We start from the raw sequence: 72,089 nt of genomic DNA on the forward strand, positions 1-72,089 counted from the left end.
AGAATGGAGGGTCGAAAGTGGCTCTGTAATCGATTCCGCGACCAGCAAGGATTCTTTGGCTACAATCGCGCATGCTTCCATCATCTGAAGCACAACAGTGTCTTCACGATAATCAGTTTCCATCTCCGGGTTGCTAACAGGTACGGTTTCCATGCCTGGAGACACTGTTACATCCTCATTGCCTTGGATCTCCATCTCAGAGTTATTTTCGGAAGCAGTCTCTTCCTATAAATATCGCCAATTAATCATTTATTCGGTATAAATAAATGACCTAAAGAAAAGAGGGATGTGGAAAACTCACCGGCTCATTTGTTGAACCACTGGAAGAAGACTCGTTGTTGTATTCAGAAGTACTCCTCTCATCATCAGATCTTGATCTTTCCTATCCTTCAGATTCTTCTTCAAGAGATTCAGTCTTGTCGCTTCCTCCCTCAAGAGGCGCCGTCTTTTAGCCATGGGCAAGTCTAGCGAATATATTCGAGTTGCCGAGACCCTGAGTCAAAAAGAAGAGTCAGTAATGAAATGGAATATTTATGGAATTCAGCCAAGTCTGTGAAGAGAATCATACACACCTGATATTGAAAGAACTGAAGGTCACAAGAGCCGTCGAATATGATTGGAATCCTCCTACAGGATTCTCGACCTTCGCTTCTTCTTCTGGGGACTGTCTGCATCCAAGCTAGAGGATTTTCGTTTGCCCGAAGGAAGCTCTTTCAACAACTTATGCTTCGCTAGAACCGTAGAGGAAGGTTTACCACGCGGATTTGTCACAACATCCTGCACCAACTGATGAATGGCGAGGAACTCATCTTGCCAGAAGACATTATATTTGGGAGTCGTCACAGGTCTTCGTTCCGAGAGCAAGAAAGGAAGGCTTTTACCTGGCGCAAGTTCGGAGCAACGGCAAAAGTATTCGGCTGAACTATGGAGTCATGGGCCGGGGCCCAAGAATGAATGTTAACTGCATACAAGTTTTCAAGGAAATCAATGAGCTTTACGCCAGGTCTTGGGTGCCTATCCAACCAACGGATTATCCTGGAACCGCCATATGAATCAGGAAACAAGGTTCTCGGGTTAGGAGCGTAATTTTTGAAATGCTCCCACAACCACGCTTGAAGAAAAGCGACGTGAGCGTATGAGTCCACTTTCATATAACCATTTGAAACATACATGTTCGTGACCAGATCATCCAAATGAGTGTACAAAGAACCAAGAAACAAGCCACCAATGGGAAGAACGACGCCTTTCACCAATTTTATGGAAAATTTGATAAGCTCATGTCTTATCTCTTTCTTACCAGAGCCATCGTCAAAAATATATCTGGACATCCACAGAGCTAAAAATGCAGCGACATGGAGCGTATCATCTAGAACTAGATCCAACTCCGGCTCATCAGGTAACCACTCAGACACCCACCAGTTATAGAAGCACTTCTCCTCATAATTGTTTCGAACATATCCCGCTGCTTTTGTGACCAAAGTGGCATGTATTTTTTCTTGTTCCCCAGACAAGACAACATCAAAATTCCCAATTATTGGGAGACTCAACAGAACGGCTACGCTTTCCAAAGAAATAGTCATCTCACCCCATCCACATATAGTTGCGTGAGTTTCCGGGCACCACCTTGAGATTAAAGTAATCAAGACTGCAACATCTTTTCTAATTTGAAGTACCGCAGGCGCCATGACGGCATGCATGATTTGCGCCTCAATTAAGTTGGCCTTTACGTGATCGCGGCTCATCATGAACTTCATTCATCTATCATAAGAGCGCAATGGACTAAGGCAGATTTTGAAGTCTATGGGATAAGCCAGATATTCTTTCTTCTGAAGGCAAAACCTCATTATACGCCCTAGGAAGACGGATTGGACTTCTCCATCATTCTCTGAATCAGTCAGAAGAGTTTCCACGAATTTGGGATGGGTCCTTGTAATCGTATCAGACTGCGTAAAGAACTCATCATCTGTGTTCGGTTTGGATTTGTTGACAGTCCTCAACGCGGCGGCGGAACTACTTTCAGGTGACATCTTAACAAAATACCTTATGCTTTTGAAGTAACTACAACGAAGCAAAGGCAAAGAATTACTACTTTGAAGAAAAGCATACATGGAGATTTTATCAAAAATTGGTTACCACAATCAAGGATCAACAACACATTTGCTACAGAAATTTCTCTTTTGGCCACGTGTCATGGCATTCACGACTAAAGGAATGGGTACTGCTCAACGAGATGCACGTGACGTCGCGGGAAGTACGCTCTTGGTCGAAACTAGGAAATGCCGCAGGGAACATGCAAAGCCGTAGAAAGTATGACCTCGGACAAGTTACGTTTGGTCATGGGAAATATGCTTGCAGCCAAAAGGAGAATGTTTTCACCACGGGAACTGTGCACACGGCCACAAGAGGAAAAGGAAACCCTAAAGCTAGGTTTTCACGGGAGAAGAACTAACTGCAGCCACCCATTAGAAAGCGCCTATTTTGCATAATAATTGGCCTCCTTACTATTGTGACGGCTAATATTACTACGATACTGCTAGCAGAGAAGAATCATTCATACAAAAGTATTTCTACGGGTTCATGGAGAATATGTCTATGGCTAGGGTTTACACCAACAACAAAAAAGAAAAGAGAAGAGAAGAAACGTTGGAACACATACCTGGAGTGCGCTCGCCTACTTCTCTGCTTTGCTGCTAACGCGGAGAGGTGAAAACAAAGCCAGTATTATAAAAAATAAATAAATATGTGCGACCCCTTTTATACACATATTACTTTGGATTTAGGGTGGAAGAAGGTTTCCTTTTATAAGCACAATATTTTTGGAATTAGAATGGAGGAAGGTTTCTCTTTTAAGTTATGCACGAAAAAAGGCATCCGGGCCCGCAAACGCAACGCTCCATGGCGTCAACAGTCTGCGGCCAAGACAATGCCAAATACCGCTCCACGCCAACGCCAACGGTCCGCGTTCAAGCCCCAAGAATTCGCTTTTAGCCAGCGCCATCTCCACGTTGCAGACGAGCCCTAACCAGCGCCATCCTCTCCTTCCCAAGCCAGCGCTCCATTGGCCTTCCAAGCAAGCCAACGCTCCATTGGCCTTCCAAGCAAGCCAACGCTCCATTGGCCTTCCCAAGCAAGCCAACGCTCCATTGACCTTCCCAAGCCAAGGCGTCATCCGCCATGCAAGCTAGCCGCGTCCATCCGCCACTCCAAGCTAGCCGCGTCCATCCGCCTCTCCAAGCTAGCCGCGTCCATCCGCCATGCCAAGCTTGCTGCGCCATCCGCCATGCCAAGCTAGCTGCGCCATCCACCATGCCAAGCTAGCCGCGTCCATCCGCCACTCCAAGCTAGCTGCGCCATCCGCCATGCCAATCTAGCTGCGCCATCCACCATGCCAAGCTAGCCGCGTCCATCCGCCATGCCAAGCTAGTCGCGTCCATCCGCCATGCCAAGCTAGCCGCGTCCATCCGCCACTCCAAGCTAGCTGCGCCATCCGCCATGCCAAGCTAGTCGCGATATTCTCCATTCCGCAGCTTCATCTCCGCTCGGCCAAGATTGAAGCACCATCTTCGCCGTTCAAAGCAACGCAATCTCCACCGTTCAATGTCGCGCCGTCCGCCATTCCCAAGACGGAAGCGCCATCTTCACCACCCCATGGCCCAAATTGGCACCAATGTTCCGGGAAACAAAACTCTATGCCAACCCCCCCTGGTCAAGCCGGAAATGCGCCAAGTCGTCAATACAAGGATCAAGGATTCCTCATGCTTTCTGCTAAAGGTTAGTTGAATTTCCCTAGAAAACTCTTCACGTCTCGCCCTCTTCGATTTTTCTCTTGTCCGTCACCATCTTATGCTTATCCAGCAACAACGCCACTATTACGTGCTAAGCATGGGACTTAATGTTGATGGTGGTTTTTAGCTTAGGGTCAAAATCGTAAAACCTTGCATCTGATGTGACGTCACTCTGCAAAGAAACAGAGTCACGTGTACTAACCTCTCCAGTGGAAATTTTTTTGAGTCGCTCAATATACTTGCATGAAATTTATCCAGACTGGAGAACCCCAGATGTTCTGTAAATTTCGGCGCCTCGCGTATATTCACTTAATATAAGTTCCTCTGAGTGCCTTCTATGCTATGTTCCCCGGCTGAACTATTAATGTTGATATGGAATGAAGATTTGTATTCACTCGCAGCAGAGTAGCACGAATCTCTAAGTATCAAGAATAAGATCTTTGCATAAAGTATTCAATCATAAAAGCATGCTGCTCTCTGGCCACGAACTTAAAAGAATTATGTGTCGACACATAGAATTCAGTCAATCGTCCTGACTAACTTGCAGAAGTTAGGGTTTCCCGCCTCGCGCAATGCACCAGACCTTGCTTGTCAAAATTAATTAAATCCGCCGCAGCGCACTGGAAGAGCGGCCACGCCCTAGCTTGCCGACCCCACTTCCCATTAACCAATCAGGTCGCCCTAAAGGCGCCACACCCTCACCAGAAGTGTGGTCACGCCTTATGTTTGGCCGGCCCCCTTTTGTGGCCAATCAGGTTATTCTAAACTTGCCACCATACATTAAAGGCCAAACGCACCCTACCGCGGCAACTTCGCAGCATGCCAACTTCGTGGCAACCTGCCTTAAATAGCCACCACACGGCAATTTCTACTCCTGTGGTAGTTTCCACACTATGTCATTGCCATGGTTCCTTTGGCATAGCCATGGCGCCATTTGCACAAAAGTAGTGTCATGCCGCAGCCGCACGCCACATGCACTAATTAGGGTATTCGGCAAACCCTAATTTGAGTAAATTGCTACCAAAGCCAAATAACGTTCCCAGAGCAACGGGATTGGCATGGCAAAAAGGCCAACGTTTCTGCGCCACATGTGGGTCCAACTCCATGACGCCTTGGCCACGCCAAGCCCTAATTCTTCCACGGAGAATTCCTCCACGATGCCTTGGCCACGCCAAGCCCTAATTCTTCCACGGAGAATTCTTCCACGACGCCTTGGCCAATCCAAGCCCTAATTCTTTGGCAAGGCCCAAGTCCTTCCAATGGCGCGAAGACTTGGCCGCGCCAAAGTCCTTCCAACGGCACCAAGACTTGGCCACGCCAAGTCCTTCCAACGGCGCCAAGACTTGGCCACGCCCAAATCTTTCCACGGCGCCAAGACTTGGCCACGCCAAATCCTTCCAACGGCTCCAAGACTTGGCCACCCCAAATCCTTCCAACGGCACCAAGACTTGGCCACGCCCAAGTCCTTCTAATGGCGCCAAGACTTGGCCACGCCCAAATCCTTCCACGGCGCCAAGACTTGGCCACGCCAAACCCTAACTTTGGCTGCGGAGCCAATTTTTAGCTTTGTCCATGCCGCAACATCACTGGCATACCACTATGTCGCGGCTACTAGCATGCCGCGGTGCCGCCATTCCATAGCTACGCCACTGGCATGCCATTAGCATGTGGCTGACGCCACTTCTCTATACAATAAGATGTGGCCATAATCAATGGCCATCCTTCTTCATGATATGCAATCTCAGCCATCCAAGATCGCCACCGAACTGATGAGATCGCGACAAGTTTTAGGCGACTAGCCAAGATGAGCCTAGCATTACATGCTATTTACCTGCGGCAAGCCTCTCAATTTTAACTTGCCACACGTAGCAAAGTGCTAAATGTTTTCCATGAAAACACTCAAGACATCAAAATATGTCACAAACTGGGGGATGCTCATCAGGGTATTGGTCTGGCGGTTTACAGCGTGCAGCGTGCAATTCCCCTGTTACAAGAAAGTGTCATGAAGTAGGATAATTAGTGGTGGTGAAAAGTAACGGTGTAAACAATTCATTTCCTTCATCATGGAAGACTAATGACCGGAAGTTACACGAATTCACTTCCTTCATCATGGAAACATAACATCTGGCAGTTACATGTTACTTTTTTCTTCCACCATTCAATTATTTCCACTTCCTACGAGACAAGGGTATGTTTGACTATGACTTGTATAAATAGGTTCCATTTATTTCCACCAAACAACAAGTTTTTGGTCGGTAACACACAGTATCTAGAAATCACCTGGTAGATTTCCATCTGGCTCACCAGTTCTACTTTCTGATACAAGTCACAAAACACCCACACTTCCATAATCAACTATTTTGGTCTCAACACTTTCTTAGCTTCCCTCCCTAAGACCAACCCTTCTCATTCACTTTGTGACCGAAGCAAGCCTGGAACGACCATTTCTTGGTTTAGGCCAGGATTGCACAGATTGATCTCTCGAATCAAAATTACTCCCGTGCAGTACATTATTTAGGGTTTAGATTCGTTTCTCACCCACACACCCAAAATTACCAAAATCAGCAGAAACGGTTTTCACCCTCAAACAATTGGTCGTAGTAGAGCTTAGCAGGTCGTTTATAACAAAATTCAACCCAATGGGAAATACCTGGACAATGAAGACGAACCTCTTTGATGAGCTGAGATCTGCTCACCATGTTGAACGCATTATAAAAGTCAAGCAGTAGCATTGACGTCATGTCCGAGTGACCTTTCATCTCAAGTAGTCCATTTACAACATGTAAAATACTCTCACCCCCGACAGGTACACCAACTCCGAATTGGTAATCACCCAAATAAGAAGTCATATCCTTTCCGATAGAGAAAGCATCCACTTTAGAGACCAATCTACGCCAAACCGTGCCAACTGCAATGGGCCTAATGCCACCCCCAGGCTTGAGTAATGGTGTTAAGGGCGCACTAGCTATGAATTCGCCCAACTCAGCTGGGTATTTCCCAGCCAACCAAAGATTGACAACCCTTGTAATCAAAGCGAGTAAGTCATCTTCCACTGTAGCATCTTCCCCATTCATCGTATCAACTAAATGTTGCACCCGCAAGCCATCTCGACCGCAAGAAGTACCTTTAGCGAAGCTCTTAATAGCCCCCAAAACTGCCCGACACTCCACCACAACTGGATCAACTACGACATCATCACAATGAATAACATGAGGGGCCGCTGTTGGGTGTTTATCTTGCAATTCCGCATAGGTTTGGCCATTACAAGGTTCAAACCCATTGGAAGAAATCACACGGATAGCGGCAGCAAAATGACCACAGTTTATTTTCTTACGAAAAGCTGTCAAATTAGCTATATTATGCTTCTTCACATCTGTAGGCTTGGACAATGTACATATAGGAAGTTGTAGCATCTTGCTAATAAAAGTGAAACATTCATTGGCCTCCTTCCAAACCGATAGAGAATGGTTGATAGAAGCAACTTGTAGACGTTTACAATTACCAGATTTTTGCCTCAGTAGAATTTCTCGGTCTGTACAAAGCTAGAGTGCAGATAAGAAAGAGAATAATATGCAGCCATGCAGTCAGGTTTGAAGGGTTAAAGATCACCTTGTCGAGGCAGGTTTTCAGCAACCTTGAGAAGGGCAAACGACATTGATACGGAATTCTCGTCATTGTGGTGAACTGCCTATGAAGTACAGCGTTTAGCAAGTCTATAGATAGAAACGTCTCTGCAACAGTATCACAAACATCCCCCGTAACATCACATACTGCACCAACCTGACTGCGCTGTTGAATCAAAGTTCCCAAACACTCATCACCTACCTCATCAGGCTTAGCAACACCATGTATGAGAAACTTTGTGGTTGCGCCGTTGAATGGCCCTGCAACAACATCCCCGTGAAATGTTCTTTCCCGTCCCTTACAAGGCATTTTCCAGGCGCGGAGATGCATACAACGTTGACACAGCCACATCTGAAGACAACCAAGAACTCTCTCCCAAGCGTGGAAATCTACAGATTCTTGGCAATCAGTTCCCTGTAAATAGCCTTTTTATCTTCAAAGGAGAGGTGTCGATCTTGTAAATGCTTCAAAAATGATCCCTTGGCATAACCCTTACCACCAACGCCATCCGGACAAGCATCAAAGACTTTGAAGGGGCAATGGCAATAGCCATTGCCGACAACATCCACTGTAACGGGAGATGAAGAAGAAGAGTCCTCAAGCCCCTGGGAAGAGTGGGTTAACGACTGTAGCCTGGAAGAAAGCCCTAGTTGCTCTAGCCATGAAAGCTGAAAACCTAACACAAAAACGAAAAACTGAAACCCTAAAACGAAAAATAGCAAAACAGCGAGTCGAAAGAAGGGAAAAATAGAAAACCATGGAAGGGAAATAAACTGGAGAAAGCACAAGTTTACCTTTACCGGAGATGGGAAGCTCTTGTAATATGAGATATAAACTCTCATCTTGAGAGAGCGAGCTTGATTACAACCACTCGGGATAAACGCTAGGTGAATGCTAGTACAAAGTTCATTTTCCTCGTGGTTCGTTCTTTTGATGAGAAGTCGGGCAGAGTTAGTATGGAAGACCAAACCAAATAACAACAAGAAGACTTAGGAAGTTTGAATATGTTTGATCCACCATTAATAAACGACGATGGAGATGACAAGATGATCTTGACACATGTGGAATACTTGTGGTTTGAACGGGAAGGACTACTCAAGGAAGATTGCATTATGGAGCGAAGAGTAACTAAGACACGACAAGGAGAAAAGAAGGCTTTTTTAATTAGACATCAAGGTCAAGTTCCCATCAAGGCAAGATGGTTTAAGAAGAGAAAAGGAACCCTCGAGTTCCCTAACCTCCGGTTCTAACTTTCATGGGAGTTCAAGTTCTTAATGGGAGGGCCCATAATACAGTGTATCTTTCCTGTTTTGGGAACTTAGTAATCCTCAAGTTAGATTAATGGTAGCATTATATTTTAGGAAGGAATATTTCTTTTAAGAAGTATTCCTAGATATGGAAATAGATCTCTAGAAGGTTTGGAAAACCAAACCAAAATAAGGATATCTCTAAGTAAGGTAGTATCTCTTAGAAAAAGAAATAGATTCCTACGAGGTTTAGGAAGCCAGATCAAGGTTAGAAATAGAGATGTTTAGCTCATAACTAAACACACCTAGAGATGGAGGTCGTCTCACCACCTAAAGAAATTTTTTTGAGATAATTACTTGAGGTATTGTAAAACAAAACTTAGCAAAACAGTTTCAAGTAACGAGAGAATGTGAGCATAACAAAGAAAGAATTTTAATAGTTTTCATGTTCCTAATCTAAAAAAGATAGTTTTTTCAGATTGCGTTCTTGTATGTTTTGTTTCTATTTTTTGTCTGTTATTTTGAATTCCGCCTCTATAATAGTCACCAAGTTACATAGATCATACGTATCAAAAGGTGTGAGACAAGGGTGGGCAGTTATAGAAGGAGTTTATAACCTAATGGGAGTGTCCATAACTTTTTTGGAATAGATGTTGAAGGCTGGATCGAGTTAGGAAATAAACTGGCCAATATGCACAATTGTTGGCGGTTATGTAACTGCCATATTGGACAGATGGTTGTCCAATGCATGTACAAGTGATGTGCATGTTTTTTGCCATTGTAACCACTGCACAAATTATGTAAAGGCATTATAAAATCAGTAGGCTTGCAGAGTTGATTTAGAAACTCAAATTGTGAGAGTTTTGGTGAGTTAAAGGCCTGGTTCAATAGGAACAAGTCTGTGTAAGTCCCTAAGTGGGCAAATTTTGTTTATCTTTCCCTTTGATGTGATAAAATGGGTTAATTGTGTCATGTTTTATGTGTTTTTGGTTATATGATCGTTGTTGGTAATGTATGGAAAAACTTGAATACGTATGGGTAAGCATTTCAGAAGAAAAGAAAAAGAAAGGTTAAAGACTTTCGTTGCAGAACTCATATGAGTGTTGTTGTTTGTGTTGGTGCAAACTTGTAAGGCTGAAGTAAGTGTGGGTAAAGCTTGATTCATGAAACCACATTACTCCGGGTTACATTCGTTTCAGAAATTTAAAAGGTGCATTTGCGGGTGTGACACTAAGATGGGTGGATTAAAAGTCCTGTTCCTTTCGGATACCATAGAAATCGGATGCGGTTACCCAAATCGGTTATGGTTTCGAGTACAGTGTCAAAATTAAATGAACTAGAATTGAGACTTGTATAAAGACCAGTACTTGTCAGAGCCGGTGCTCGTTGCTTTTTCCGAAACATTTAAATTATTTTATATAAAGTAGATTTTTTTTTTTAGTTTTGGCTTAACTCTGATTTATCTTTGTAAGGATTCAGAATGTCTGAATTCCATATGAGTGTCGGTAAGAGTGTGTCTGAGTGAGAGTATTTTCTTTTCTGTTATTTTTCAACTGTCACTGTCATTAACAAATTGTACTGTTTGTTTTCTGTCAGTAGCCTTTATAACGCACTTTCTCTGTATCAGTTTCTTTATCAAAAACACAATAAAAGATTTTTATTTCTTAATAGTAAAATCTTTCAATCTGGATGTAAATCTTTTTGATCATCTTTATTAATATGATAAGTTCTTATTATTGTTTTACATGCTATTCACATAGCTCCTCTCTCCAATACACTCGACCCCTCGCAGTTTATACTCTCAATCAAAGTCCAACTGAAAATTGCTCATATCAAAAACAATTTAGAATGGGACTCCTTAACTAATGTGCACCTTGACATTTTAATTTGAACCGTTGATTTAATTTAGAGAGTCATCAACTAATTAATCAACCAATTAAAATAATATGTTAAATATGCACTATTTAGAAGAGTGAATAAATTTGGACCCGTTTGGAATCGGTTTTCGAGTATACTATTGGCAAGTCCCCTTACACGTATTGCCTGGTGTCATTATAGGGTGCTTCGCAAATAAAAAGTCGTTAAATTTCTTTTACACTTTTATGAAAATGTGATGTACAAAACAACTTTGTCTTTGATTAATTGTAAAATACCTCGTTTTCTTCGAGAGACAGGAAAAACCTGATCTAGGGTTTCATCTATTGAGTTCTGATCTAAATTGGATTTCATGCGAAATTTCTACTGGTGATCTTCATCGATGGATGAATCTTATGCCGGCTTACCTACTAGTCATCTGCTTGGTTCAGTTCCTGTAAGTAGTCCTAGTTGCTTATCAAATTTCCCTCGTTATCATTTCTTATGGGGTTTCCCTAAATCTACGTAGGGTTTATGTAAACTTTTCTGCAATCTTGCTTTGTATAAAATGTTTGATTTTATTCGGATGTACCCTAATCAGCCTAGTTGGTTAATAGGATAATTAGTGATTGGTAAAAAGAATGATGGCATTTTGATGTGATGATTTGCTTTCAATCTGCTTACTCAATAGTCTCATTCACTTAATCTACTTCCTTCGTTTGTTTATAATTTATTTGTTGAACCAAGTAAAAAAGAATAAAATGAATGCATGATTATGCAACATGGTGAGTTTCTTGATGCTAAAATGGCGAATGGTTTCCTTGCGTGATGCACTTTCTTTAAGATTTCTACTATTCAGAATTCAGAGAATATTCAAGACTGCCTGAATTGGGAAAATGGTCTAAAATTCTAAACACAATGTGTTTATTGGACGGTAATTTGATTACAGATATGATTGTGTCTATTTAAACGGGAAAAACCTTTGCGGGTATGTTTAAGTCTTTGGTTTGGGTTTTCGCTGATCCATTCCAATTTGTTACAGGCTGTGATCAGTAGTGCCCCGGAGAGAAAGCCCGAATATGCAAGTATGTGGGACTAACTCCCAGTTGTTCTATTTCTTCAATCGAGCACTGGTTTTCTCTTCTAATTTAAGTTCTTCTTTTGACTGCTTGCTTATTTCATTTGCTTCTGCAGATCCACAAGCAAATTTGCAGATATTTCCTCCTAATAATGGTGTAGATAAAGGGAAGAGTTCAAAGAGTTATGAAGGTCTAGGAAGTCCCAGTGGTACGTCACCAGTTAGATGTTATCGAGCAAATACTCTATTTTAGGATGTAACATACACAAATTGGGTTTTAAATTACTATCTGAAGCTGATGGCTTCCCTTGTACTTGTTTTTGTCTATGTTACTAACCATTACACCCATGGCTATTCGACAAGTGATGAGTTTATGGGATTGTCATTGAGGAACTTAAATCTCCCACCCTAGCAAATCACAGCTTACAAATTCCAACTTGTTGCACTTATGTTGGCAGTTATTTTCTATTTACTTCTTTTTCTAATCACAGACTCTCTACAATACAGGAGGAAACGAAGAACCACCCACAAATAGTTGGAAAGGATATTTTAACATCGCTTCATACACACAGTATTTCGATGTGGATACTGATGTTGTTCTTGACAGAATTAAGAGTTCACTCTATCCTCATCATGGAGATTTTTTCACAAAGATTGATGGTAACCCTGATTTGTGAGTTGAATATCTGTCACTTTTTTCTTTTCTTTTTTCTACTTGAGATGAACGAGTTAAGCTTCATTTGAAGTTCGCATTTATTAAATAACAGCAGTACTGCAAACATAGGGAGGGGTGTTTTGGGAGGCCATAGAGCGGGTATACAGTGTGAAACATAGAAGGTGCTTGCAGGGCAAATTTGTTTTTCAATGCGAATGAAATGTAGCTTCTGCGTGTTACAAACTTAGGATGAAGGATGGCCATGGCGTAGCTGCTAGGACTTGAGTCCACATTTTGATGGTTGCATGGAGATTTGTTGGATTTGAAGTGTACTCGATGGTTTTCTTTTTCTTTCCTCTCCGTGTCATCTAACCTTTCTTATGGACCTCTTAAGTATGTACCGCTCACTTATTTGAGCATATTGCCAGTTTCCAACCTTATGAACCTCTGCCAGTCTGCCTCTTGGAGTTTTATATGTTGAGTTTTTACTTTATTTACACAGTAAAACAATAAATATATGTTTTCCATTATCCATCCTGCATTTAAGTGACTTGGAGCTTGATTTTAACAACCCACTATAAGTTACCTCAGTATTCTCGGTTAAGAGTTTCTTGAACATATTTTTTTGGTCCATAAGAGTCGGGCTTATTGTGGCAATCTTGGCGATACTTCAGGTATGGGTTGATCTGGATCTCCACTACATTGGTCTTTGTGGTGGCTGCTTTTGGAAACTGCGCTACCTACCTGATGGACAAATCAAGCAATAGTAAAACAACATGGAACTTTGATGTTGGCTATCTTAGCATGGCGGCTTGTGCAATATATGGTTATACACTTGTGGTGCCCACAGCATTTTTCTTTTTGCTTCAGTATCTTGGATCAAGTCCCAGCCTTGTGCGCTTCTGGTGTATGTGGGGTTATTCTCTCTTCATCTTCATCTGTTGCTCTGTGAGTATCCATCTGTTTGTCTCGTACTATAGTTGGCTATCTAGACTTTTAATTGCTTTCCTGATTAAAGGGAATCCCATTACCCTTACTGCAGGGGAAGGACCAAAGTCTTATTCCTAATAGTATACTTGTTAAAGCACTGAATATAGTATGTTCCATTTGGTATTATATCACTCAAGAGAGTTTTTGAAGCTGTAATGCAGTACAGTGCAATATTTAATGAGAAATAAGGTGTGCATGATAAGAAATGAAAGTTGATTATTTGCTTCACATCGCGACAAACAACTGATAATTGTATCAGCGAATAGCACAAAATTAGTATGTGCATTAAGAGAGAACGATAAGTACTTCTCGCATGTAATTAAGGAGCACATTGGGTGTTATATTTCTGTTCATTGAAAATCATTTGTCTAAAACTCGAACCTGTAGGATTCTTTCAAGTCATAACCATCCAGTATATAACAATTGCATGCTTAACACATTCCTTCCAGGTTAATATCTTAGAAAGTTGATTATTTGCTTCACATCGCGACAAACAACTGATAATTGTATCAGCGAATAGCACAAAATTAGTATGTGCATTAAGAGAGAACGATAAGTACTTTTCACATGTAATTAAGGAGCACATTGGGTGTTATATTTCTGTTCATTGAAAATCATTTGTCTAAAACTCGAACCTGTAGGATTCTTCAAGTCATAACCATCCAGTATATAACAATTGCATGCTTAACACATTCCTTCCAGGTTAATATCTTAGAAAGAAGATTTAATTGGTTCAGCTGATATCTAAGTTACGCATTTATCGTTATCCTGCTTCAGTTTCCCAACAATCTAATGACAAATATAATATGTTATATGGTTTTCCTTCTGAGTGAGTGTTTTTTTTTTGTTGATTATGCAGGTCTAGGATTTCTTATATTTTTCTCGTTATGTTTTTGTTTTACATACCTCTAACTTCATATTGTTCATGTACCCTGTCAGTTCCTGATGATTCCTCCGCTTGAGTTTGTTCGATGGACCGTCATTCTCGTTGCAGGGGTGGTATCAGCTTTCTTTGTTGCTTTTAACATAAAGTCGTATATTGGGGGAAGTGATGTTAATCTTGTGGTGGTTGCCTCGTTCGTCCTTCAACTTGTTCTGGCTCTTTTTATCAAGATTTGGTTCTTCTCATAGATCAGACCCCGTCTCACGTAAATTTGTGTCTTTTTGTGTTCCTGTGTGACGCTGAGTGGACAAATATGTCTTTTTTTTAATACATTAACCCAGGCGTGGCGCTGGGCAAGCTGGGCAGTTGTTCGGGGGGCCAAAATGCAATACTTTGTTCTGGAAAGAGCTGATGTATATTTTATCACCCACATTGTAATCATCTTTTATCAGTGACTCATGCAACTTCTTTACCATAAAATGAAGGTATTCTTGTCCCTGAACAAACTGTCAGTAGAAAGTGCACTGTGAAATTGGATAGAAGGAACCCATTTCAACTGAGTTTTAGTCCCAGACTTGGTATCTTATTTTCCAGGTTAATTAAATTGTGATTTTGCTATCGCAATCTAGATTTTAGTTTTTGATTTTGATTTACATTTTTATGATTCTTTGTTTTGTTTTGTTTTTTTGGTGAACAAGAAAAAACAAGGTTTGACTCCCAAAAATTAGAACTTTGGTCCAATTTATTAACTAGGAGTTCTGAGTGGTGAGAAAACAACGAGCCTTTAACTTTCAGGGCATAAGATTGAGTCTCAAGAGCACTGAGATCCAAGTTCTTATCCAAAAAAATTCACTGTCATTTGCTGATTGGCAAGAAAATATGGCAAACAGTATGCAACGCACATCGAGAGTTTCTTTGCAAGGGAGCGTCTACAGCTGGGACAACAGAGCCTAGTCCAAAACTGGGACATGAGATGGCACAATCCTAATAGTTGAAAGGAGAATGATTCTAACATCGGGATTAATAGCGGGGTGAAGAAGGAAATGATTAAATGTCCAGATTTATTATCCCAGGACAGTGATAGTTGTCCCGGTTCTAGAGTTTTCGATTAAATATCCTAAGTTCCCTGTCCATGTCAGTCTTTTGGAAATTCTTTGAACATATTCAAGTCTCATTTTAATATCCAATTCTGGATGAAATTTATTGGTCTCATGGATTATCTACTTTGCTCCAACACCTACACATGATGCACATTGCTCCTTCATGTTAAAGCTATATTCATGTTCTTAGTTTCTTTTTCTTATCCCCGAAATTTGCTTCTTCATGTTAAAGCTATATTGCATGAAAGTATTATTGATATGTTGTTGTCTTACTACGTACAATTATCAAGTCCTTTCCAATCACTCAATACGGTATAAGTTTGTCATATGGCAATGTGAGGCGAGGAGTGTGGACATCTAGCTAGTATTGTCCTTTCCGTTCTACTTTCTTCTCCACATATCTGACGTTTCACTTCCAAGACCAATTATGAGGATTAGTCTCAGAGTTTTGGCAGATTCCACCTAACCACTACACCACCACCATAGTATAATAGACTACAAGAGTTGGCCCATGAGAATGAGATGCCATGGACTCGATCCAATCTAAAAGAAACAACACATCCACGATTCATATCTTGTTAGTTAGTCCATCCGAATACATTTTAAGACGGTAAAAATCCATCTAATGTGAGTGATACAATATGGCAAAAGTGCACAGAGAGAAGTGCTCGCGGACAGGAATGGAGCCAGCATATATATGGTGATGGGGCGATTTTCTTATTTTGTCTCGTCATGTCTGAGTCGTATTTTCCCGGTTACCGATAACCGGAGGCAACAACTGTGGAATACCGGATCAAACGGAAACAGAAATGTAAATAACAGTTGCACATGGACTTGATCCCCTTATATATTTTATTTTTTTCATGTGCGTGTGCTGATACCTGATTGGTAAGTCCCTCGACACCACACAATTATTCTGCAACCAACACTACTGTTTTTTTTTGTTAAATAGTGAATATGCGACGCCACCTGTTTGACAATGATTTGCACTTGAATAAAATCCAGAACACATTACCCAAAATATGCCTTAGTATATTATTGAACTAGCTAGTACTATCACTGTTATTATGCTGATTATAATAACGTGTTTTGAAGCTTAGGCTATAATTGTTTACATTTTTATGGCATCTCGAAGGTTGACTCCTACTGCCAGTATATTCGTCGCGACAAACTAAAAGCAAATGGATCCAAAATGAATATCACGAAAAACTAATCTCAGATTTGCAATTATTTGATCAGAGACTCGTACGAACATCTTTCAGTTGCATCATGATACAATCAAACAAGAAATGGTCGGAAAAACACGTTTGCATGTGGATGTGGTCGATAATCCCGTTTGTTCATTTCTAACTGCCATCACTAAAAACAGTTCAAATAATGTAACAACATCATAACTTATGGTGTTTCGAAATTGATTGATTAGCTAAACACAATTAAATATTCCAGGATATCAATGATTGAAATGATAAATCGTTTGAGTGGATCAATGAGCCATCCTAATTATTTTATTAAGCGAGGAAAATCAGGTTAGAGGGCAAATCAAATCGATGAGTCATCCTAATAACATGTAATTATCAAACTTGGTTTAAGCAATCTTGGAAGTACTAAGTACGTGACATCCGAATAATGGAGTAAGTTAGGTTTTGCCGCGTCTTTCAGTTAAGAATTAGGATATCCGAGATTGCGTTGTTGCTGATGGGCGTTGCGCGGTAACACGTAGCCGTTTCTCGAGGTCTGTCCGTCTTCCTTAAGGATCACTCTAAGACAGAATTCTGTTGTGTTCGTCTTGATGAGAAGCGTACTCCTCAGGAATACTGTAAAAAAAACGCGGGTTTTTATGAATCTGACTATGAACCTAGTAAAAGCAAAGCGTATTTATTGATCCAGCATTTCCAAGATTCGTTGAATAATTCCCAGATACGTCACTGTGTATAAGGTGTGCCTACCTAAGTGATAAGGGGTATCAAGAAGTTCCAACTCCATGTACTGTTTGAGCGCCACAGAGGCACAGTGGTAGTTAAATGTGCCATTCCCTCTCCCCCGTGGCAGCCATTCATCGACACTGCAATCTCATATTATTAGCAAACTTAAATTGTAAGCCTAAAATCATAAGTATAGAACTTGTTTGTTCCTGCAAGAGCAGTGCCACAATTTGTTGCAAAATTCCAAAATTTTAGAACCAAAAATTTGCAAATTTTCGCCAAATGTTTTTTGACTTACTTTTTTCGGAACGGTGAAGGTTATATTAAGAAAAAAAAAATCAATCTACCAAAGGTAGATGGAAACACAAGACCAAATGTCTTTATAGGACCTGACAAGCCAAAACAAGACCAAACAGGCCTGACGAACCAACACAAGCCATAAGAGACCATTACAAGTGCAGCGGAAACCATAAAAATATTTTGCATAATATTGGAGATTGACACGAGAATAGTTACACTATACTCTTTTTTGTCTCGTATATATAAGTTGAAATCGATGAAATTTCTTAGATTAAGATTTTTTTTTATTTCATAAACTTTCATTATTTTTCCGCATATCTAATGGGACAAGAAGAATCCAAAATTCCACCTTTATATGTGGGACGAAGGGAATAGTCAGAACAGCTTAAGTCCTGTTACGAAAAAAGAAAAAGAGAACCTAATGAACATATTTATGTCTTATCTCAAGCTTAGATAAGTTTATCAGGTTGTCTTAATAAAATCTCTTTGCAAAAATGGAGAAAGAAGAAGGGGACATCATGGAAGGAAAGGTTGTGGGACTTGATTCCATTCGTTATCTAATGGACAATTTGGTTAGAAAGAAGTAGAAAGTTTTTCCAGAAAATTTAGCGAATAAATTTACTTATTAATGATGTGATAGACACATTTTTGTGTCTTATATAATCTCAATTGTATATATTATTAGTGCTCGATTTTATATTTATTATGGCTTTTTATGTCCATGTAGGTATTTTTGGAGAAATAAGCTTTTGCGGCGAAATTGGCTAAAAAAGTGGTTTTTGTGCTCGTGGGAGAAAATACTATACGGACTCTCACTTTGGATAAGGGGCAACCTAATTACTAAGGGGTGACCCATTTCCAGGCATCTGCTAAAGGGAGACCGGGACTGGATAGGGGGCATCCTTCTTCACATTTCAAATTAACGTTTTGGCGGGAAAAGAAATGTTTCACGAACAGTTTTTAGGATTCGATTGTTGGACGATTTCTAAAGAGACTCAATCGCCAAACTCGACTGAGATGGACTCTAATAGACTAAACAGGCCTGTTACAAGTGATTTAACCCAACCAATTGGGCTGTATAAGTCGGAGGAAGCGATCAAAGTCCAAACAGGACACGTACTCTCTATTTAACTTTCAAAGCTATTTTTAAGAGATTCTGGGAGAGTTTTACGCTGAAGTAAACTATACTTGGTCCTGTTCAAGTCTTGATAAGAGTTTGGTGGCAATTTTATATCTAAAAAACGCGTACAGGGAGTGACAGGAGAGATTTTCTCAACTGCACGCAGAGAAGAAGAAAAAAAGAATAGTCGCCGATAGAAGAGATTTTCTCGGGATTTTTGGAGCTGATTGGGTATATAAAAAGGCTGGTGCGAAGTGAGAGAAAATTATCAAGAGTTTGGGGTCGAGAGAATCGGAGCAGAGGCTGGGAGAGACGAAGAACAGGAGCAGAAGAAAAGTTCTCTGCTGCTGCTCGAGGAGGAGGAAGAAGATGAAGAACAGACGCTTCTGAAGCGTCGTTCTTCAACAGTGCCAGCTACAGAAGATAAGTGTCGCTTCTTTGCTGCAGTTATGTTCTATCGTTTCTTTTTGGACGTTTTTTGTGAGTCTCATAACCACTATTTTATAACTTTTGACTCTTTTAATCACACTTTGAACTTTAAATTAATATTTTGAGTGTGTGATTGATATGAATAGCTAAACCCCAATACTGGGATGATGGAGGAAGCCATATTTTATACATATCAAAATTATATTTAATTCTTTTATGACTTCTCGCATTTTTATTAAATGTTTTATGATTTTTCTTAATTGATTGTCATTTCTTTTGATGGTTTATGCTTGGTCTTAGTACTTTTGATATGCCATGCTTTCGATTTACAGTTAATCTTCTAAAAATCTACCTTAGCAAGAATTAGAGTCCCTATTTTTATGTGAGCTATAATTGTTTTGGAAATAAATATATTAATTATATGAATGATTATGGTTGAATCCTGAGTCCTAGTGTCTCTTGATCCTGTGACAATTTTTGTACATATATTTTTAAATCTTTCAAGTCCGAGCATCGAACTCTTATTTACCGCAATCGAAATATTACAACAAAATGGCGCCGCTGCCGGGGAGTCGTGGCCCAAGTCGACTTCAACGGTTCATCCCCCGTCTGGTACGGGAGGTAAGTCCATCGAAACACTCGCGAATCTCCTGTAAGCGAGTTACTGTATTCCTTAAGGTGATTCATTGATTGAGGATGAATTTGGACTGTTTTTAAATTCCTAGTAAAGGGCAAGGCCTGGTCAATACAAGATAAGGGTTTGGATTTCATCACCGCTCCCTTCTTGTCCGCCTTAGGAAAACGAATGTCGAGCTGGTATGATAAGAAGCCAATACAATGATATATCGACCTGAATTTGATAGAAGCCAATACAATGATAGAAGCCAATACAATGATATATCGACCTGAATTCAATCATATATTTTTGTGATTGTGTAGAATTCCCTTGCAATTAAGAATGTCGAGCTGGTATGATAGAAGCCAATACAATGAATATCGACCTGAATTTGAATATGGACATCATCAGTTTTATTACCATGGTGGGAATAGTGGTTGGGAACACCAAACTTTTCAAGGTTATGGTTCATACCATGGTGAGCCCAATCACTATCCTCACAACCATCAGTCATACGAGAAAAATTCTGCTAATTCCTCTTTACTTGAGTCGACACGTAAGTTAGCTGAGACAGCACGTAAGTTCGCTGAAATGAATAACTTAGTTATGGACGAAAATAATGCAATGAGTGAACTTTCTTTACCTGATTTCCTAGATTACGTCAGGAATTCATGTGAGTCGGCACAAAATCTTTTGTTAGAGACCCAGAATAGAACTTCTCTAAAAGATCTAAATTTCCAAAATAGTGTTTCCAATTTTACCCTTGATGTAAATAGTGAATATTTGCCTAATCTAGAGGATGAGGTTAGAATAAAAGACACTACTTATTTAGATAAGGTTCAATCATGTTCGTACTATGATGATGAGGATAGCAGTAATGAAGAATCTGAAATATGTAGGCATAGTGATCATGAGTCTAGTAATCCAATTGACCTGTATAGTGATTATATTATTTCTAGTTCAAATCCAAATAATTTTTATGATTATTCACCTATTTAAAAGGACGAGGATTTGATTAGGGATACCACCGTTTTAGACGATGTAGTTTTTCCTTTTGATTACGAAGCTGATAGTGGTTTAGAGGAACGGGTTCATTTCGAAAATACTGTTTTAGAGTCTAGCGACTTAGAAACAATAGTCTTGGAAGAAGAATATAGACCCGTAGAGATGAGTAAAGATGCACTACCTGATAATAACTTAGAAGAATCTCTTGAATATTTTAAGGACTCTGAAGATACGGAAATTCAAGAAATAATTAGAGGTCTATCTAGAGACACTGAAAACTCTAAGTTTGGGGGTGATTATCACTTTCCTAGTGCCTTACCTTTAACTCTCAGAAAGTCCCCACACTTAGGACTTGATATCTTTGCCTCGACCATTTTGCAAGATTACCTTCATACTCGTTTTCCCGAACCTAATGATGTCCAGGAAGAAGTTCAGTCGTTAGAAACCCATCCTCTGGTTGATGTGGTTTTCCCAGGCTATGATACCCAGATTGACTTTGTTTTCCCACCAAATAGTTTTATTCCAAATGTGGGAACGTTTGTATTTCAAATGTGTCGAATATTAAGTTGTGAGACTAAACCTAAATGCGTTAGGAAATTAGAATCGACACATTTGCTTAAGAATGACCACTACTCTCATTTTGGTCAATATTGTAAGTCAAATCTTATTGACTTAGAGCATCCTCAGTTATTTAGGTTATTATTGTGCGCTTCTAAGATCATATCTGAGTTTTTCCAGACTCTAGGACCTAATGATTCGGATCCCACCTATGAATAAACGCAACCTATGAAAATATTTTATTTAGACCCTTTCTTAGAACCTGAACCTGAACCACAATTAGATATAAATATCTTAATCAGGAAACTAGATAAGGGCATGTATCCTTGTTCACTTTTTGGTTATTGTAGTTTCCTTTGGTCAGCTCTTTTTGGTTTTAAGACCCACAGTTATTTCGGCTACTGTTATACGGTTCGAGTGACTAACCTTCCGATGTCTGGCTGAAGACTTTAAACTTAGCACTTCTTGGGAGGTAACCCAATCTCATGCAACACGGTAATATCTTTCCTTATCTCTTTTGCTTCAAATGGTAACAGTTTCTCCTTGTTCATGCTTTTAATTTCATCTTTAGAACATTGAGGACAATGTTAGATTTAAGTTTGGGGGTATGGGAGAAACTTTTTAGTTGCAGTATGAATAAATAAACTCCAGAGCCTAGAAATTTATGCGTATTTAGGATGGCACTAACCAATCTAAGTGGATGGAAGCATTTTGGTTGTAGGAGTTGAGGAACCAATCTGAATAGATGGAAACATCTAAAGAGTCTATTCATAAAAGCACAGAGCTCAGGTGTTAGAAATAACATGATAGTTTCACCATATCTCGTTGAGTCCTTTTCACTTCTATTTTTATTTTATTTTGTTTTTAAACCATGTTTCTCTAAGTGATAGGTGGGGCCCACGATTCAAGTTGTTACCAATGCTAGGATGAATTAGAGTGATTGAGTTACAAAAAAAAAAAAAGTTGAAAAAAAAAGTTGAAAAAAAAAAGTTGAAAAAAAAAAGAAAAAAATTTGAGACCAGACCATTTGACCAAAAGGAATAAATTCAATAAAGTCGACCACTGGTACCCTTGTATATGCCAGTATGTTGATATTAGTCAGACTAGTATCTCAATCCATTAGGATAGGTTCATTTTGGCGGAGGCCTTCAGACAGATATGGGAAACGCCGTTCACTTAGTAAACATCAAAACCATCTATGTTTTTCTATATCCATCTCTTAATCTTTCCATGTGATTAGTTTGACTCCGAATATGATGTCCATAGTGCAAATATCTGAGTAGAGCTCTGTCACTTATATATGAATTTTAGTATGCTTGAGTGAAAACTCGTGTACATCAATTGGAATTTCGCATCAGGGTACTTCCTCTTGTAGTCAATAAGTATGTCAACCAAGGAGATTCTTTAGTGCCTTCCAAGGTTCGTTGTAGATAGCTAGGGTCTGGAGTATTAAGGTTTTGTGGGTATATCTCTTGTAAGCCCTCCCGAGACTATAACTCGGCCACTAGGGCCACCTAGGGGTTTAAAGGCTTGTTGCATACGCTAAATGCAATCGACGATGCCTGCGACAGTGAGTTAGGATTTTATTTTCTATCTGATTTGCTCGAGGACTAGAAAATAATGATGTAAAATATGTTGGTATATTGGTATTGGGAACTTGTGAGAATTTGTAAGTTTGATATTATGTTATATGTAAGTTGTTATCAGCATATAAATTATTATTTCAGAGTTCAGTCCAATTTTTGTATTTTTTGTCTCACAAAAGAACCATTTAATTTTTCTTACGTACGAGTTTTGCATTTAGTTGCGCGAAGAAAAAATAAACGAGAACTTAATGCAAATTCCAAATCGCTTCTATTGACATTTTGGATGTACATCTGGAAAAAAAATATTGCACAAACACGCAAAAAAACAACAACAATGATGTCTGCTTATGGGAACGTGAGATGTACACATGAAAAATTAAAGGAAAAAACGTATAGATATGTGGAAAAAAGATGAGTCAATTTCCAGACTGAAGTATCGATTATATGCATTTAAAAAACGAATTATCTTCCACACATCATACTTGTCTTCGAAAGGAGTGTTATTTTGTAGTGATACCGATATAAGTTTGAAATTGAGCCCACAAGTCAAGTCATTTTCGATTTATTCTGTTAGAAAGTCTCTTTGAGATTGATTTTTGTTAGAGGGAGAGAAAAACAAATTTAAGGATAGCAAAACTCACAGTTAACTCATGAACTATGATAAATTTATTTTTGCGAGTCAGACGAGGTAACCCTTGCTAGGAACCATAAACAAAACAAAACCTTCTTGTCACCAACATTATAATTTCTTTGGAATTTAACAAAGAAATGAATATGATCTAGGTGATTTAATGGATGCTTGATATAAAATGGAATTCTTGTACTTGTATGACATATAAATCATGAGATCTGGAAAAGAACTTTTTTGTCTTCCTCAAGCCTGTGCAGATACAGTCGTATACTCAAATGTAATAATTGATTGAAAAAAACATACAATCATAGTCAAATATATTTTTTTACATGGATCATGGCTTTTATTAATGGAAGAATATTTACTAAATTTAATTTTATCATTCATCAAATCTCTGATTGGTCGAATAATCTTCTTTAGATTTGGTTGTTCAACTCATATTTAGATTTGAATGTTTTGAACAAAGAAATGCAATATATATTGAGGAAGTAATTTTGTGATTACAATGGAAAGAATATAATTTAAAGATATTTGAAGTATAAGTTCTGGTAGTGGTAGAAAAGGTTATGGTCAGTACGATTTCCAAGAAGGTTAAGTTTTGTTTAGATGTTGAGGCGTGGGAAAAATATGTGTACGTGGTTAGTGACTCAACTACGATTTCTTCTCTTCTCGTATATTTTTTTGCTCTCCCTCTAACTAAATTATTGACATTGAGCTTTATACCATACTCAATACGAGAACCTATGGAACCACGAACTAAACTTTTAAACTTGAGAAATTTGAATTTATCTATCAGAACCATTATCAAATACCACGCATTAATTTAGCATTTTACATTTGTTAGCTTGTGAATACAAATTCTTAACATACCATCCCACTGTATTAAGTTCCTCAGAAACCCCCCTCTCACATTATATGTTATTCTTTCGTGCATCCCACCCAAATGGGATCCACAATTTCCTTCGGAAAGATTATTTATTTTTGTTTTTCTAGGACATAGAATTTTTACGGAGTACGAATAAACAGTCCAAATCTACACAAAAAATGGTTTAATCAAATGCCAAATTAAGAATTAGGTTAATTAGTTTGACATGGATGAAACTTTCAAAAAGTAAAAAAATCTCATTTTGTTGTTATTTACACCAAAATTCCTATTCAAATAGATAAAACATAGACATGCAGAGTGTCCAGGATTTACTAGTTTGATTATAAAATAAGAAGCGAAATCGTCCAAATCAAACATAAATATCAAGTTGCTAAGCATATGTAAAGCATCAGCTAGGCATTAGTTATGCATTCTTTATTATTTGGTTTTTATCAGGGCCAGCCTTAGGCCAAAGTGGATATAAAAAAAGTGCCTTATTGGATATGTTGTGTAGGGTTGTAACTCTGTATCATTGAGTTAATTCTAAGGAGAAAGGGTACCAAAGTCTGGTTACCAGTCCATGATATGAATTATATGGATGTAGAGAGTCGTTATTGGATTGTCATGGAACAGTTTCATCCATATGTGATGGGATTATGATACCCAGGGTTTGGTTGGGCGCGTCCCATGGCACCTAAAAAAATAGGTGGCAAAGGAATATATAAGTGTTTGTATCGTCTATAAAATAGACGGGAAGCCCGCTAATCAAGCCCGACACAGCCCGTTTGAAAAAGTTTCCAGAAGTTTCCCGAAGTCTTGTTGCCCAAGTTGCTTGCACATCAAGATTACATTAGAATAAGGGTTACATAAACTATATAAATACATGTATCCCAAACCCTAAGGGGATATGAAATTCTATATTAGCTAACCCAAAACTTGTATTATTATTATCAATAAAACAACTCCCTACATGATTCCTACGTGGATGTAGGAAAAACTTGTCGAACCACGTTAAATTCGTGTCTCTTTTATTTATGCTTGATTCGTATCTTAAACCCTAATTTCTCATTATCATTATCAATCAATCGTGCTTAGTACCTGAAAATATTTATGGGTACAAACAATAAGTGATGATTCGTTGTGTACAGTTACTCAAATATTTTTACACCCGTTGACTTTAGAAGTTGAAAGAACCCTGAAGTTAAGTGAGTCCATGCCGACCTTATGAAAAACTATTGATGTATGTCCACAACGGTGCCTCTATAAAACTCCATACTGCTAGATAACTACGGTGGCTAAGTGGGGACAATGTTCGCTGTAGTATACCGGATTGGGTCGCTACAAATAGTATTAGAAGAACAACATATATATAAGATAAAAACATATATAAATATTAGTATGAAAGAAGTTTCATAATTACCAGTTTTTAGTTAACTCTGTCTTATCGATAGAAAACAATTTACTTTTTTTTCTATATTTTATTTTTTTCACAGATAACAAAAAGAGAAATATAAAAAATTCTTATAGGTTATTTACATGTATCATATAGAATTTACCACACATAGGATCGGTAGAATACACTACCGTTACAATATAGTAACATAAATTATATTCTCTAAGTATATTTAATTAATATAGGGTGCTTAATGCTACCAGATAGTTTCTATGATATAATAATAAAGCAAAGATAATAAGAGAAGTAGTGGATTGTTCGATTAATAACTTTTCAAAATGAATACATAAAATGAAACAATAAGTGGTGTATATAGATTCTCATGCATGTTATATGGGGGTATAGCAAAGACACGCGCATTATCTTTTATCTATAACATAATCAAACACTTGTATCTATATAGCGAGTCAAACACACTAAGTGACACGTCATATAACTCCCCCTCGGATGACCACCGTCCTAAGGTGTTGTCTCGTTAAACCTTTACCGGTAAAATCTAATGGGACAAAACCCAATGATTTGTATTAGGATAATCCACGTCGTTGTTCGGACGATAATTTTCCTCCCCTAGCGGCGGGAATACTGTCACATAAAAATGACAATCTGAAAATTTTACCGTGAACACGTCCCATGTCAATGGTTCAAGATATCGAATTATATATATGACGAGTCAAAACCAACATATATCCCAAATTGACGTTGTGGGCTAAACATGATGTGTTGTGGTGGTGCAATAGGAACATAAACAACACAACCAAAAATACGCAAATAAGATATGTTTGGTGGACGACATAACACATGTCATAAAGGGGAACAATGATTATTTGCACAAGGTCGATAACGTACCAATGCAGTAGCGCGCAAAATGGCATGTCCTCAAGCAGAAATAGGGAGATGAGTTTTCATAAGCATAATTTGGGCAATGGGTTGCATGCATTTAATAAATGATTCTGCTAAACTATTATGCGTATGCACGTGAGGAAAAGGATGCTCAACCTCAATGCTTAGCGACATACAATATGCGTCAAATGCCTTTTAGAGAAAATTTCGTTGCACCATCAAGCGGGGTAGACTTTTATAGAATAATCAGGAAAACGAGCACGTAATTTAATAATTTGGGCAAGAAGCCGAGAAAAAACTAAATTTCGTGTTGAAAGTAAAAAAACATGTGACCATCTAGTAAAAGCATCGATTAGAACTATAAAGTATTAAAAAAAGGTTCGCTATAGGGATATATATGACCACATATATCACCTTGTATTCTTTGTAAGAAACCAAGTGATTCCGCAACCACTTTTGTCAAAGACGGTTTTGTAATCAGCTTCTCCAAAGAACATGCAATATAACCAAGTTCTTTGTTAAAAGAAGTTTCTGTAAAGGATGTCCGTGACAGTTATGAACAATTCTACTCACCATAGTAGAACCTGGGTGTCCAAGTCGATTGTGCCATAATACAAACGTATTTAAGTTATAAAACTTTCAAACTGTGACCGAATAAGACTCATCTTTTCGAATCTTTGTACGGTACAACCAAAAAGCGAGAGCCGGGAGCCTCTCAGAAACATGTCTTTCATTAGGCGATGTATATATACAAGTACTCCTTATTGTTCTCTTCACCCTTTTTAATATTGTACCCATAATTGCGTATATATTTGAAACTCAACAGTTTCCTGTGGGATCCGTAGGAATATAACGCATCGTTGGTAGTGAATATGGTACCACACGGTAATGATACACAAGCTTTACCAGCACCTTTTACAAGGTTAGCCGAACCATTGGTAGTAGTAATATTAGCCTTGTTTTTTGAAGGTGACAAGTTACTTAGTACTTGGAAATATTGAATTTGTCGTTCCATTATCAACAAGACAAAATTCACCACCATGATTGATTTTGGAGTCCATATCCTTTCATGTACATAAAGAAGGTATAAGATAGTTCATAAAATAATATTTAGCAAAACATGTATATTACACATATTCATACATACTACAAAATCGAGTAAGTAGTTGGAAACCTCTAACTTTTGAGATTCAGTGGGAATAGTGTGTTCCGCCAAATTCACCTCAATGTTTGCCTCCTTTTTCTTCTGGGATTTCATGTGAGGCTCATAGAGATTTGGATCAACACGACAAGCTTTATACCAACGGTTTCTGTAACAACAACGATATCAACCTTGGTCTTTTTTTTTGGGGAGGTGGGGGGTTCTCAGATTTCTTATGAGGATCAGAAGTCAATTCCTTCCCCTTTTATTGCTTCGCTTTCGTATGTTTGTTATACTGATGGTTGAGGGTATTTTTTATGCTTACGGCCCCCGTGTTTACGCTTGTTTCCGTGATAACTCTGTTTACCACGATCATATCCATGTCTGAATAAAATGCCTTATTCACTTATGGCACCGGAGCAGAACCACACGGACGAGACTCGTGATTTTTCACCAACCATTTGTATTTTGCTCATCCATGAGAAGATAGTATATAAAAACAAAAAACCGCGTAAAACGACCCGATATAACTGTTGAAGTACAATATGTGAAGAGTGAAAAGTACTCAACGTCTCCTCTAGCTTGGATTCTTCTGACAAAGGCTCATCGCACATCTCAAACTGAGCATCGATTTTGTACAACTCATAACTGTAAGCCGCCACGGATTTTAAAATCCTGATATATTAGATGAATCCATTGATTATGAATTTCGGGCAGGGTGAACACCTTAAAACTATCATATTTTATCCTAAGAGTATTCCATAATTTTTGATGGTCTCTACAGTTCATTAACTCATCTCTTAGGGTTACAGAGAGGTGTCGACGCAAGCAAGTTATAGCATTGGCGCGTTAGTGTGACGCACAACCTCCGCCATTGATCCTATGACCAAGATTTTCCGCTTCCAAATGCGATTCAACATCGAGCGCTCGTGAAAGTTTTTTTTTTACCAATAATTTCAAATGCTATAAAATCAAGACTAATTAAATTCAAAGATATTTCAAAAAAATGTAACAAAAATATCAAACATGTCATTTAAATGCTGCAACGGAGTTTCAAACGATTGAAACGCACAACCACTTTGTTTGCTTGATTTTACTCTATATACAACATATCCCCAAGCTATTCGTGCCGATAACATCTTATATGTTGGTTTCAGGTATCATATGGTATTTACTATGCACATGACTAATTGGTAGAATACACTACCGTCACAATATAGTAATTTAACTTATATTGTCTAAGTATATCTAATTAGTTTAGAGTGCTTAATATTACTAGGTAGTTTTCGTGATGTAATAGTAAAGCAAAGATGATAAGGAAGTAGTTGATTGTTTTATTACTATCGTTTCGAAAAGTATACGAAAGGTGAAACAATAAGTGGTATATATAGATTTTCATGCATGTTGTATGTGATTATAACAAAGACATGAGTCACCCACACTAACTGACACGTCATGTAACAAAAATAAAAACGACAATTTCATATTACAATTCAATTTCTCTTCTTATCAATAATCATAGAGTATCCAAACATGAGCATATCTTGAGAGTATCCTCATATCATCAAATATTGTAATAGATAATGCAAAAAAAAAAAAAATTATTGTACAACCCAGCGCAAGTGCAATTAGTATTAATTCGATAAAAGACTTAGGTTGTCTGAAATGGGTTACTATTAATCAGTCACTTACATGAGTGGTATTTTTAACTCACCTTATGTTTTACATGCTATGGCATAGAAATATCATGTTGCTAAAAACTATGTTACGCGACTTGTTATTAGGATTTTCGACGACTACGTATCTCCAACTATAATAAATCGTTGAATATGTATTCATGCATTTGCAATCGGCTACATAAGCAAATAAAAAACCAATATTTATGCAAAAATTACATGTAGTTGAAGATAACCAATATATAAAGAGATTATATAGACAACGAACTGTTTTATTTCAACTCATTGAGTCACATGTTTGGTAATTCATACCACATATTTTAGAGAACCATCAAGTGGTCCTGATGGTTCTCCTGCTCCCTCTCATAGGAGAAGTTGGATTTCGAATCCTGTAATTGTATAAAAGTACATAAATGAGATTTAAGAAGTATTTAGGACCACTATTCTATGCTATCAGAAAAAGATTTAGCTGACTATGAATTTCTCGAAACACATGGAAAACATACGGAAAAAAAACACATTTAATGTTAACTTTAAAACGGTGGGATGAACTCCAAGCTCCATGCATGCCACCCAAATAATAATATAGGTCCGCCATTTTCCGGGACTCGATATCCCCGTCTTCATCATATAAATAAGTACAAATTAAATAAAGAACGATTATTGACTGACCTCATTTTCTACTGTAAAAAGTTCCGAAAGTGGATCCAATGGCCGTTAGAGCATCTCCAACAGTGGGTGCTAAAAATCCTACGTGGAGTTTTTATTTATATCCTTATTTATGGGGTCATATGTATGTGGTAAAAATAGCAACGCTTTTCTCATGGACTATCTCCAACAATGGGGATTTTATTTTGAGGATTTGTTTTTCTAGATAATGATAAAATTGATTCCCTTTTTCCTATTGATTCAGTAAAATTATTTAAAAGTAAAATTTTTAAATATGGTTAAAAAGATGACGTGGAGCTCATTCCCAAGGTCTAAATAAGACTTTATCCAAGACCTTGATATTTATTTTGACACCCTTCCTACTTAATAAGACCCACTGTTAAATATGAATTTAATGTAAATGAGGGTCTAAATCCTATGTGTCATAAAAAAAAAAACTTTCACCCTTTATCGGAGATGCTCCTAGTAACTGTTCTAAGGGCAATTCCTATGCACATGCCAAAACATGAAATTTGGCATATATGCACCCACTATGGGTATGCCAATGTGCTGGTCCTGGAATATAGGCATATACGACAGAGTTTCCATCGAGCGATAGAGATTCCATCGCTCGTTGGTCAGTCGATCACCAGCGTTAATCAATCTGTCACTCGGTTCTATGATTATCGCTGATTAATTCATCATCCGACAGCTGCAGTTTTTCACGATTATAATCAATGAAAATATTATGATAATTCATCATCCAACGCTCGAACCCGAGTTCAATTCACAATTTAAGAAAATATTTTTGTAATTCGATGTTGGGTTTCAATTGCAAGGGATATAGATTTGAGATATTATGTTGAAATGTAAAACTAGCTTTTAATTAAAAGGTAGTTTTTATTAATTAAAATAAAAAGATTACATTTGAAATATTTAAACTAAATTATGCAAATAAACTATTGATTTCCTTGATCGTTTCCTTCACCGTTTCTTCCTTGACCAAAGACCCAATTACCCACATTTTCTGGATTAAGAGTATTGTTCAACATTTCAGTTATCGAGCCTTGTTCGGTTTGAGACTGACTTGGTGGTGGAGTCTCATCAGAATCAGCAAAACCTTGGAAATTAATAGGATGCAAGGGAACATGATACAAATCTTGAAATGCGTGTTCTTGATATGGTGGAGGAGTTTGCTGATATAACTGAAATACCGAAGAGCTTGAGGCGGGGGGGGGGGGGGGGGGGGGACGGGGGACGAAGGGGGGTTGAGGCAATTGGGATAAACAAATTAGATTGCCTAATAAATTCTAAGTTCACACCACCTCCCGGAGTCATTATATCCACGTTCTACTTGAGTATCTAACACTAGGTTTGGAGTAGAACTTTCTAGTACCTCCTGCATACGACGTCTCAATCTCCTTTCACTTCCACGACTTTGGTGACTTCCTTATGGACTCATTCCTCTACCACCTCTACCACTGGGACTCATTCCTCTACCACTGGGACTCATTCCCCCAACACTGGGACTCATTCCAGTACTACTACCTGAACCATCATAACCCTCAAATCCTTGACCCATGTCAAACATCATGCTGTCCCTCAGTTTTTGCAACTCCTCCAAGTGGAATCTCTGAAATCCCTGAAGTAGAGCTTCATAATTGTTACACCGAGTCTGAAACTCCACCGGTGTGGCATTGACCCCCCAGTATGGATAATTCCGATCACGTGTTTGTAGTCTTCCACCATCTTTCAAATATAACTTGAACTCCTTGAGTCCGGTTGTTTCCGGGTTGAATATAATATATATGTCGCCAATGATATCTTCTAACTCTCTCTTGAACAACTGGGGGAAGTAACTCATAAATCGTATTTAACTCAGTTCATTCACCTCTTAGATTTACCGAATTAACTCGCTCCTCATGGTCAGATAGGTGATTAGAGAAGATACCTTTACCGGCTACTTGTCTAACATTATTAAACTCATAATTTCTATCCACAACAAAACTTATTCCACTGACTGGGGCATTAGTACATCCTTTGGCTTTTCTGTTTCATTTTTTTTTCTCTCCATTTTTGTTTAAGAAGTGATTGTGTTTGAGAAGGGAAAAGAAGAGTTGAGAAGGAATCGTGAAGAGAGGAATGGTGTTGGTGCGATATTTATAGGCATTAGAATATAAACCGCTGGCGATATTGATTATAACGCCAACGACCTAATTAACATCGAGCGATATTAACTATATCGCTGGCGATAAAGTCTTTATGGCTGGCGTTATAGTTAATATCGCTCGTTAGAAACTCTAGCGCTAATTGGTTTTCCCATAGTGGCGCAATTGATTTGCCATTCCACCTGGTATGCCAAACACCATTTTTTTGGCATGTACATAGGAATAGGCCTAACATTGTCAATAATAAACAGCGACGGAGCCAAACAAAATTTTGAGAGGGGTCATAGGAAAATCCCTATCAAAACTTTAAGTATTTGATCCCCTTAACAAACAAAAATGTTCATAATTCCATCAAATTTGCCCCCATTGTAGAATAAAATATCTTAAAATCCACCTGATTTTGCACTGAAGATGCGAAACAAGTGGACGCTAGAGATCCCATTTGTCTCTATGTGCCTCCCTTAATAAAGGTGGTCCCCATCTCTCTCACAGTCGGGATTTATTCTCTGGACCATTGGCGGTCAACCTACCGTTTCTAAATAAAATTTCATGTGAAGAGCTACGTGTGGCATAACATATTTTCGGATGTGATTGGATCCGAAGCAGGCAAGCAGATTACATGACTAGAAACATGATATTGCCTTCATAATGTATTCCTATCAAACAGTACAAAGCCCCTTATAAATTGAGTAAACAGCATACATAAGAACCTCGTAAAGTTTGTCGTCGTAGCCCGGGGAGACAGTGAAAGGTAAAACCGTCCTTGGTTAACGAGGAGAGAGAGACTGAAGAGAGTGATGACCCGCCAATTTTCGAAAAAGCCGGGGTTTTAAACCCCTAAATAAACGGATCAGAGAGACTCTAGGGTTTCGAGCCAGATATTTTTTGTCATTATCGTGTATCTCATTAGTCCTAAACTTTTCTGCATCCCGTGACACTTATACCAAAAAAAATAAAATCTGTTTTCCTTTTTAGCTGCAGAAAAATAAAAGTTGTTTTTATAGAGTAGGGGGAGGAAGAGTGACTGTGAGTCAGTGTGTCGTGGTGCGTATATAAAGAGGTGTTCAACACCATCTGTAACAGAACACAACCAAAAATCACTTTGAACTCTCTCTCTCTAGAAAATCTAATCTGAGAGTGAGTTTTGAGTTCGTTCGAGTTTCCTCATATCTGAACTTAAATCCATTGCTTGTTGAGTTGTGTGAGCAATGGAAGCCATGGATCCTACTCGTGTTTTTGTTAAGGATGTTAAACGTGTTGTCGTCAAGGTACATATAACTCTTCCTCTTCCTATTTGGACAATGGTGATTTAAGTCCTTCTGGTATTTGATTGAAGAGAAGATGATTTTTTTCTATCTCTGTTTTTGAGTTTTAATGGTTAAGTCTTATTTCCATTACCGATTTCGTATTTTAATCCTCCTCATATTTTCAAATCGTGATTCTCCTGATTTTTTTCTTATTTCCTAATTTTATTTTTTGTTGTTGAAAGGGGTTTATTGAAGGTTTTAGATATAGTATAATCGTTTTATAGAGTTGTCATGGATTTGATTCTGATCCTGTTAACTCATGATTTCCGATGATGATTTTGGTGATTTTGATTATATCAAGGTCGGGACTGCTGTTGTTTCCCGTGATGATGGAAGATTGGCACTGGGTAGACTCGGAGCACTCTGTGAGCAGGTACATGCATTTAGTATTAACAATTCTGGATTTCTGATTTTTATCCTTGTTGTTTCAATTTGAGTTTTTTTTTTAGGGTTAACAATGTTGTTTTATGGACATGCAGATCAAAGAAATGAACACTCGTGGATTTGAGGTCATTTTGGTGACTTCAGGTGCTGTTTGTGTTGGCCGTCAAAGACTCAGATACAGGAAATTGGTTAATAGCAGGTCTGTGTTCTTTTTCATTCATGTGTTTGTGTCCTTATGTGCAGATGTTGTTAGTATGGTTTCTGAATGAGTCTAATGGTTCATTGTGTTTTGCAGCTTTGCTGATCTTCAAAAACCACAAGATGAATTAGATGGAAAGGCTTGTGCAGCTGTTGGACAAACTGGGCTCAGTGCTCTATACGATGCTTTATTTAGTCAGGTGTATTATCATCTCAACTTTGAGTCAATAACAAACTATCTAGTTTTCGATATGTTTTGTTTTATATCTTGTCAAATTTTAATGGTAAGTTCCATGATATGCAGCTGGATGTGACTTCTTCTCAGCTACTTGTAACCGACAATGATTTTAGGGATCCAGATTTCAGATTGCAGCTTAGTGAAACAGTAAATTCACTGTTAGATTTGAAGGTCATTCCAATTTTTAATGAAAATGATGCCATAAGCACACGGAAAGCTCCATATGAGGTATCTTGATTGTGTACATTACCATCTCTTCTACTTTCAACTGCTTGTGGTTGATGTTTATTTTTAGCTTAGATACATTTTTATGATTTTTATTCATTTCTTAATCGCTTTTGGAGTTTTCACTTACATAGATGCAAGATACACACTCATCTAGTCTATAGATCATTTCATTTTAGATACGCGGGTGAGTCCTGTACAAGCCGCCACACTTGACTGAGCAAGGCTGGGCTAGTCTTCTACTTATGTTTCATTATAAGTTTTAGAATTGTGGACATCATCAATTTTTATTTTCTAAAAATTCTCATAATATATATTGGAAAAGAGGGAATAAAATTCATATAGAATGACAGATTTTGGAAATTGGAAGCTGCGGTTGTTAACTAACTCACATTCAGATACATGGATAATATTTCAACTCCCATTTCCCCCAAATTTTATATACTAATAGCATTATATTTCTGGGAAATAGTTAGTATTGGCTTTCTGTCTGTTGTTACTTTTGAACTCTTTCATCTCATCAGTTATTTATCTGCAGATATCTGATTCCAATCCCTATTTGCAGGATTCTTCTGGCATATTTTGGGACAATGACAGTTTAGCAGCTCTGCTGGCTATGGAGCTGAAGGTTGACCTACTTATTTTGTTGAGTGATGTAGATGGCCTATACAGTGGCCCTCCTAATGAGCCGAACTCAAAGTTAATTCATACATATGTTAAAGAAAAACATCAAACAGAGATTACATTTGGCGACAAGTCCAGGGTTGGAAGAGGGGGTATGACTGCAAAGGTTAAAGCTGCTGTCTATTCAGCTTATGCAGGTGTCCCTGTTGTTATTACAAGGTATCCTATTGCAATCCTGTTTTTCGCTTGGGTTTCATAGGTGCTCCAACTGATTAATAATCCCAAGTTCTTCTTTTTTGGAGCTCCCATTTTACTTGATTGAACCCTAATTTCCTTTATGCTGTAGTGGCTATGCTACTGATAACATCTTAAGAGTACTTCAAGGTGAACGAATTGGTACCCTCTTTCATCAAGATGCACATTTGTGGATTCCAGTTCACGATGTTGGTGCCCGCGAAATGGCTGTTGCAGCAAGAGATTGCTCCAGACGACTTCAGGTATACAGAGTTCAACGCATCAAGACTTTGATAACTTGATATGCTTATTTTCTTATTACCCTAGTTACTACAGTTGTCCAAGGGTAAATGATTGAAATGTTCTGTATTACAGAGTCTCTCTTCACAAGATAGAAAGAAAATTTTGCTGGACATAGCTGATGCTCTGGAAGCAAATGAGAGCTTGATAAGAGCTGAGAATGAAGCTGATGTTGCTGATGCACAACAAGCTGGTTATGACAAGTCACTGATATCTCGGTTGTCTATGAAGGCTGGGAAGGCAAGTTATTCCTGAATTGATAGCAATTTATTTTATTCTCTTTTAAGTTTGCTTCATTATCATATAACCTTTACATGTTGAATTTTACGTCAACGTCTGGTCCTTGTTGAGTCCGTGTCTTACTTGATAGCAATGTTCCTTTTGGTCCACTAACGTGCTGTATTGCAAATTGTGTTGATTTTACTCCACAGGTTTCTAGCCTGGCGAAGTCCATCCGTGTACTTGCAAGCATGGAAGAACCAATTGGTCAAGTTTTGAAAAAAACAGAGGTAAGAGGCCAATGATTCTATATCCTAGTGTGTAGTGGATTTTATGTAGAAAACTATATGAAGTCGGTCATGGTTCACTGAGTTTCTGAAAATTACTTTGGATCCAGCTTGCTGATGGGCTTATTTTAGAGAAGACATCATCCCCCTTGGGTGTTCTCCTTATTGTTTTTGAGTCTCGGCCTGATGCATTGGTTCAGGTGAAGTGCAACATATCCAGTTTAGTTTAATACAAGTCTCGTTTTATACGTCATCTCCTCTATTTTATTGACGGTCAGTATTTTAATCGACTCCACAGATTGCATCATTAGCAGTTCGTAGTGGGAACGGGCTCCTTCTGAAAGGAGGAAAAGAAGCAAAGCGATCCAATGCTATTTTGCACAAGGTTTAGTTCTTCTTTTTGGGATTGGTTGATGCACTGATATGGATTGTAGCACCATATGTTTTTCTTGTTATTAGTTTCTCATATGATCATTGCTCCCTCTTAGGTTATTACTGGAGCCATCCCAGATACTGTTGGTTCCAAGCTTATTGGACTTGTTACATCAAGGGAGGAGATTCCAGATCTCCTTCAGGTGGGTACAGATAAAATTAATAAATCATGCACTTATGTGATTCCTAGCGTTTATGAAAATAGTGTGTTTGTCTTTTCTCCAGTTGGATGATGTGATAGATCTTGTTATTCCAAGGGGTAGTAACAAGCTTGTTTCTCAAATAAAGGAGGCAACGAAAATACCTGTTCTTGGTCATTCCGGTATGTATAAATTGGGGTTTGTTGACATGCTTCTGTGCATAAATTTTAAATAGTTGTCCATGAGTTTCTAAGGTTTTAATTTGTCCTGCGCAGATGGAATATGCCATGTTTACGTTGACAAGTCAGCTGACTTAGAAATGGCAAAACAAATTGTTTTGGATGCGAAGACAGACTATCCAGCAGCTTGCAATGCTATGGTAGTTTTTGAATGCATGTTTAATACTTTCTTTGCTTTTAAAGATTTCGAAATTAACAAAAGAACAGAAAATTTACTTTTGGGTTGTTCCCCTTGATGTTCTCAGGAGACACTTCTTGTACATAAAGATTTATTGAACACTGACGGCCTTACTGAGCTTGTTGTAGAGCTTCAAAATGAAGGTATCTATTTATTTATTTATTTCCCTTAACTTGTTTGTAAACATCACAAGCAACTATGGGTGTGGTCCAATCTAACACTATAACCCTTGCAGGTGTTACTTTGTATGGTGGACCAAGAATAAGTTCCTTGCTAAACATTAAAGAGACAGAATCGTTTCATCATGAGTACAACTCAATGGCTTGCACAGTTGAGATCGTGGATGATGTGTATGAAGCTATTGACCATATACACCAGCATGGAAGGCATGTTTAACATCTTTAACATATGTCTATTGAAATGGAATAGGTAGAAGTTGATAAACTCATTCATCTTCTTTCTTTACAGTGGTCATACTGACTGCATCGTGGCAGAAGACCGTGATGTTGCAGATGTCTTCCTGCAGATGGTCGATAGGTAAGGCTTTTGACCTATAGACTATCTGATAAATGGATTCGATTCATTGATGAGGAAACCCTAACTATATTTACTGGTTTCCTTGCAGTGCCGCTGTACTTCACAATGCAAGCACAAGATTCTGTGATGGTGCTCGTTTTGGACTTGGAGCAGAGGTATGACGATGAGCGTCAGTTAAGGTTCAATTTTTATTTTCTATGAAGATTATTGATTACTGTAAGGTGTTTGGATAGGTTGGAATAAGCACAAGCAGGATTCATGCGCGAGGCCCTGTTGGTGTTCAAGGACTTCTAACTACAAGATGGTATGCTGATGAAAATTTTGAATTGTCATACTTCGCAAAACATTTTCCTAATTTGTTGATCTCGTCATATATGTGTATATCTTATCATCATTTGTTTCCTTTTCTCTTCCCTTGTTCGAAATGCAGGATTCTTAGAGGCACTGGACAAGTTGTAGATGGTGATAAAGGGGTCATTTACACCCATAAAAATCTTCCATTGAAGGCATAGAGTGTTTCTTGCGTGTGTGCGGGGTTTTACTTTAGTGAGTACACATCTATTCATCATATTATTATCTACATCTATTCATCTGTCTAGCTTTATTTTTTATTGCTTCCTGTCTTTGTATGGAGATGTAGTTTTATGAACTATTTGCTACAGATAAAAAGATAGAATGGGTAACACCTTCCCATGCTTTTTAAGACTTCATTTTTTATGTCCTCAGAAATGAGTACATGACAACGGCACTTAAGTTTCCACATGCAGAAACACTCTCAAAACAGTTCAGATGTTGTTCTTTGAGTACACTGTAACCTTCTATTACATGATTATAGCAGAATGCGATTTGTCCATTGGAGCATATTTGGTTTTCTCTACTTTTGTAATTTCTGCTGCAAGTCTACTGCATGTATGTGCTTACATTTTCTGGCCAGCAATAGTCTATTTTTTTCCAATAGCTCTGCAAAAGTTATTTGAAATCCAGGTTTTGAAGAACGGGATGAATAGAAAACATAACTGAAAGGTAGCTTATTCTATTACTGTTCATCAAAGGAGTACAATAATGCTTTTAGAACCATAGACTTTAGGAGCTGAAGGTAATCGGAATTTGGCATTGTTCGAAAGCCGCAACTGAAAAGACAGACAATTTATAACTGGACAAGTCTCTATGTGAATCCCTTTTTCTTTCGATGCCTCTTTATGTAAACCAGATCAAAGAAGGAATCTAGGTTCTCATCGCCAAAAATCTGTGATCATATTTCGCCATCCCACAGCTCCTGGAGGCTTTTATAAGGGATAAGTGATTCATGGATTGCGAAATCCCCTCTTAAGAGCCTTTGCTGCAACAACGACCAACACAATGTGTAACATTAGCTATGTATTTTTGGATTGAGTTTACGCTCAGAGTTCGTGGAAAGCTTCAGTCAGATAAGTACCTGATGGATTTGAGAGAATTTTGAGAAGAGATCAGAGGGGATGCACCAGTCAAATAAACTAAAATTCTCCTTAATCCTAGCCTCATTTGTACTCTTGGGAAGAACACTGTGGCCGCTCTGTATACCCCAACGTAGAGCTACTTGAGCAGGTGATTTGTTAAGCTTCTCAGCAATCTGAACCAATGTCGGATCCTTCAATATTTCACCTTTTATCCACGAACCCGGAGAACCCAATGGCGAATGGATCCTTCAATATTTCACCTTTTATCCACGAACCCGGAGAACCCAATGGCGAATAGGCCTTCATACACGCAAGAAGAAAGTGTAACTTGGCTTAGTAGAGTATGAAATTCTGATGAACCCACATTCTAGTACAGTGGAGATTCATACGCCATCTCAAATATGTGCAACGCCACAAAACTGGTGTATTAATTTTTTTTTCCACTATTATTTTAAACTGCTTTATGAACCGGAAACATTAGAAATTATAACTACATAATGGTAGAAGAGAGATAAATAACTAGTCAAATAAAACAACCAATAAGATGGTGGGAAATGTGCACTCCAGTTTTTAGAGGGTGCACAAATTTGCAGTTCCCATTGAGCCATGTTGATGAAACAAATTTGGGGTTTAGGCCAGACCTACTCAGGGGAGATATGGTATGGGGCAGGTCTGTCCAGGAGGAGGAGGTCCCATACCAATCTCGTATTAAAAAAAAAAATAGAATATGTAATTCTGAAGTAAAATCGGATTACCGGAAGATGGACGCCCGTGGATTTGCATAGATTGTGTAATGCAGGTTGCTGCCACACTGGATGACATTCAACCTGATTCACAGCGGGAGGAACCTTGGCGAAAGTAAGAAGGTCTTGTAGTTTCTTTGTTGAGAAATTGCTCACACCAATGGCACGTGCCTGACCTGACGCATACAACCCCTCCATTGCACTCCACGTATCTGGTAGAGTCAATGGAAGCATGTTCTCCGGCTCCCATCCACGAGCACCTGCCTTTGTTCTGAATGGCCAATGGATCTGTGTATATATGCATAGTTGAATATGGCAGTCTAGTTTACGCGAAGGGGAGAAGATAGAAGCTAACTTACGAGATAGAGATCAACATAGTCGAGCTGCAGGTCATTTAATGTTTTGCTTAGCGCCTTTGAGACATCTTCCGGTGCATGGTCACTACACCTGTACAGACACGGATCACAGAAAACGATTTCAACCATCTACCAATGCAAAATCTTGCCATGCTACGGTGTAGGCTGTTCTTTAGCATTGCCAGGTCATGAATTCAACCCAGAATAGTACCCCGATTTTAAGCAGCACAGATAATGACTTCAACCATAGGTAGTAGTCATAAACATACCATAGTTTGGATGTGATCCAAAGGTCATTACGCTTCACGACTCCATTAGTAATAAGTTCCTTCAAAGCAGCCCCAATCTGGAAGGCAAATCCTCTTTAACACACATAATCAAATATCCAAAAGGCACTACCGTCTGTAGTTAGCGTAATTTGTAGAGCACTCAAAAATCAACTAGAGCTATCCGACTTGGACCAGATGCTAAATGCAGGTGACAAATTACAAAATGCTGGTTTTGATCCAACCCATGTACATCTAGAATAAGTTGATTATTATGTTTGAAATAGACCTAAAAGATCTACAATAAGATGGATAAGGTGGGATTTGATGAAACTGACCTCTTTTTCGTTCTCATAAACGCGGGCACAATCAATATGCCTGTATCCAGCCTGTTGTAGAGAAAAGAGACATCCATATGTTAAAATGTTACATTCATTGAAGACAACCTCAATCAAAACCCTTTGGATATCAATCTCGCATTTGATGTGTACATTTGCAGCTATCCTAGGATGTGTGACGTTTCCTTCTAGATGATCAACACTACATGATAAAGATAATGATGGATTGGAATTAACAACCTTGACGGCATTAGTGACCGCTTGACCGACTTCACCAGGTGGAGCTTTCCATGTCCCAAGTCCAACTGATGGCAGTTTAGCTCCTGTATTTAGTTCGAAATACAAAGGTCCATGTTCACCAGCCATCTTACAGTATCTCGATCTTCCTCGTCGTCATTACAACACAAATAATTAACAACATTGCTTATGGAGATTTCAACAAATTAAATGAAATAGTTTCTATTCAAAACATGATAAGAAAGCTAGGTTTATTACATTCTAGTTATCCATTTCATGACCAACTTCAAATCTCTTGAACGAAAGAGAGTAGAAATCCTTGTACCTTTTGTTTGATGATATGATGCACAGCTGCTGAGAATAAGTTGAGAATTTTCGGGAGAGAAAGTAAGAAACTACTTCAATGCCACCCACGTTTTGGGCTCTGGAGAGTCAGGCAAATGACTTATTCATTCACTCAACCTAACTTTTTGCGTCTTGTCAAACTGTGCCAATAAATACACCTTGATTTTTTCGGTAAAAAAGAACATTAATTCTAATTTGTGTTGCAAGTGGATTATGGAGAAGAAGATAAAAAGTCAGGGAAGAAGAAGGTTTTTTATTGATATGACTAATCCCATTGTATGTCTATAATATCCTTTATATTAGACTGCACATCCGTGGGCTAAAGCCATACAACATTCCTCCTTATGCGATCCAATAAAACTCCATAGGCAGTATTTCACATACAATACTTCAGATGGAGGTCTTCAAATGTATTTCTCTCCTTGATGACTTCTATGTCTCAGATAATTGCTCCATTAAAACTTTAACAAGGAAAAACCTAATGGGACAAAACCTTGGTACAGCTCTTCACAAGTTGCCTCGTATTTTACATGTAGTTCATCACATGTAATACGACCTTCAAAGGTTGTCGAGTCTAAGTTAGTTGTCTCGTTAAAACTTCGTCAGGCTAACCCAGAGGGAAAAAATCTGAACTAAAGAAAAATAGTACAACACTAAGTAAACTTAGAACATAGTTGGATGCGTATACGTTGCCTCATTAAAACCTTGACAAGGAAAACCCAGTGGGATAAAACCTTGACGAAGGGACAAGAGTACAACGTGACAAATGCAAGTAAAGGTGATCTGTTGCAGATGATCACTTTGTTCCGTTGAAGTTGACTAGTTGCTTCACAACTCCTAAGACAGAAAATCCTTGTGGGAAAGACAATAGCCTTAGTTGGGAAATTACTTCCCGGTGTTTGTTGTTGTCTCATTAAAAACCTTGCCGAGCAACAAAACCCTGTGGGAAAAAGTAACCTCGGTGAAGGAAAAGAATTAAACACACCATTAGATGCTCCCCCTGATATCAGACAATTTTCATTAGTCTAATGCAGTCAAAAAAGTTTATCACACTTTACTTTGGTGACTTGAATGTTTATAAGACCATGTTGTTGATTCTGGAAGTTACGTTGCTTAATAGAATATCGCGTTTCATTTCTTCGATTCAGATATTTTCAGTAATATCAACGCGATCTTTATGTCTTCAACGTTCAACATACTTGATGTTTTTAGTGTTGTCTCGCTAAAAACCTTGTCGAGTAACAAAACCCTTTGGGAAAAACTATTCTCGATCGAAGGGAAAAAGAGTACAACACAGCTTCAATTTCGAAGTGAAATATGTCGACATCATATCCTTGGATCCTCCTCCTGATGTCGGCATCTCCCCCTGATTACTTTCAGAGTTATTCCAGACAGTTCCTTAGTCATGTATTTTTCGAAATTGAATATTGGTAATGACTTAGAAAATAATCTACCATATCTCCCTCTGATTACTTTCGTTGGAGATGAGATTATTGTTCCTTAATAATCAACAAACTTTTGGATTGCATTTTCATTAGCATTCCTTTTAATGTCTTTGTAGGGATAAAACAAATTTATGTCAATGGTTACTTTTAAGTATATGATCACGTTCATTATACCATTCCAATGACGTTGCGTTGGCGCTGAGCTATATCTAGCTAACAAGTTCATTGAGGATGTAACATTTGGTCGAGTACATTATGCTAAGTACAAAAATGCGTCTATTGTACTTAGATAAGGGCATTTCATCTCCCAACACATATTCATCATCTTCCTTTAGACGAAATGGTCACTTACTTACATTTTAACCTCGACTAATCATGAGAGTGCTATCAGGATGCATGTCTTTGTTAAATTTCCTGAGAACTTTAGACATATGAAAACTGGTGGAATAATATACCACAAGCTCAGTATTCGGTCGAGCTTTCCCCAGATTTTTCATTTCAAATTCGGATTTTAAATAGCTTTTAAGGTTTCTTATTACATCAAGAGTACACATCATGTCTGTACCATCAACATGAATAGCTACAATTCCAAATCAGGAACTTTCTTATGAATACGCAAGGAAAATAACTTACTTGTCTATCCTCTCCAAATCAAATTGCCACTTAGACGGGTATACCACATCCGCCTGATTGCTTGAATCTATAAGTGAGCGTTCTATCTAACTGTAAACGTACTTTGTGGTTTAGAGTCATTTGATTTGGGAAACAAAAGTCTATCAAGTACTTTTGTAAATATCTTCTATCTCTTGATTCTTTCAGAGATACATAATAACCACATACATATGTTGCATTTCAAGTCCTTTTGAAATTACCAAGCTAACTAAGTAACAGAACTCTATAACGTTCATTACAAGAGAATAATTCCAGGGTTTTGTGAGAAACCTCGCACCACAAGGCGAGTCTTTGTACTTTAAGACTACTTTCTTCTCATTATGCTTTGTGACAAATTAATTATGTATGTCCAATAGGCTTTACACTTGGTTGGTTAGCACTATCACACCAAATACCCGTATATTTGCCAAAGAACTAAGTTCTACCTGGATTGTGTAGGCTAAATATGCTATTTATTTGAAATTAATCAAAATAAAGCATGGTTCGATCTCATTGTGCTCTACTTCTAGAGCAACTATTTATGGATTATATCATCACTGTGCACGCATGATCCTTCCATTGACTCATGTCCATTCTCATAATCCGTACATGATTTCATTGTTCTCTAGAATCATTAAAACTTCGGAGTGTCCTCCATTATTGATTCATGGACATAGTCAGAGACAATCAAATGAGATGGTTTCATTAATGATAAAAATTAGGTTGTGCCTTAATCATCTACTTCCTTTCTAGGTGAGCATTGATCGAACCTGGTGGTCACTCCATCTTCCTTTATGGAGACACGACCTCAACTACACTTCCACCAAGTTTAGTTGCAACACCTTAGTCTGCGGTGTACCCCATACTGAGGATTTCTAACCTTGCAGGAATATTTGCAGCTGGTATGTGTGATCTTGTCACTTTAGCGACATCAGTGTACATTCTGAAAATTGATTATTTTTTGTCACTTCACATTTATATTTATGGAGTACAATAATCAATATGATACACAGTGGGAACGCACCACGACATTTCATGTCGTTCCCTTAGAAAATACTTTTTCTTATCTCCCCCTAACGACGGGAAGACTGTCTCATTAAAGTGATAACCTGCAAATTTACCGGTAAGAGATCTCCTTCCAAAGGTTTTAAAATGCGGATAATTGTTGGGAACTCATTTCCAACATAACTATTTAACAGTTTTGAAGACCCATCATAGTACGATGTAGAGTCGTAGTGGCACACATATAGTGCAACCAAAAATGTGCAAGAACACGAATGTCAGGCGTAAATCCAATTACCAACTGATACATATAAAAGGTTGACTAACATTAGGTTCCAAAACGAATTAAGTAAAGATGCATTCATATTGCATATTCCCCAAGCAATTAAAGTTAGGTTTGTACGCATAACCATGCCTTAAGAACCATCTGCAACCTTTGAAGATAGCCTTTGCGAGACCTGATGAGTGCCAAATATTGTATATATTTATCCCTTTTTGTTGGCATTTAACTCATCTTTTGTGCAGTAATTCTACATTTTATCCCATATTCTGTATTTTCATTGTTTTCAAGAAATAAATATTTTTATTAATTAATTTTGCATTTTTAGGTAATAAATAAAGTTCGGATGAGTCGCGGAGCGAAAAGAGCAGAAAAGTAGTGAAAAGCCGGGAGAAATTACGCAAGGAAACCGCGAAGAATGGTGCGCACAACCTCATTTTCTACACACAAAAGCGCCTCCGTTCTCAGCCATCAGATCAGTTCTCAGAAGCATCCGACGGTCGCTCCTTCATAGAGCATCAAAATCTGATGTCTCTGCCGAGCACCACAGCGCTGAAATTCCAAGCCTTCAGATTAGATGGTAGTTGAATCCAACGGTCGCTCCCTTGCTATGCATCAAAGTTTGATATCTCCGCCTAACACTACAACACCTAACTCCATCTGGCATCGTTGATTTCGTTGTATCAAAAAATCTGACGGTCGCTACAAGCTTCACTTCACATCACCGTCCGATCTACCTACCAGCTTCGCATCCAGTGATTCAGCGTCACAGAACATCAAGATTGGATGAAGCCGCCTCACACCCTAGCGACCGAACCCATCCACCTAACCAAACACCCTTCTCTCCCAAACCATCGAACCCTTTCTTCTCCACCACCCCCCTCTGCAGAACCATCACCCTGCAACTGCCGCACCACCATCATCACCACCAACTCCACTGCCACCACCACACCTCCACCATCATCACCCTATCACCCAACAACCAATACCATCTGTTCCCTAGCCCTCTAGTTCCCTATTTCCTCACTTTTTCACACTTCTCTGCCTGAAACCCTAGGCGTGAAAAATTGATGAATTAGGTAACCTAGAGAAGCAATTGATGCATGGAGGTGATACAGGAGAGTCAGAGAAAGGATGGGTCGACATCACAATGGAGAAATTGTGCCATAAAATTAGGTAATTTGAAAAACCTAATTCAACTGACTTTTGGGGAAGAACCCTAATTTTGTAATTTAGGGAAATTGTGTTTGTGAGCTATAAATAGACTGTGGGTATTGTGTTAAAAACCATGTTGGGATTAGCCCACATCCAGGACTTTCATGTCCTGTTAGTTTCATTTCAATTTCAATTCATGCACTGTTAATTGTCCTGTTAAATTTCAGTTTCAACTGTTAGTTGCATTTTCACCCTTAATTGCATTTGTTGTCATGTTAGTTTGCCATTGTTAAATGTTTGTTTGTGTGTGTTCATGTTAGACTCTCTTGTTACTGTTAAATGTGCTCTTGTTAATGCACTGTTAATGTTAATGTGTGATGCTCCTGTTGTTAGTTAGACTCATTGTTGTGTCACTGTGAATGCCATGTTTAGTATAATATTTGTCATGTTCTAAATCACCTTGCTAGGGACTTGATGAATCACTAATGTATTATTGTGTAGTACATTGACCACATTGCTCTAGAAAGCTAAACAAGTTTAGGAAAAACTTGAACTTAGCTCATCATCACCTCACTTTCACAATGTATGCCAAGTATGCTTTGTAGTTAGGTTCATGAGCTGCTGATAAGCTGCAACTCAAGCTGAATTCATAATCCCTTGACTAGTTGTGCTGTAGAAAGACAATTAGTGCTTTGGAAATAATACCATAGTTGTGTTTAACTTTCTATAGGAGAATACACAGTAAAAATTAGAGTGAATTCAACCCCTAGTTCCCATCCATAATCTACTTCATTCTCATCCACAATTCCATCTTCTACTGTTTAACTTTGCTTTCTTGTTTTCTTTCATTTGTTTTTCTTTCACCTGTTTGGTTTTACCTGCACTGCTGTATTACTACTTTCTTTACTACTTGCTTCCCCTGCTGCCACTTCTGCTGCACTTCTTCTGTTGCTGCTGCTGGTGCCTGCTGCTCTGCCAAGTTGCTGCTGCTGGTGCCTGCTGCACTGCTGCTGTAGCTGCTGTTGCTTGTTCTGCTGCAGTTGCTGTTGGCCTTGCTGTGCAGCTCTTGCTCCTGCTGCTGCCCTGCCACTTCTTCTCCTGCTGCCAAGCAAGGCCAAGCCAAAGACTGCTGCTTCAACTGAGTCCAAGGTCCTAAGCCCAATTCACAGTTGAACTGTTGAGCCCAAAGCTCAAATCAGTTCACTGAAACAAAGCCCAACTTTCAAAGCTCAAGCCCAGTTTCTAAAACCAAAAGCCCAGAGCACAAATTGGGCTCATCAGAAGACCATAACCAAAGCCCAATTACTGTGAAAGACCATTTCACTGTTAAGGTGAAATTGAGCCCAAAGCTCAATCAAAGGCCCAAAGCCCATTTGCACTACAAAGATAACTGAGCCCAAGCTCAGTTCATTTTATGTTTAACAAACCAACTAAGCCCAATCCATTCAAAGGGTATTCAAACCCAGTAGTACATTTAGCCCAACACTTCCAAAGGGCTTCTAAGCCCAAAGCAAATCTAGGAACCCAATTTAGCTAAAACACTTCCGAAACACACCCGATCTCTGTGGATCGACCCGTACTTGCACGAGCTACAACTGACGACCGTGCACTTGCGGTATTACTGTAGGCCCGTTTCTATCGCTTTAATTTTCACATCTTTTAGAGGCCTGCCAAGTTTTTGGCGCCGCTGCCGGGGATAATTTTTAGACCCTTTTCGGGGCCTACCAAGACCTTAGGGGTATAGGATACTATGCAATGGTCCTATTAAACATGCAAAAACCATCAAGTCCTTTTGATGTACACTCGCTATCATTTACTAGGGGTGGTGAGTCCTTACATGTAAAATATGTGCTAGTAGTTTTCCAAACGCAAATTTCTTGGGAACTATAATTAGTCCAAAATGTCAAAACATTCACCAGAGCCATAAGTCACTTTAATGGTCCGCATTCTGCATGAATATTTTTATGAATCTCACCTTGTTTTCTTTTAAATTTTACCATTTGCATCTTAGGATGGTCTCGATCCTGTTTTACTGAAGACTTTGTAAAAATGAGTGATATGCTTTCTTACCTAAAAGCATAATGGGAAGGAGGTTGTGGATCTAGTACTTTAGAAAACACTTATTGAGAGATATGTTGTCACTTCGCATTCTGTCAATCTTTTTCCCATTGTCTCGTCCACTCAAATACAGTGATGTACGTATGATTCCTTTCAAAATGAAACATCATGTCACAACCAAAGTGCCTTTATGGTTATATCAAAGCATGTATGAATCAATTCCCAACATTTAATCATCGGAGTCAATATAGATTTAATAATCCAAATACTATAGTGATTTACATTTCACTAGATTGACTCATTAGTTTCTCTAAGATATATTTCCTTCCAAATAGATTAGAGACTATAAAAGATGCAATCAATTACATTCTCATCATTGTGAGTTTCCATATGATATCCACTTGCATGAGTATCTTTGGAATTTAACAAGGTGATTAGCTCTCGGTACATATAGAGCTTTTGTGACTTTTAATCTTTGTTCCATCTTGGAAACAAAATTTGAGCATTGCTTCGCTCGATGATCCAATATCGTAGTCACATTACAAAGAATTAGTTCAAAAACTAGTGTATATTCCTTAAATTAATGGGAGAAAAACCACTATCAGTTAGACGTTGAATCTTGGGAGATTTAATAAGTGGTGTGGCCTTATTCATAACAAAAGTGAGATTTAACTCAAGTACTTTAGAGTGAATATATGTTACGTTTCAGAGGGGATGATATATTTTTCATCCAAATATATCTCAAGTGCATTAGAAAATTTATGTCTCTTGGAAATGATGTAATTTTAATTCCATAAGTGCAGACAACGAATAAAGTTCAACTGAATAAGATAGTCAATTGGCTAAGCATAGTTCTTCTTGCCAATAAATTTGATGTTTAAAGTATGACTTCCCTCTGGAAATCGGTTGTTACTATGGTACCCGCATTGCATTGCTTGTACCAATACCAATAGAAATATTCATTCCCAACTCTTTCCTTTTGGTGTGAGCTAGAATGACATCTTATCTTGATCCCATATTCGGTTGATACCCGTACTTTGGTGTTATTACTACCTGGGACAATAATGCATATTTCTCTCGTATATGTATATGTTTGTTTTCACATGTTTCACATGATAACCCTCATAACCTTGGGGTTTTTCATTTTTAATGTTGCTACGATTAGCTTAGTTTAAGAAATTTCTTTATCTCAACATGACAAAAGAATCTCACTTCGCATGTAAACCACTTACTTTAGGTTGAATATATTATTGAAGATAGTGAATCTCTTGTTGGCGTACTTCAAGATAGACTGGTTTGTTAGTACCATGAATGAAGTAGAAAAATGGGAAAAAAAATAATTTCCGACTCGTATCTCCCTTTGTAAGTGCTTCCACAAAAATTGGAATGGATGTGCTTAGAAACATAAGGTATATTTAGCTCCACGTTTTAGACGGTGCTTTGTCATTGGCAAAAGGTTTTATGAAGGAATATATTCATTTCTCACAAAGAAATAGTTTCCACATCAAAAAAACATAATAATGGTTCTCAAGTACTTTTGGATCCAAAATGTTATTTTTGAGTCAAGTTGGGACCAACCATAAAGTACCATAATAAAGGACATTAAAATAAATAATTCCATATAATCCCCAAACCAAATTTCTTTATGGTCAAAATGGAATTTTAGAGACCAAATTTCTTGATGGTTCTAAAGGTCAATCGGTTAAATCAGAAATCCATCCAATAATCATAATTCAGTAAACAGTCAAAGTTGATAGTCGATAACCAACCAATGGTAATAACCAGATTAATGATTGACAATACTTAGTAAATTGCCAACAATAACGTCATAACATTATAATAGACGTTACAAAAAAAAATGTGAAAAATGTGAAAAATAACTTGGAACATGGAATGGTGCATAAGTTACAATTTATTTATTGATTTAATACAAACAAAATGAATGAACAAATAATAAAAACAGACGTTATAATTAATTAAATTAAATAAATAATAAAAGCAGACGTACAACTAATTAAACAAATAATAAAAACAGACGTTGCAACTAATTAAACAAATAATAAAAGCAAATGTTGCAACTAATTAAACAAATAATAAAAGCAGACGTTACAACTAATTAAACAAATAGTTAAAACATAAGTTACAACTAATTAAAAACATTGCGACTAATTAAACAAATAATAAAAGCAGACGTTACAATTAATTAAACAAATAATTAAAACAAGCGTTACATTCACAGAGCACTTAAAAAAATATTAATTATTTTATTATTACTTTTCAAATCAATCAAGACAATCACACACATACAGTACAGACAATCATGATCAGAAACTTTTCAAAAATTAAAATAAATCAGTGGTTGAAAAAGGACATACAACTCTTTGACATAAATAATAAAAAAAATCATATAAAATAAAACATGTGAAGATCACCAAGCAAAAAAAATAAACAGAAAAACGACAGTCCAAAATTTTCTATTTGATGATGGCATATGAAAGCATTTAATAACATATGATGACATAACAATATATGAAAATATTAAATTTACACAACATCAGGCATATTAAAATCAAACTTTATCATATAGTGATCATTAAAATGATTTTAGTATGAATAAATAAAATGACATCAAACATGTATTACTCATATCTATATATACACAAACAGATTTAAACATGTTATACAGTTGATTAAACAACAAACAATATAATATTAAATTATAATAATCATAATAATCTCGAGAAACGAATAGGAACAAACAGATTGTGTACAACAAACAAATATATCACAACAAACATTAGAATAATATATATGGATAGATCATAAATTAGTAATGGAAGGATCATTAGCATATATATATATATATATATGTATATACAATATACGCAATCATAAATTAAAAAGTTCATTCAATCAATCAGAGTGATACAAATATACATGTGAAGAAATTTTTTTTTTTTTACATACATACAACATGAGAAAATGGAAGACAATATCACATGTTAAATGATAAGAAAATTGATAAAAATGTTTAGGTATACCTCAACGTATTGCTTGATTGAGAAAAAAAATCAGAAATACGGATCCAACTAAAAGTAGTGCTTCCTTCGGTGATTTGATAATAACCCAAAAAGAAGAAGAAAAAAAATTTAGTGGTTGAGCTCCTGCATGATAACGTGTTGCAGTGGATTATGGAGAAGAAGATAAAAAGACAGAGAGGGAGAAGGATTTCTTATTGATATGACTAATCCCATTACATATCTATAGTATCCTTTATATACAATAGGAATAGAACCCTCGCTATTATATTGGGATGCACATCCGTGGGCTAAAGCCCTACAACAATTTGGAAAAAAAAACGGAAATAGTTGGGGTTTAGGTGGTCTGGGCTTATCGAGGGGGTGGAGTATCAAAAAGAAGGAAAAAAAAAAGGAAATACCATATAGTCCTAGGAATAAGATATTAGAGAGAGTCTAGTCCAATTGACCTAGTCAATTGTCTGTTTGGTCCATTTTGGCAATACAAATTATAGTTTGGTCCTGAAAATTATAGTTTGGTCCTAGAGTTTTGTCCACCCACACGGAATATATTTTTTCTGTTACCAAACTACCCTGCACATGCAAAAATTATCTTTTGGTCCTAAATTTTATTGTTTGGTCCTTTTACCGACATATATAAACAAGAAACAGCAACAATAAATTTCAGGTTCAAGAAAATTTTCTCTCTCCTACTCCGATCTCGTTTTTTTTCTTTTGCTGCAGATTTTTTTTCTAGGGTTTCAAAATCTTCCTCGATTTCGTTTTTGATACCAAGATCGATCCGATTTACAGCAGATTGACTTGGTTATGAAGATTGATTTGATTACAGAGTGAATTTGATTACGGTGTTTTGATTTGGAGTGAATTTGATTCGAGATTTTGATTACAGAAGATTTGATTCGAGGATTTTTTGAAGTGAAGATTGATTTGGTTGGAGTTAATTTTTTGGAATTACAGATTCGTAGATCGGTGTTTTTTTGGAGTTTGATTTTGAATTCTTCTTCTTGCTGGTGAGTTTTCATGCTAATCCTTTTCTTGAATTATACGTCATCTAAGTTTTTCTTTTATTAGAATGAATGAATTCGTTTTGTTAAGGCTTCATTTGTTAGAATGAACTCTTTATTTTGTTAAGGAAGAAGCTATTAATAGCGTTACGGCTTCATTCCAAGAATGAACTATTGTTTTACCATCAAATAAGTACTGTTGGTGCTTTGTTTTTTTATCTTTTTTAGGATGTTAACGAAATGAAGTCATTCTGTTAAGGCTTCATTTCTTGGAATGAACTCTTTATTTTGTTTAAGGAAGAATCTATTAGTGTTGTTCTGTTAAGAATATTTATTCTGTTAAGGCTTCATTTCTTGGAATGAACTCTTTATTTTGTTTAAGGAAGAATCTATTAGTGTTGTTCTGTTAAGAATCTTTATTTTGTTAAGGCTTCATTTCGAGAATGAACTCTTCTTTTGTCATGGAAGAAGTACTGTTGGTGCTTTTGTTTATCTGTTAGGATGTTAACGAATGAAGTCATTCTATTAAGGCTTCATTCCGAGAATGAACTTTTCTTTTTTGTCATGGAAGAAGTATTGTTGCTGCTCTGTTTATCTGTTAGGATGTTAATGAATGAGATCATTATGTTTAAGGCTTCATTCGTGGAATGAACTCTTTATTTTGTTAGAATGTTATTGAATGAAGCTATTTTGTTTCAGCTTCATTCCAATAATGAACTATTTTGTGTGTGTGTTCATTTTTCAGGTTCAGTATGGCCCTATCCAGTTGTTATGTTGTTGTGTACTACAAAGGGGATGGTATTCCGTTGAAAGTTTCTTTAGATACTATGATTCGTGACTTTAAAATATCTGTTTGTGATTATTGGAGAAACTTGACTCCTCGGAGCATAAGATTTATTAGTCGTTGTGATAAAGCTCTCATTAATTGTGATTATTCTCTTCAAGGTCTAATTGTTGTTACTTGTTCAAGGGAATTGTCAAGTTTTGATCTGTTTGTTGAGGAGGCTTGTCATGGTGTTGCTTCTAGCTCTTCGTCTGGTATTTCCACGCAGTCGCTCAGTGACGATGAATCATGCACTGGGTTCACTGAGACTTCAAAGATTAAATACCTGACGGAAGGTCATGAGCAATTGAAACCTCTTTTATCCGAAGGTTGGGAGGATATTTTTAAAGGTGTTGGTCAAGTTTTTCATGGTGGTATTGATGAGGTTCGCTTAGCTGTCAGCAAATACTGCAGCAAGTCTGGCTATACAGTTGCAAAGGTTAAGAATGACAGACTCAGGTTCACAGGCAAGTGTGGTAGGAATGCAGAATGTCCTTGGTATCTGCACTGTATTCCAATCGATACCGCTAAAAGTGTCTTTGCTATCAAGGAATTCAATGGGGAGCATAAATGTGGTGGTGCTTATAAGCTGAAGGACCCACCTGTGAAGAAGAAATTGATTAAGCATCTATTCAAGGATCAAATACAGTCAAATCCGTCGATAAAGCCTAATGATATGGTTGCTCAGGTGAAGAGTTGTTATGGTATTGACATAAAATACCATCATGCTTATAAAGGGAAGGAAGCATCTAAGGCAGATATATGGCGATGATGTAAAAAGTTATACAGATCTTATTTGGTATGTTGAAGCAATAAAGGCTACCAATCCTGGCAGTTATATTAAGTTTGAGTATGATAAAGAGACTAAACGTTTTCAGAGGCTTTTCATATGTTTTGCCTGTATGGAAGGATACCGGTTCATTCGCCCTATGCTTTACTGTGATGCAACATTTCTCAATGGGAGATTCAAGGGAACATGATGGCTGCCACTGGTGTGAATGGAAACCAAGGTAAATTTTCTTTTTTGAATAACTCATATTAGTTTGTTGTTTGATTTTTAAGAGCAATGTGAATGAATGAAGTTTCTCTGTTAAGGCTTTTCATTTTTTAGGATGAACTCATTTTATGTTCAAGAAGAAAGTAATTTCTATCAGTTTTACTTTTGTTATTTTGTTAAGAAGGTCTTCATTTTAAGAATGAACTCTTATTTTTTGTTAAGTTTTTAGCTGTTCATAAGTGGGAATGAACTCCTGCTGCTTTGATTCTACAGTTCATGTTATAGAATGGACTTCATTTTTGGAATGAAGTGTAGAAAAGTTATAGATTTTTTGATTATACAGTTCATGCTACAGAATGGAATTCATTATATAGAATGAAACCTTTATTTTTTTTGATTTTTAATAGCAATGTGAATGAATGAAGCTTCTCTGTTAAGTTTTTTAGCTGTTCATAAGCGGGGAATGAACTCCTGCTGCTTTTGTTTATGTTTTACTTTGTTATTTTTTGAAGAAGAAGGTCTTAGTTCATGTTATAGAATGGACTTCATTGTTGGAATGAAGTGTAGAAAAGTTATAGATATTGATTATTCTACAGTTCATGTTACAGAATGGACTTCATTTTTGGAATGAAGTGTAGAAAAGTTATAGATTTTTTGATTATACAGTTCATGCTACAGAATGGACTTCATTTTAAGAATGAAACTTTCATTTTTGTTAGATATTTTTTAATGAACTGACACTTTTAGTTCTTTTTTGTGTTCTTTTCATTCTGTAGGATTTTTTCCTTTTGCGTATGCTTTAGTTCCTGGAGAAGACATTGAAGGGTGGGAGTGGTTTATGGAGAACTTGCAGCATTGTGTCGACTCTCGTCCTATCACCTTTATCACTGATCGTCATGAAGGGCTGAAGCAAAGTATTCCCAAGTATTTTCCCAACTCTTATCATAGTTACTGTTTCCATCATTTGAAGAATAACCTCCCCATCAAGAAATCACATGAGAAGTATAAACAAGTTCAAGATTTGTTCCATAAAGCTGCATACTGCTATAGTGTTGCTAAATATGAGTCTGCTTTAAATGAGATGTGTATCATAGGATGTGGTTGGGTTGCCAAGTACATCAGAAATATCGATCCCAAGCATTGGGCAAATGCTTTCTTCGTAGGATGTAGGTATGGGACACACTCGTCAACTATTGCAGAGTCTTTCAATAACTGGATTCTTCCTGAAAGGGATCTGCCTCCAGCTGCTCTTGTTGATGAGATTAGGATAAATTATGAGGATGAGTGCAGAAAGGCGTGAGCTCGGTAGAAATTATAGTGATAGTTTGACTCCCATCTATAAAGCTCTACTCAAGTCACATGTCGATATAGGGCGTCCATGGAGTGTTACGGAGTCAGGTAATGGTATATATGAGGTTCACTCTCCTAGCTCTCATGTTGTTGATCTGATGCATATGACGTGCACTTGCCAGAGATGGAAAGTGTTTGGTTTCCCCGTGCTCACGCCACTGCTGCTATTACTATGAGTGGTATTGAGATGTTGAGGTTTGTTCAGCCTTACTTTGGTTCGAATCATTTTCGCCATACGTATGCTCCTGCAATTCGACCCATTCCCAATTACGACAGGCCAGAAGCGTATGAACCTGAAGAGAGAGTCCTACCTGGTATTCCAAGGCCACCTCCAGGAAGACCACCAAAGAAGCGCATTCGTGGTGCTTATGAGAAGGAGAGGAGGCCTATGAAGTGCTCAAATTGCAAGAAGATTGGGAACCACAACAAAGCTACCTGTCGTGTATTAATGCTGGAGTAGTATGCATGAACCTTTTTTTCTAGTTTATGTTTTTTATGTTTTTATGAACTTCTCTTACCTGTTTGATTATGCACTGGTTGTAGTTTTTTTTTTTAACTTTTTGATATGCACTTCATTTTCTGGAATGAACTTCATTTTCTGTAATGAACTCCCTTTTTTTTCTTAGAAATGCTTTTTTTAGATATTATTTCTTTTTGGATATGTATGTACTGATATTTTGTAGCAGGTTATGGTATTTTTCCTGCCAAATAAACTCTATGAGATATGTATTTTTCATTATCAGGGATATGTATCAGTTCATTTGCTGAAATGAACTTCATTTTCAGGAATGAACACAAGTTTTCCTATAACCAATAGAGTTCATTTTGGTAAATGAACTGGTATACATAAGACACAAGACAAAATACTGAAGTTCTAGAGTTAATAGGTATCCATTAGATAGTAAGACAATGCATAATTTCTCATTATCTGGAATGAAACGCCCCTCTATCAGTTCATTTACTGAAATGAACTTCATTTTCAGGAATAAACACTTGTTTTCCTAGAACTGACTTGAATTCCATAGAGTTCATTTTCAGGAATGAAGCCCATCAAAACATCAAAGAAGGAACATTCATGCTACAAAATAAATTCATAAGAAAATAAGACAGAAAGACAAGGTATAACATAGAACATTGATGTTATATACTATCCAAAATATGATAGATGAAAATATAAAACATACTAGAGTATCAATTACATTAGAAGGTAATTCAAGTGATATTGGACATAATAGTTTTATGTTTCAATAAGAATTAATCTATTGTGCAATATACTATAGTTAAAAATAGTTTTGTCTGTTTAATCTGTTCCAAGTAAGCAATTGCTAAGGTATTCTGAGTTGGAAAATTGACCCCAGCTCTCTTCATCTCCTGATGCAGTAAGAAGTTTGTAGGCCATCCCAACTCTTCTTGCTTGCATCTTCTCTATCATGTCAGCTTTCTTCAATACACTCTGCGACTCGTTTATGGTTGGCTTGACACTTCTCTTGATCCAATAGCAGGTGTACAACAGGCAATCTGGATATGCTCCTTGATCTGGCACTCCTGGCAGATTTTCAAAGTTGACGTTGCTGCATCTCACCCTACCATGAGATTGTAGCCACAAGTTGATGTGTTTCATGCAGTACATAGTCATTCTATTTGCGTCAGCTTTGCATAGCTTACCAAGCTCTCCCTTTTTGATGGAGTTGTAATGCTCCCATGTGTAGTTGCCAACGTCAAAAACCAGCAGATGCCAGTGTTCACCTAGAGACCCTTTTGATTTTGCATTACCACTGTGTGGGTCAGTATTCATAGGAATGAGCAGCTTTTCGGTTTTTTCAGACATGCCTTTTATAAACTGATCAACTTCTTCTGTTCTCTTAAGTTCATTGTGCCACGCAAAAAATGTCTGAAAAACAAAAAGAGAAATGAATTAGATAAGCAGTTCCCATTCTATGCATGCTGGATTATACAGTTCAAATAGATAAAAATCAAATAACCTTCATAGGCATGCATTTTTCTCTAAATCAGAGAAACTGCAAGCAAACAGTTCACTTTTTATCAATGGATAGGAAGAAACACACTTACGAATACTTTTGAATTCATAATCTTGAAGTTGATATACTTTCTTCGAGTCTCACTGTCCTCGCTATCATTGAGCATTCTATTGTTGTTTGCAGCTTTATACTTTCTGTATATATAGTAGTCCAGAAAGGTGGTATCCAAGTAATCATTGAACAATAGAGAAACGATTTCACTCCCTTGAACTGAAATTGTAATTTGCTTGTGATCCTCTGCTTTCCAAGCTGCTTGACTGCAAAAATAAAAAGAAAAAATGAACTGTCAAAAGTTTATACCAAAAAAGAATTATTGAAGAGAAACATATAAAGAGTTAGTAAGAGAAACATACATAGTCATAGCTTTGCCGAAGAAATCACCAAATACCTCCAGCGCAACATTATCAAATCTATGGTACAAAGGAGATCCTCTCAGTTCTGGTAGATTTGGCTTGATTTCTTGTCTTACTCTTCGAGGAGCCTGTGCTGCTGCTTCTTCAATCCAATGTTCTTGTTGCGCCTATGGTGTTGCTCCCTAAACATTTGCAGGCTCGGATCCTCTTTTCCTCTTACCAACAGGGTTCTTCTTTATCTCTTGTTGCGCCTGTGGTACATTCTTCTTCTTCACTTCTTTATCTCTATCAACTTGAGGTGGTACCTTTGCCACTACCTTCTTTTCTTTGTTCAACATCAGTCTGAATCTTGTTTTCTTTAAACTGTAATCTGATCCTGATATGAATTCATCCCCTATTGGTTTCACTGGTTTGTTTGATCTAGTAGCCATTCTACTAGTTTCTTCCGGTACTACTTTCACAGGTGTCTTCTGAGTCTGCTCCATAGATGACCCAAGGCCTATTTCATTCAGTTCTGCAACTATTTGCGAAGCCGTTTCCACATCTGCGGCAATTGTCTTTGCTTTCTTTGACCTAATAACCACTCCAGTTGCTTCTTGCGACACAGGGTTGGGCTGGTACTATGTCATCCCAATCGAGAAACTAGGTGGACTACAGTCATTATTGATCGCCTTTAGTGTAGCTTTGATGACGGTGTCAGCTTCTTCATCATTCCAATCCTCATTATTCTCATTCTTGTCATCAATAAACTGCAGACTCACATGCTCTTCTCTATCTAATATATCATCCGTGTCACTTGCTGTTACAAATAATTCAAGAAGCACAAATATACACCTTCATTATAAAGAATGAACTCATAAATAGATCTAACTTCATTCTACAACATCATCATATATATCTACTAACTTCATTCTATAAAATGAAGTCCAGCAAACATCAACGGAGAAACATGGTTCACTATATGAATGAACTCTTTAAAAAATTTCTAGACTTCATTCTAGAAATGAAGTCCAGCAAACATCAAAGAGGTAACTTGGTATACACCTTCATTATAAAGAAGGAACTCATAGAACACAGTATACACCTTCATTCAGAAGAATGAACTCAAACAACAATTTTTCTAGACTTCATTATAGAAATGAAGTCCAGCAAACATGGTATTATTCATCAAACATCAAACATGGTATACACCTTCATTCAGAAGAATGAACTCCAACTTCTATATTTGTATCCAGAGTTCATCCATGAGAATGAACTCCAACCTCTGCTTGAAAAGTCAGAGTTCATTTCCAGAATGAAGTCCAACTTCTATACTGTAGCCAGAGTTCATCCATGAGAATGAACTCCAACCTCTGCTTGAAAAGTAAAACTAAAATATTTGCAGAAGAAAGAAAAAAGTTTAGAATTCTTACCCGGGTTCACACATTGATCAATACTCAAAGGAGCTGCGGTGTTGTTTGGAATTGAAGGAAGCTCTACTTCAGTCATCTCATCAAGGATCTTTTGTTGAATATCACTTGCATCAACTTCTACAGAAGGATCTCCAACAGATAAGGCGGGAAAGAGATGATCAGAACCTCCAGCAGCTTCATTTACAGCATCTGGTGCTGCTTGCATTCCATCATCAAGAGCAACATCTGGGTTTGCAATTCCAACATCATCATTCATATTTATAACACCAGCTCCCACGGCCTCATCCACAACAACATCTGATTGCATATGTTTAGCAGCCTTATGCTCATCAGTGAAAAGTTTAGTACGCATGTACTCTGATGCTTGGTCTGCCATGAATTTCGCCACATTCCCTCCTTGATCTAGCAATACATCAACTTCATGTTGCTTTGAATACAAGTATATTTCAAGGCGTTCCATCTTTATATTAAAGAGTTTCTTCGAAGTTGTGGCTTCTGCAAGTGATTTTTCAAGGTCTTCCTGCCTTAACAAAAGATTCAACATCTCCTTAGTATGCTTCTTTGTCAACTGTTGTATCTCTTGAGCATGTTTACCTCTCAGATCCTCTATTTCTTGAACATGTGTAGCTTTCATATGTTCTATCTGGGCATTCATTTGATTGAATTCTTCCTCAAGCAATTCATCCTTTGTATTGGCTTTTTGATTTTGCAGGAGCTTGTTTTCAGCATCGGTATATTCTTCCAAGAACATATCCGACAACTGCACACACACACAAAAAAAAAGAGTTCATTACATACAATGAACACACTCATTAAACATTCCTTGTAGGTATCCATTACAATACAAGGATAATGAACCAGAACATCAGATGATTCGACATTAACAGTCAGAGTTCATTTTGTGGAATGAATTCCCAGTTTTATCTTAAAGCAACATAGTTCATTATATGAAATTGAATAAAATATAATGGTACTAGATTTTTACCTCTCCAAAATCATCAACATTCATCTTAGACGTTAAGTGTTTGCAAATGATATCAATATTCCACCTTGCAAATCTTGGACGGTAGTCTACTATTTTCTTCACCTGCCACTTGGGTTTTAATTTCTTTGAATGCTCAGCAAACCAAGGCTGTAAAAGAGAAGAATTATATTGTTCAGTTATCAGCAACAATTCATTTCAACATCAAACCTCAAAATGACAAAATGAACAGTCTTTCATCTCACCAACAAGTAAAGGTAACACCCTTCAGAAGAACCTCTTCTCAAGCTTTCCATCAAATGCTTGTGTACGAGATGCGGCAGAGATACCCTATCTATTGCCTCTAGGCAGGTTAGTACTTGGTGTGGATGGAACCTCCATCACCAGTAGTAAGAAAAATAGTAGACAGTAGAAAGAGCTCAAACATGGTTACAATATCTTCAGTAGATCCTATATTCCTAATTAACTCAATGATTTTTTCTTTCAATTCTGTGTTCTTTATATCAGAAAGTTTCTTTTTAGGTGGAACAAATTCGCAGGTTCGATAGAACCTTCCAGTAGTGTAGTTAGCTACGTTTCTAGTGTCTAAGAAAGATTCTTCTATTCCACCTCCAGGAATACATGGTATTCCAAACACCAACGACAACTTTTCAGGTGATGATATTAGCACATATGTTTCTTCCCTTGCTTTGAAAACGAACGTATGGTCATTTGTTTCAGGAATGAACTGATGTGCATCGCAGACAACTTAGACAACATGTATTGACTTAATCCATTCATTAGCAACAATCTCCCCTTCCAGAAATACTTTGGCTACACTCCCCAACGGACTCCTATACAAAGCATCTCTATGTTCTTCATTCAAAGCCTCATTTTTTAGAAGAGCTTTAATCTTAACAGCAAGAGCAATGGCTCCAGCGAAGCTACACTTTATCTTCTTATCTACAATTTTTTTAAAGACAAAAGAAAAGAAGATTAATGGTTACATTTTTTTAAATTGTAGCTTATAAAAGAAGATAAAGTGTCGCTTGAGAAGGACCAATACTTCAGTTCATTCTACTTGGTGAACTCTCAAGCATTTCGAAGTTCATTCAATAAAATGAGGCTTTCAAAGAAGAACCAACACAAGAATGAATATAGATAATGTCAACACCGGATTACTTCATTTTTGTACAGAATCTAGGTAGAATATGCAGGTATAAGAATGTAGATAATGAACTGTAAAATCTTGAAGCGCAATTTTTCTAGACTTTATTCTAGAAATGAAGTCCAGCAAACACCAAAGGAAAAACATGGACTCAGTACAATTTTACTAGACTTCATTCTAGATATGAAGTCCAGCAAACATCAAATGAGAAACATGGACTCAGTACAATTTTTCTAGACTTCATTCTTGAAATGAAGTCCAGCAAACACCAAAGGAGAAACATGGACTTAATACAATTTTTCTAGGCTTCATTCTAGAAATGAAGTCCAGCAAACACCAAAGGAGAAACATGGAATCAGTACAATTTTTCTAGACTTCATTCTAGAAATGAAGTCCAACAAACACCAAAAAAGAAACATGGACTTAGTACAACTTTTCTAGACTTCATTCTAGAAATGAAGTCCAGCAAACACCAAAGTAGAAACATGGACTTAGCATAATTTTTCTAGACTTCATTTCTAGAAATGAAGTCCGGCAAACATCAAAGGAGAAACATGGACTCAGTACAATTTTTCTAGACTTCATTCTATAAATGAAGTCCGGAAAACACCAAAGGAGAAATATGGACTCGGCACAATTTTTGTAGACTTCATTCTAGAAATGAAGTCCGTCGAACACCAAAGGAGAAAAATGGACTTAGCACAATTTTTCTAGACTTCATTCTAGAAATGAAGTCCAACAAACACCAAAGAAGAAACATGGACTTAGAACAATTTTTCTAGACTTCATTTCTAGAAATGAAGTCCGGTAAACATCAAAGGAGAAACATGCAAACAACAGAAAAATTGGAATACATGCTCAATTCAACAAAAAACAGATCAAAATTCAACTTCAGAAGATCAAAAATCAACTTCGAATTAGTGTTTTTACCTTTCGCTGCTTTCTTTACTCTTGATTTCTTTGTCACTGGTTCTTCTTCTTCTTGACTATCTCCTTCAAAAAAAACTAATTGGCTATCTCTTTCTTCAACTTCTTCGTCTGAAGATGTATCTACTACTACTTTCATCTTCGATTTACCCATTTAGGGTTTTGATTTCTTCAATTTTCCTAGGGTTTTCGATTTTCTGCTTTTGGTTTTCTGATTTTGAAGACTGTTTTGATTTTGATTTACGAAAGTTGAAATAATTTCGACTGATTTTGGTGGATTCTTGGTTTTGATGATGTTCGTTCTCTGGGTTTTGGAGTGAAGAAGACGAAGAAGTTGTGGTTCTCTGAAAATGAAACTGAAAAGAAGGAGAGAGACAGTTGACGCGTTTTTAGGAGATCGTGGGTTGAAGGCGGTAACAGTTAAGGTAAGGGTATTATTGTCTGTTTGGTATTTTTTTAATTATGGACCAAACAGTAAAGGCGTTCGACCAAAGGACTAAACAGACATGGGTCCACCTAAAAAAGGACCAAACGATATTTTTCCCATAAATATTCTTAACAGAACAACACTAATAGATTCTTCCTTAAACAAAAGAAAGAGTTCATTCCAAGAAATGAAGCCTTAACAGAATGACTTCATTTCGTTAACATCCTAAAAAAGATAAAAAACAAAGCACCAACAATACTTATTCCATGGTAAAAGAAGAGTTCATTCTTGGAATGAAGCCGTAACGCTATTAATAGCTTCTTCCTTAACAAAATAAAGAGTTCATTCTAACAAATGAAGCCTTAACAAAACGACTTCATTCATTCTAATCAAAGAAAATCTTAGCTTATCTATAATTCAAGGAAAAGATTAGCGTGAAAACTCACCAGCAACAAGAAGAATTCAAAATCAAACTCCAAAAAAATACCGATCTACGAATCTGTAATTCCAAAAAATCAACTCCAACCAAATCAATCTTCACTTCAAAAAAGTCTCGAATCAAATCTTCAAAAAAAGCCTCGAATCAAATCTTCTGTAATCAAAATCTCGAATCAAATCACTCCAAATCAAAACGCCGTAATCAAATTCACTCTGTAATCAAATCAATCTTCATAACCAAGTCAATCTGCTGTAAATCGAATCGATATTGGTATCAAAAACAGAATCGAGGAAGATTTCGTAAACCCTAAAAAAAAATCTGCAGCAAAAGAAGAAAAACGAGATCGGAGTAGGAGAGAGAAAATTTTCTTGAACCTGAAATTTATTGTTGTTGTTTCTTGTTTATATATGTCGGTAAAAGAACCAAACAATAAAATTTAGGACCAAAAGATAATTTTTGCACGTGCAGGGGTATTTTGGTAACAGAAAAAGAATATTTCGTGTGGGTGGACAAAACCCTAGGACCAAACTATAATTTATATTGCCAAAATGGACCAAACAGACAATTGACTAGGTCAATTGGACTAGACTCTCTCTAATATATTATTCATAGGACTATATGGTATTTCCTTGTTTCTGGGGACCATGGTCTTATTAGGCCAACCTCCCTATACTTATAAGGGGTGTCCTAGAGTTAGGTAAATACACATTTACACTTTACTTTAATTTAAATTAAAACTTACCTAATAACTATATAAATCTAATCATATACATCTAATCTAAATGAATCTATTAACCAAAATCAAAATAAAAAGCAAAAATTGGAGGGGAATCGAAATTTTTTAGTTTTGAAAAAAAAAATTCTCTTCTTCTTCTCTCTTTCCTTGACGTTCCTCGTTCGATTGAAAAACCCATCAATCGTTTTTTGTTAGGGTAAATTGAGTAGAAATCATCAAATGATTGGGTAAATTGAGTAGAAATCATCAAAATATGGTTTAAATGGAAGTTAAAGTGGCATGTTCGGCTAGGAATAGTTTAAGAAAAAACTAGTTTTGTAAACGAACATTCTGAAACCAAGAACACGAAGAACACTTCGGTTATCACGAATTTATTTTTTCATAACTGAACTCCGAGTTCGGTTGGTTCGCAAAAAATAGTTTTAACCGAACTCCTCATTGGAAACCAATATATTGAGTTCGGTTGGTTCGCAAAAAATAGTTTTCACCGAACTTCTCATTTAAAACCAATATATTGTGTTCGGTTGGTTCGCAAAAAATTCTAAAAAATTCTAAAACTAGTTAGTAACCGAACTCTACCCATAAAAAAAAACAATGTAACCGAACTGTGTTATTTTTCCCACTATGTTGATTTTATGATTTAACCGAACTTTGCCTACTCTGTTCGGTTTATTTGCAAAATATCTTGACAAAACGAACTCTTCACTAATTGCATACATGTGGAGTTTGGTTAGATATGCTGCTGGGTTAAAGTTTGCGAACCAACCGAACATTACTCTGTAAATCCTATAAACAAAGTTCGGTAACATGTCTGTCCCGAACGACTGAAACCTCCATTAAAGAGCGAGTTCGGTAACCTACGTGTTTGGAAGAAGTAACCGAACTACACTTTCAGATGAGTTCGGTAACCTGTTCTTCATATAAGGTAACCGAACAAGCCCAAATCTACTCTAAAAATTTACAGTTTTTTGAAAATTTGGAGCAATTCAACCAACATTATCTAAGTTTGAAGCTACCTGGGTACCCAAATACCCTTCCTCCGGCTGTGGTTGGTAAAACCCATCGTTTTTCATGTTTTCCTTCTTCATCTTCTCTAACTTTACTCTCTCAATAATTCTACTTCTTTTACAAAAAAACCTATCTGATTTTTTAATCTCACTAATTATATTTAACTTAATCATCTCACTAATCATTACACTAATTATTATTAACACTAACTAATCATTATCCAAAATTAATCAGGAGGGTATTTTAGGTATTAATATAAATATCTAGATAAGGGGTGACCTAGATTTACTTATAATGTCTTTACCAAAAATAAAATCATGGTCCCCCTAAAAAAACCATGGTCCCCGAAAAATCGTTCAAAAAAAAAATCTTATAATCAGGCCTAAGGTTTTTTCCAGATCCAGTCACACCCAAAATATTTTAAAAATATTAAAAAGACAGGGAAAGACTCAAATTCCCTTCGGTGGTTTCATTAACCCCCGTAACCGTCCTCCAATAACTTCATTTATTTCCAGTCGTTTCATCTCTCGGTTTTAACTTCATAACAGATCTTTATGCAGAGAAAAAAAATTCTCGATCATTCAAACTCTAGAAATCGATCATTTTCCTACTTCAATTGATTGAAATCAGTTCAACAAACCCTAGAAATTACTTCCCCTACTTCAATCGATTGAAATCAGTTCAACAAACCCTAGAAATTACTCCCCGTACTTCAATCAATCAAATCATTTCAGTAAAAATGGAGGGAACATCAACAAAATAAAAGAAATCAAAAGCTCCTAAAGAAAAAAAATCAAAAGCTCCTAACGAAAAGAAATCTGGTAAGAAAAACTAGTTTAATCGATAGTATTTTTGCATGCATTCACTAGATTCAATTTTTTTAATTTTTTCGATTTTAACTTTTGTTCTTGATGATGATTACCTAAAAGGGAAAAGGGGGAAACTGATGGTGATCTACAAATAAACGAGATGAGAACCAAGGCAAAGCATGACGCTGCTAATAAGAAAAAGAAAGTCTTTGATATGCATTTACATTCTCCAATGGAATACTTTGAGTATGAAAAATACTTGGCATCTCCAAATCATCAAAACCTGGCCTCACAATGAACTGTTCTTTGAAAAGAGAAGAATAAAAATCTTTGGCTTCTTTAGCAGTAATGTCCTTATCATAACAGAGAGAGCCAACAATTCTAAAGCAAGTTATGCTATTAAGCTTATACTTAAAAGATGCTAATTTATGCAGAAAAGAAGAATTTTTCTCACCATCCTTTACCCACTTCTCTTTGTCTCTTTGAGCAATTTTCCTTGCGATACTCAAAGAAATTGAAGCATGCTCAGTTTTTGCTTTTTCCCGCGCAAGAATATCTTCATCTGTGAGCAAGGCAAATTCCTCCATACTATCTATAACATCAATAATTCCTCAAGAGAGTCTAATTTTGATTGCATACATCCAAAAGTATACTTTTGTCATGCCTTTATAAGAAAGTTCAGGCTCTGTATCTTTTTAGCAAATACAAAGCTAAGTTTTCCAACAAAAGTTAGGCTATCCCACCATAGTTTTAAGTTATCCAGAAAAGTAAGATGAGATAAAACAAATTTGTCAAACCTGAAGGGAGATCTTGGTTTTTCACCTGACTTACAATTAATCAAAATTGGCGAATGATCCGAAATCGGTCTATTGAGCCTGAACTGCACCAGATTAGGACAATGCGCTACCCATTCCACATATACCAAAAATCTGTCAAGTCTAACAAAAAGAGGTGGGTATTGTGAACTGGTCCAAGTAAACCTACCACCAGCTGGAGGCAAATCAATGATAGAATATCCGTTTATAAATCTCCTATTGGAGATACAACCACCAGGCCTATTTCTACCCTCTTGAGAAACAATGGCATTAAAATCACCACACAACATCCACAGGTCTAATATCATGTAACATGGAAACTATTCTTAGAGGACGATGGATGATATAACATTAATATCATGTAATTGGGTGTGGTTGTTAGGACAATGGCTATTACTAGGTAAAAGTAATATCAAACAAACTTGTAGATTAAGGATTATTATACTCTTCAATAAAGGAAGAGAAACCTAATGATTCTACAACAAGAACAACTAGAATAAATCTAAAGATATCTTGTTTAAAATTTCTTAAGGATTTTTACGAGATGCCTAAATCGAAGTTTTCTTTCTAGCTTCATATTTCCACTAACAAGTGTTAATATACGATCGGAAACTGAAATCTATCAAAACCTAGGGTTTATGATCAACAACTCTTGAATGGTTTTATATCAGAAGAGAAAACCTTAGAATAGACAAGAGGTGAAACCTAGATTACAAGTTGTATAATCAATCACGAAGATTAATCCAACTCGGCTTTGTGGTCCCCAATACAAAGACTTTTATCTCACTCTTGTTCATGAAGAACAAAATACATGGAAAACAACCTTATGAGCTTACACCAATTTTCCAAAGGGGATAAAAAAACGTGTAGCACTCACGAACCCTTTATTTATATGGAAAGGTAGCATGAAAGCTAAGCATAGATATTTTCCTTTTTCAAGACTCTCCTAATTTTGGGAGTCTTTCCTAAGTTACAACTCTTGCCAAAATAATTAAATAAATAATTAATTTAGCAAATATTGTATTTATGTGAATAAATCAAAAATTAAATCAGGAAGGAATCACAAACACTTTAATATGATAATCAAAGATGTTTGGATTAATAGCTAACTTGCCTAGATAAGGAAACACCACCAACTTGACTAAAAAAGACTTCTAGTCACGTAATTGGGCTCAAGTCTGTGAACCGTTACAAGCAGTCCATGGATTGTTTCCTACTAACGAACTGTAACAGTTTCAGCAGCACTTAAAACTATTACTTCAATAAATCACTCATAACTTCATCGTTATAACTCGGAATTGAGTGATTCTTGGCTCGATGAATTCGTAAGCTCATTCACTATAGCATGAGAACCTTTCCAGGGATAAAGGTTATTGTCACAAAAGTCTTGGCTCAAATAACCTTGAGTATATATACACAAATGTACATTAACCGTCATATGAATTGTTCCATAGAGTGAGCATTTGTTTCGATAGATTAGAAAGGTAGAACTGAACAGGAATACAAATGAAATCAATTACCATATAACTTTGTTGATGAAGTCCTTATTGATGTCTTATTGTAGTCTTCAAACTTCATCCGTCAAGGATGGCTTCAATTTTACTTCTTAGATTTAATCTAGTCCGAAAATATCTATAGTATACTAAATCAAGAATGCATTTTGGAAACTAAAATTGACAACTAACTTGACATACCAATGCTAGTGGGTTCAACCGAGTAATGCTCTAACAATCTCCCCCTTTGTCAATTTTAGTGACAAAACCATTTTACATATGGATTGTACTTGTGAAAAAGCATTACATTTCCAAAATCCGACATGCTTGATTTCCTTGGTTCTTCAACTATGCGTATGCTCATCCTATACTTGTTGATGATCCATCATAGTATTATTACATAGCATCAAAGTTCAATTGTATCACAACTTTGACAATAATACTAGGGTGATATGTATCACTTACCCTTAGTCAATACTTCATCTCACAATGAAAACCACTCCCCTTACATTATGATCCGTAAACCATATGTATATGTAGTGTGAACTACAAAATAATTCTCCCCATTTTTGTCAATATAAATTGGCAAAGGTACGAAAACTGGTGGGATCCTAATGAAATTTTCATAGAGGAACTTCTTGGCTAAAAGAAAAACATATCAACTTTACTTTAGATGATATCACAGAGTCGAAACTTAGTGAATTCATCAAGGAGTTCATTATGATACAAGTTAACCCCTACATGTTCCACAACTGCTTCTCCCCTCAAAGATATAGCAATTAAGCACAAGTTCATTTAAGAACTCTCCCCCATAAGATGTCATTCCCGGAAGAACAACAAGAGTGACCTTACTCCAGAGATAACGATTTATATATTGTATTTTAGAAATCCCACAAGGAGATACGAATTAAGAACCAATCATTGAAAGTCTCTCATGAAATCGTGTTACTAAACAATAGAACTATCTCATGGTAATAATACACAATATGTAATCATGAAGATCAAGTAGTGTGATCATCTTTTCTAAGATACAAACTTGTATAAACAAGAATTGATATGCTTAAAAGGAAGAATAACCTTTTCAATAAGGATTTACACCAAGAATGGTTACCATAAGAGTATGAAAAAGATTCTTTGACAATAAAAACCATCATCCAATGGTTTTGATTATTGCTTCTAACCTATTATGCTTAAGAATTTTTAATCACAAATCAAGTTAGGTAATTAAAAATCATACACGTGGTATTTAACCATATTCATCTTAACCATAACTAGTTCAAATGAATCAAATGAACTAGTTAGAGAGTTGTTCAATTGCTTAGATCTTATAAAAGTATAAAAGACACAATCGAAGCAAAAACGATTTGATTCACTCGAATTGAATCATGAACTTTATAGCTACGGTTTGCAAACTTGCATTCTTTAGTTTATATAAGTTTAAGTTCACGAATAATCGTTTTTAGAAAATAACCAACTTAAGTACGCGGACTTAAGTACCCGAAATAAGTTTGTTTTCAGTTCACAAACTCCAGCAGAAATTCTCGGGATGAGAACTTCTGACAGTACTCGGACTCTAGTTTCGGTTTTTCTGAGCAGCAAAGCACGCATACTTTGGTTCAAGGAATAAGAACTTATACACGTATGAGTTACCGCACAGTGTTTATATCTAACCATGGTTATATAATCTAAACTCTCATTTCAATCATTGAAACATTCTTAGAGGACGTTATATAGTTGTTGTTCACACATTATTTTTCGTCAAAGCAATTTTCAAGTAATTGAAACTTAATATGACTTTCGTCACTAGTAAAGATGAACTTGGCCAAAGCGAAAGCTTACCAACACATATTTCGAGAAATATGTAAGCGAGTTAGATTCAGCTCGAAACAATAAATTGTTCCACATATTCAAAACTTACCCAATACAATATGTGCGCTCCAATTATTTTGCAATCCTCACCACATTTACTAGGGCTTCTTGATGAGGATGCACTTTCAACACAATCAGGTTGTGTTGAGGTGAATAAAATCTTGCTCACCACAGGTATTTGAAACAAAATCATGCATGGACTCTAGGAATTTAAAAAATTCCTTGAAACTTTCAGTAACTGTTCCATACCTTTTTAAGATGTTATCCCTTGTCGAACTCTTTTCTGGGAGATCCTTCTTAATAGTACTCGTTACTTTATTGATCTTCTTTAGTACCCATTTCTGAGTAGTTTTTGGAGCAACGTATTTCTTTTTCTCCCCAATATAATTATGAAATTTCTTGGACGGAATACTAGGAGAACTGATATTATGAAACTCAATTTTTCTCCAGTTTGGAACATCAGATCTTGTCATCTTAATGGAATCAGATCTGGTTTTATCTCATTTAAGAAATCTGCAATTCCTTTGCAAGTGACCTGGTTTTACACAATAAAAGCAACGTTTAGTAGAATGGAAAAAGTTATGTTTAGTGTTACCTGAATGTGTATGTGCTTGCTTTAGAATTTCCTCTTTTCGTCATCGGCAGTTGGCAGAGATACTTTATTTTTGTCAACTGTGGAAGGTTTTGGTTGAGAAGAATTTTTAGCTCTGAAAAATTTCACCTCTTTGGAAATACCACGAGCGTCTATTCCTTCATATCCCAATCCTCATGTATCACGATGAATTCTACATGCTCCCAGTATTGAGGTTAATTTATCTGAGCTGTTATTTCCAGACAAACTCTCTTTTAAGCTCGAGTTTTCTTCTTCCAACCTTTTGACATTTTCAATGGCAATAACTAGATCATTCTTGGATGATTCATATTGAACTTTGAGATCTTCTCGTTCCGAATCAAATAACAAGTTCATATCAATTTTCTCCAAGTTATCTAGCTTTGCTTTTAGAGCAATTTCCCGATCTCGACCTTCGACAATTTCTTCTTTAAGCTTTCGTATTTCGTTGAGATAATCTCTTGCACCAGTAGAATCAATTTGGTCTTGCAAGTATTTATTCCAACTAAGAAGTCTGTCATATTTAACTTTCTCACTGAAAATGGTGTTTTCAGCTTTCGAGAGTTTCTGATGATATTCTTTAAGAAGATTATTAGTAACTGGATCAACATGGAACACTTCTTCATCAGAATCAGAATCAGTATCCGAAAGAATTTTTCCAGAAGCTAATGCAACCTTGCCTGCGTACTACTGGTGATCATAATCAAGTCCATCATCAAGATCAGTAGGCAAAGCTGCTGCATATGTCGATTGTCTATGGCTCCAGCTAGGACATACTAAAGACAAGTGCTCGAAACCACCACAGTTATAGCATTGTACATCATTATTAGGAAAAATTGTAAATTTAGAAAAACTCTTTTTCCTGTCTCTCAAGAGTTTTCTAAATTATCATGGAGTAACATCCTTAGTATCTGGCGAACCATATTTATCCTTAGAGGATTCAGAATTGTTTGCAGCTTTAAGAGAAATCACCTCTTTTCTAGATGCGTGTTCATTATCAAAGATCTTGAACTTTCCAACAAGGGCATTTCTGGAGAGTGTAGAAAGATCGTTTGCTTCTTTAATGGCATATTTCTTAGACTCGTATCTTGATGGTAGAGACCTGAGAATTTTGCACACAATAACTTTCTCCGGAATAGTTCTTCCTAATGAATATGAGGATTTAACTATTTGAGAAAGTCATTGAAAAATCGGGGGTCTAACAACCACACCCAATATTTCGATTAGCAATCTATATGGACAAACTCCAATATACTTTTAAGAGAATCAACTAGACAGTCAGACTCAATCTAAATAAAAGTATATCAAAAGAGTTATATCTCTCTTTCTCGATTCAATACTTACTCAAGCAAATAGAAATCTGTGAGATCTAACTGAATACAAGAGAAATCACTTGAACGGTACCAAAGACCAATGTTCAAGTATCAATCAATTTCAATCAATAACCAAAGGTTGGATTTCCCAATTGATTGATTTAACGCACAACCTGTGATATTTCAATTATATAACAAAACATAATGCGGAAAAGAAATAACACAAACACCAGAAGTTTTGTTAACGAGGAAACCGCAAATGCAGAAAAACCCCGGGACCTAGTCCAGATTGAACACACATTGTATTAAGCCGCTACAGATACTATCCTACTACAAACTAACTTCGATCAGGACTGTAGTTGAACCCCAATCAATCTCACACTGATCCAAGGTACAGTTGCGCTCCTTATGTCTCTGATCGTAGCAGGATACTACACACTTGATTCCCTTAGTTGATCTCACCCACAACT

General features: G+C 37.0%; 3 protein-coding genes across 3 annotated transcripts; 2 read left to right on the top strand and 1 right to left on the bottom strand.

Moving 5' to 3' along the window:
- Positions 1-10,765: 10,765 nt before the first annotated feature.
- Positions 10,766-14,622, top strand: LOC113323065 (protein YIPF1 homolog). The gene is made up of 6 exons (XM_026571311.1): positions 10,766-10,967; positions 11,553-11,595; positions 11,705-11,797; positions 12,096-12,261; positions 12,918-13,191; positions 14,173-14,622. Exons 1-6 carry the CDS (start codon positions 10,914-10,916, stop codon positions 14,362-14,364), a joined length of 822 nt encoding a protein of 273 aa, XP_026427096.1. The 5' UTR covers positions 10,766-10,913; the 3' UTR covers positions 14,365-14,622.
- Positions 14,623-33,195: 18,573 nt separating this feature from the next.
- On the top strand, positions 33,196-38,577 carry LOC113320821 (delta-1-pyrroline-5-carboxylate synthase-like). Its single transcript, XM_026568712.1, has 20 exons — positions 33,196-33,442; positions 33,783-33,854; positions 33,961-34,064; positions 34,161-34,263; positions 34,368-34,529; positions 35,092-35,369; positions 35,497-35,647; positions 35,760-35,924; positions 36,116-36,193; positions 36,301-36,390; positions 36,489-36,575; positions 36,679-36,765; positions 36,848-36,944; positions 37,038-37,141; positions 37,247-37,322; positions 37,415-37,565; positions 37,648-37,716; positions 37,805-37,871; positions 37,950-38,020; positions 38,147-38,577. The coding sequence occupies exons 1-20, from the start codon at positions 33,383-33,385 to the stop codon at positions 38,226-38,228; spliced, it is 2,154 nt and encodes a 717-aa protein (XP_026424497.1). The 5' UTR covers positions 33,196-33,382; the 3' UTR covers positions 38,229-38,577.
- A 152-nt stretch (positions 38,578-38,729) lies between these two features.
- LOC113320822 (NADPH-dependent aldo-keto reductase, chloroplastic-like) lies at positions 38,730-41,567 on the bottom strand. The gene is made up of 9 exons (XM_026568713.1): positions 41,418-41,567; positions 41,096-41,237; positions 40,856-40,906; positions 40,521-40,597; positions 40,255-40,342; positions 39,908-40,183; positions 39,413-39,452; positions 39,152-39,357; positions 38,730-39,055 (listed from the first exon to the last, which is right to left on the bottom strand). Exons 2-9 carry the CDS (start codon positions 41,219-41,221, stop codon positions 38,969-38,971), a joined length of 951 nt encoding a protein of 316 aa, XP_026424498.1. The 5' UTR covers positions 41,222-41,237; positions 41,418-41,567; the 3' UTR covers positions 38,730-38,968.
- Between the last annotated feature and the right edge of the window lie 30,522 nt (positions 41,568-72,089).

Source organism: Papaver somniferum, chromosome 11, assembly GCF_003573695.1.
Source record: "Papaver somniferum cultivar HN1 chromosome 11, ASM357369v1, whole genome shotgun sequence".
Lineage (NCBI taxonomy): Eukaryota > Viridiplantae > Streptophyta > Magnoliopsida > Ranunculales > Papaveraceae > Papaver > Papaver somniferum.

Bases quoted from the DNA above. Each gene is read 5' to 3' on its own strand.
- LOC113323065 (XM_026571311.1), top strand. From the start codon at position 10,914: ATGGATGAATCTTATGCCGGCTTACCTACTAGTCATCTGCTTGGTTCA. The intron at 11,798-12,095 runs GTACGTCACCAG...TCTACAATACAG, and splicing joins AGGTCTAGGAAGTCCCAGTG to GAGGAAACGAAGAACCACCC. The intron at 13,192-14,172 runs GTGAGTATCCAT...GTACCCTGTCAG, and splicing joins TCATCTTCATCTGTTGCTCT to TTCCTGATGATTCCTCCGCT.
- LOC113320821 (XM_026568712.1), top strand. From the start codon at position 33,383: ATGGAAGCCATGGATCCTACTCGTGTTTTTGTTAAGGATGTTAAACGT. The intron at 36,391-36,488 runs GTGAAGTGCAAC...TCGACTCCACAG, and splicing joins GGCCTGATGCATTGGTTCAG to ATTGCATCATTAGCAGTTCG. The intron at 36,945-37,037 runs GTATGTATAAAT...TGTCCTGCGCAG, and splicing joins ACCTGTTCTTGGTCATTCCG to ATGGAATATGCCATGTTTAC.
- LOC113320822 (XM_026568713.1), bottom strand. From the start codon at position 41,221: ATGGCTGGTGAACATGGACCTTTGTATTTCGAACTAAATACAGGAGCT. The intron at 40,598-40,855 runs GTCAGTTTCATC...TTTGCCTTCCAG, and splicing joins TTTATGAGAACGAAAAAGAG to ATTGGGGCTGCTTTGAAGGA. The intron at 40,184-40,254 runs GTAAGTTAGCTT...ATATATACACAG, and splicing joins ACTATGTTGATCTCTATCTC to ATCCATTGGCCATTCAGAAC.